Consider the following 72,089-nt stretch of genomic DNA (forward strand, 5'->3'; position numbering starts at 1 on the left):
GTCAGGGTATAATGATGCATTGAGGTGCAAAATTTGAAGTATCGAATGCATCTATGCACCAATGGTGTTTGAACACCAGAGTTCCCAATCTGTGCAAACCAGAATTAAAATATATACCGGTATAGTGTGTGCTGAGTCCAATAGCTCTGGATCACAATAACCAGCATGAATTATAGGTTGTGTAGTTAAACAGGTAAAAAGAGCTCTTCAGTAGTTTTTAAACAACACCAGCCATCCATGTGTTGTTCTGATCTACAGTGTCTAGAAAGAGGCCCCTGACCACGGTCAGTTTAACTGACTTTGGAGCTCTATTTCAAGTTAAAATGATGCCTCAGATTGATTATGTTTCAACTGATCATTTTCCATTGTTTATTGGAAAACCTTGCTTATTCAATTAAGCTTTTATAGAATTAAAAAATAATAATTATTTATTTTTAAGATGTTGTGAATGTGTAATACATTTAGTTTACAATATTAAACGGTACTTCAGTACATGTTTCACTGTAATGGTGCATTTTTAAGGTGGCACGGTGGTGTAGTGGTTAGCTCTGTTGTCTCACAGCAAGAAGTTTCTGGGTTCGATCTCAGTAGCCGACAGGGGCCTTTCTGTGTGGAGTTTGCATGTTCTCCCTGTGTCTGTGTGGGTTTCCACCGGGTGCTCTAGTTTCCCCGACAGTCCAAAGACATGCAGATTAGGTTAATTGGTGGCTCTAAGGCCCTGTCCACACAGCAACGGATTCAGGTGAATCTGATAAAATTGTTTATCATTTCGGCCTGGCATCCACACGGCACCGGCGTTTTGGGTGCCCCAAAACGAAATCTTTTGAGAACGGGTTCCAGAGTGGAAAGATCTGGCAACGGCGCCGTTGTGAAGTCGTCTGGATGAATAGAACGGATTTGTTTACGATGACGTCACAACCACATGTGCTTCACGCCGGGTAGAAGTGTAACAAACTCAATGCGAGTTGTCAACAAATCCTATAACTTGGTTCATGAAACGCGCTTACAAAATATGTTCACTGTAAATATTTATTGTGTAATGGTGCAAAGTGAGAGAGAGAGAGAGTGAGAGTCAATCCTGCCAGCAAAAATAGGGAAAAAAAGGAGCGATCTCACCTCTTCAGATGTTAGTTTAAGTCCTACAATACATTCCTCAAAAAGGGCGTAGAAGAACAAATTAATCCATCAACGTGTAGCATTCAATTTATTCCGGACCATTAAAGACGCCGCCTTCCGCGTAGAATCATACGTCATCCTCGCCACCATATTGGATGGGTCAAAGCGGAGAATAAAGATGCCTCATTCATGGCTGTGTTTAACTGTACCAACAGGTTTGCCATCCAAACGAGATCACATGGGATTACCTTTCACAGGAGAGACTGTAAAAATACTTTTCATTGTATTTGGTCATTATAATGTAATTTTACGAACAGATTTTTCTGACTTTGTGGCTAATATGAAGTCTCGCTCATAATAGTTTATGCGCATGCGTCCTTACTTCTTCTATTGTTGTGGTGTCTCCGATGGGACTGTCTTACAGCGCACCTAGAGGTGTGGCATGTGTATTGCATCGTTTTCAGCAAGCGTTGCGTTGCCATATGGACCTGATATTTTACTGATCCATTGCCCATGTGGACACGATATTTTTTTTTTTAAATCTCGTTGCCGTTGTCGTGTGGATGTAGCCTAAGTTGACCGTAGATGTGAATGGTTGTTTGTCTCTATGTGTCAGCCATATGATAATCTGGTGACTTGTCCAAGGTGTACCCTGCCTCTTGCCCATAGTCAGCTGGGACAGGATCCAGCTTGCCCGCGACCCTGCATAGAATAGTAAGCGTTATGGATAATGGGTGGATGGTGCATTTTTAAGCATAACTAAAATGTTTATATTTTTAAATATTTAAATTTGTTACATTTATTTTCAATCACCTTTGCAGAGTTAAAAAAAAAAAAACAATCAACAAATCAACAAGCAGCAATGTCTGAGACAACAGAGACGCATGATCACCACTGGGCCAATTTATCAGGTATCTTCAGTTTTCAGTTGTCAAGCATGATAATGATCTGCAAACTTTGCAAGCCATAACCTGTGGAAATGTGTACAGCTGTTTGCTGTCTGAGTGAGCTCAACTAGCTAGCTAGCTAGCTCTTTTTATGTTTTGCGGTACAAAAGCTTGACATTAAATGTAAGCTGTCACTCTGAAATTCGGTAGTTATTGCTACTGCTCCAAATAATGTGTTAGAGGCATCTTTGCTAGATCTCTAACTATATAGCAGTCCAGTCAGAAGTTTGTACACCCCTACTCATTCATAGGTTTTTCTGTATTTTGTATTTTCTACATTGAAGAACAATACTGAAGACATCAAAACTATGAACTATCATATGGAACATGTATGGAATTATGTGGTAAACAAAAAAGTGTTAACAAAATATGTTTCGTATTTTAGATTCTTCAGAGTATGCAGTATTTACCTTGATGACACTTTGCACACTATCGGCATTATCTTAACCAGCTTCATGAGGTAGTCACCTGGAACGCTTTTCAATTAACAGGTATGCCTCATCAGAAGTTAATTAGTGGACAAGTTTCTTGCCTTCTTAAAGGAGAACTGAAGTTATTTTTAAACTTGCTTTATTTCTTAATTAACGTGTTATTCAATTCAATTACGTTTTGATTTTAGCAACCTTATATCATGACTCGTATTGGCAACTTACTGCAATTAAATATTATACTTATCGGCCTATTCAGTTTTTAGCCATGTTGAATTTAGTTCATTTGGTCCACGGCAGGCGTCGCTTATCCGCGCGATCTTCACGAGACTTGTGCGAGACTTTGAAACGTGAAGTGTCAGCCAGGCTTCAGTGCCGCCATTTTGAAAACTGTTTTCCAAATGAAATATTGCACAAATACGAATTTAAATGATGATTACTGGCTACTTTTTTCAAACTTTCCTGATTGCTATCAAAACAAACAAAATTTCCAGCTCGATTACATCAGCATTCGAAAGAGGGCGTGCGTGTTTTTGACAACGTTAGCAGATGTTGGTCACTTTGATTTCCGCTGTACAATTTACTTCCGTCCTACGATGTCTCGCACAGGTCTCAACGAATCTCGTTTACGGCCATTGCTTTGACATATGGACTGATATATTACGGAGCATATTTCAAACATTCATAACTTGCTATAGCAGTGACAAAATAGCTATCAAAATGCATTCCCATATTTAATAAAATGAGATGAATAGAATTTTGATAATAAAAAAATTGCCTTCAGGTCTCCTTTAATGTGTTTGAGATCCAACAGTAAATAGTAAATAATAAAAAATACAGTAAATAGCCCTCTTGAACAACTGTAGTAATCCATATTATGTCAAGAACCGAACAACTAAGTAAAGAGAAATGACATCCATCATTACTTTAAGACATGAAGTATCTTTGAATTAATAAAAATAAAAATAAAAATTATTGAATTAGAAGGTGTGTCCAAACTTTTGGTGACTGGTACTGTAGCTAGAAACATGAATGAACCAGGTAGCTAACTAACAATCCAGTACACTATTGAAACCCCAACAGAGTTTGGCAAAGTTACCTAACCAACTACTGTCACCTTTCTTTCCGAAAAATAAGGAACCAATGAGACAAACATGAAATCGTGCATATGTAGATGAACCCCAGTGGTTTTCCGACACCATGTATATTGTAGATAATGGAGGCTGTGTTAACTTCGGGGCGGCATGGTGGTGTAGTGGTTAACACTGTCGCCTCACAGCAAGAAGGTCCTGGGTTCGAGCCCAGAGGCCGATGAGGGCCTTTCTGTGTGGAGTTTGTATGTTCTCCCCGTGTCTGCATGGGTTTCCTCCGGGTGCTCCGGTTTCCCCCACAGTCCAAAGACATGCAGGTTAGGTTAACTGGTGACTCTAAATTGACTGTAGGTGTGAGTGTAAATGGTTGTCTGTGTCTATGTGTCAGCCCTGTGATGACCTGGCGACTTGTCCAGGGTGTACCCCGCCTTTCGCCCGTAGTCAGCTGGGATAGGCTCCAGCTTGCCTGCGACCCTGTAGGACAGGATAAGCGGCTACAGATAATGGATGGATGGATGTTTGCTTTGGCATAGCTTGCTTGCTAAACATAGTTGTTCAATGCATTTCTCAGATGTTGAACATTTTTTTGGAGTAGTCTTGTTTGAGAAATATGATATAGTGTAATACTTGACTTCACAATACTGTTACGGTGATATGCTTAGCTGAAATGCATTATGGTTGCATTTTTTTTCATCCAACATGTACATTTGATCTGAACCAACACCTTGAACAAAAACATCCCGATTTCACAGTAAAGCTATAAATTTTCACGTTTTAAATCAGAAGCATAAAATGCGAGCTGAGCGAAAGTTTTCCCTGCCACTACCTCTCCTTCTTCATGTCTCCTGCATTCTTTTACACACCTTTTTTTAGAGCGAGGCAGCGAGAGAAACACATGCCCATAACGTGGCGTGCTGTCTGCATTCATCCTCAAACATATAGACAGATTTTTCTCCCTCCGCTACCTGTCAGTCTCCAGCGTGTTTTGTATTGAGCATATGTTAGCCTAGCAGATTGCCTGGCTGTTCTCGTGTGGAATAATCAGTGCCAAGGCGAATGCATCTGCTTCACAAGGAACCGTTTCAACCCAAGTGAGCGTCTCAGAAGTTGTCCGACGCATCCACCTTGAAATGGTAGCTGATGCACTGAGTGGCCAAATGACATGGATGTTACTTTTCCTAAAAGGAGGAAAGAAAGTTTTGCAAGCTGAGAGTCATGTGACTGTGAAGCAATTCTGTCATAAACAAACCTGTTCAGAACTTTTGTGGAAATAGATAAGAGAAGAAACTCCAGGTGTGTTTGTTTACTGTGTACTACATGCTAATCCATGGAGTATGAAGGATGCATCAATAATTATTTTGTATTCCACACTACATATATTAACATTTGTCTTTTGTGTCATTAAGCTCATGTTATACAGATTTATTTCTGGAATTTGACAGTTACTTTGACCCAAAGTGTCTCAGCTATTCCTGGTTAAAGGTGTAAAGAAGCAGTTCAAGGATGTCACCAGTTGTTTGCTTGTTTGTTTGCTTCATACAGCAGTGACACAGTTAATTTTAGCCTAGGTAAGAATTTGACGTTTTGAGAATTAAATATTAATATTAAAAGCATTATTTTGCTAGGGCGGCATGGTGGTGTAGTGGTTAGCGCTGTCGCCTCACAGCAAGAAGGTCCGGGTTCGAGCCCCGTGGCCGGCGAGGGCCTTTCTGTGTGGAGTTTGCATGTTCTCCCCGTGTCCGCATGGGTTTCCTCCGGGTGCTCCGGTTTCCCCCACAGTCCAAAGACATGCAGGTTAGGTTAACTGGTGACTCTAAATTGGCCGTAGGTGTGAGTGTGAATGGTTGTCTGTGTCTATGTGTCAGCCCTGTGATGACCTGGTGACTTGTCCAGGGTGTACCCCGCCTTTTGCCCGTACTCAGCTGGGATAGGCTCCAGATTGCCTGCGACCCTGTAGAAGGATAAAGCGGCTAGAGATGAGATGAGATTATTTTGCTAATCACTACCACAGCCATGACATATGAAAATACAGACTACAAGCTAGCTGCTGGTTGCCATTGCTAATAATAGTCAGTTAGCATTAGCTTTTGTTCAGACAGGGACTTTATAATAACTAAAGAAATACAGAGTATTTTTTTTTATTTTATATATATGTATAATAAAAAATAGCCATAACACTGAATACAGAACAAGTGAGCTAACGAGCTATTTTGTCATTGCTAATGGCTAGTGATTGGTTAGCATTAGCTTGTTCAAACTGGCAATCCTTCATAGCCATTGAAGAAGTACACAGTTTTTGAGGAACAACAAAATTGCATTAATTTGTTAATAACTGACAAATATTGAAAAAAAACATGCTTACTAGCTTATTTAGCTATTGCTTTACTCATCAGTAAATTAGCATTAATTCAGTCACATAAGGATTAAGTAAATCATTGCTAATAGCAGCAATAGCTAGTTGTGTTAATAATAGCATTTAGCACTAGCTTGTACACACCAGGAATAAGCAAGCTGTATTTCCCTGTTGAACAGTATGATGTTTTGAGAAGAAAAAAAACTCATAAATATTAGCCACAATAGTGAATTAAAAAAAATGAGTTAACTAATTCTTGGTTAGCATTAGCTTTTTCACACAGGGACTCGATCAAGCCATGAAGTAAATTGTTTTTGAGAGAAAAACCTCAACCAGCTAACTGGCTAATAGCTGTCATATCTAATGTTTAACATTAGCTTTTACACAAAGAGGATTAATAAGGGGATGTCATAGCCAGTTAAGTAGTAGAGAGGTTTTGAGGGGAAAAAAAATCCTACTGTATGTATAATTTTATTATTAACTGACAGACACAACAGAGGAAAAAAAAAGTGAATGATCGCCAGTATTTATCTTACGGAAGCCGAGAGAGGCCCTTCATATAATCCTTTTTTTTATTCACCTTGTTATCCTGAGATAACGACATAATTAATTCAGGATCTCGAGAAAACAACAACTAATTTGAGATCTCGAGAAAACAAAACCGTTATTCCGAGATAACGACATAATTGATTCAGGATCTCGAGAAAACAACACAACTAATTCGAGATCTCGAGAAAACAAAACCGTTATTTTGAGATCTCGAGAAAACAAAACAATTATTCCTTGATCTCAAGAAAACAAAACAATTATTTCATGATCTCGAGTAAACAGCTGAGAAATGGTTCATTCAGGTGCGCCAAGAGACTTGTGATATGCTGACTTTGGGGCTATTTCTCATTCTGTATAGACGCAACTTTGGTCATTAGAATGTCTGGAATAATCGATCACCTAATAAGGCAATATTTTGATCAGGGGTTGATTGCATTAAGTCTTTTAATAAGGGATAATTTCAAAATTAGTCCGCGGCAATTTCTAAGTCTTCGTTGTCTGACCCACAGGGGGGCGCAGCTCTGCTAGAAATCTCAGCTGTTTTCTCGAGATCATGAAATAATTGTTTTATTTTTTCGAGATCACGGAATAATTGTTTTGTTTTCTCGAGATCTCGAATTAGTTGTGTTGTTTTCTCAAGATCCTGAATTAATTATGTCGTTATCTCGGGATATCAAGGTGAATAAAAAAAGATTATATGAAGGGCCTCTCGCGGCTTCCGTATTTATCAAATGCTAAAAGTCATTGTTTAGCATTAGCTTGAACACATTGGAAACAAGTGACATGTCATAAATATGATTTGAGATACATCACATCACCTCTAGCCGCTTTATCCTTCTACAGGGTCGCAGGCAAGCTGGAGCCTATCCCAGCTGACTACGGGCGAAAGGCGGGGTACACCCTGGACAAGTCGCCAGGTCATCACAGGGCTGACACATAGACACAGACAACCATTCACACTCACATTCACACCTACGGTCAATTTAGAGTCACCAGTTAACCTAACCTGCATGTCTTTGGACTGTGGGGGAAACCGGAGCACCCGGAGGAAACCCACGCGGACACGGGGAGAACATGCAAACTCCGCACAGAAAGGCCCTCGCCGGCCCCGGGGCTCGAACCCAGGACCTTCTTGCTGTGAGGCGACAGCGCTAACCACTACACCACCGTGCCGCCCATTTGAGATACATATCATATTAATATTATATGTATTAATTCATTATTATCTGACATAACCACAGTAATGTTTAGAGGAAAAGGAAGCTAACCAGCTACATCGCCATTGCTATTAGACACTGGTTAGCATTAGCTTGTTCACACAGGGACTCAGTAAGCCATCGTAACCATTTAATTAATAGTTTTTGAATAAAAACATACAAATAAAATGCATTAACTTTGTTCATAACTGAATTAGCCACAATAAGAAAAAAAGAAAAAGAAAGCTAACTGGGCATTTCACTGTTGCTAATCCTATGTGTTTAGCATTAGCTTGTACACGGAATAAATTACTTAATTTTTTTCACGGTCCAAATCCTGCTCTCTGATTGGCTGGCGAGCGGGTCCGTATCCCTATGGTACGGACCCCAGTTACGGACCCCGGTTACGGACCTCTGATGACTCGCTCGTTCACAATAACAACAAACATAGTAGCATTTTTTGTCAACATTTATCTTTTTTTTTATAAGATTTATTTATAAGATTATCAAAAACCTTATACATTTTTGCCAGCATTTCTCAGGAGAATAGCATTAATTTTACAGCATGGATAGCGATAACAACAGCCTTCACAGCGAAAGTGAGTTTTACTACCCTGAGGAAGAAGAAATAAAAGAAAACATTTCAGGAGAAAGCTAAAAAACTGTAATTTGCTAACACTGAGCAAAAACATGGCTGAATCCTGAATGACTCCTATTTGTATAAATAGGGGACAATATAGGCGGCAAAATGTATTTTTTTTCCTGCCATGGAAGTGCACTTGTATACCGAAGAGGAAGCAATTTGCATTAGAGCTGTGAATGAGGATTCAAAATGGCGGCTCAGCTCAGTTTTCCCTTTTGGGCGCTCTTGTTTTCTGTTAGAATTTGGTAAAGAAAAAAATAAATATATTTTTTTACCAGCTTAAGGTTGGTCTGTATGGTGAAATAACGTGACCTTGGCTTTGAATACTGACCTCAGCCCAGAGGGCCTTGCTCAGTACTTTCAAGACCTCGGTCACGGTATTTCATGATATGGACCTCCCAGCTGGTAAATAACATCTATTTATTTTTTTCGTGGTCCGGTTTCCATCAAATCCTGCGCTCCGTATCCTATGATACAGACCCCGGTTACGGACTTTGACGACTCGCTCATTCACAACAACAACAAATATCGTAGCAATTTTTGTCAACATTTATTTTCGCATTTCTCAGGAGAATAGCATTAATTTTACATCATGGATAGTGATAACGACAGTCTTTACAACGAAAGCGAGTTTTACTACCCTGAGTAAGAAGAAATAAAAGAAAACATTTCAGGAGAAAGCTAAAAACCTGTAACTGTTGCTAAAGCTGAGCAAAAAAATGGCTGAATCCTGAATGACTCCTATTTGTATAAATAGGGGACTACATAGGCGGCAAAATGTAGTTTTTTTTTCCTGCCATGGAAGTGCACTTGTATACCGAGGAGGAAGCCATTTGCATTACAGCCGTGAATGAGGATTCAAAATGGCAGCGCGGCTCGCCTCAGCTCGGTTTTCCCTTTTGGGCGCTCTCATTTTCCGTTAGAATTTGGTAAAGAAAAAAATAAATATATTATTTACCAGCTTAAGGTCAGTCCGTATGGTGACATACTGTGACCTCGGCCCAGAGGGCCTCGCTCAGTACTTTCAAGACCTCGGTCACGGTATTTCACGATACGGACCTCCCAGCTGGGAAATAACATATATGTATCAAGTACATGTTTTGCAAAATGATAAACATAAAACATATTAATTTTGCTATTTTATAGCTCTTTGCTAACTTTTATTTTTGGAATGAAATGAATGCTTCTGGGCGGCACGGTGGTGTAGTGGTTAGCGCTGTCGCCTCACAGCAAGAAGGTCCGGGTTCGAGCCCCGTGGCCGGCGAGGGCCTTTCTGTGCGGAGTTTGCATGTTCTCCCCGTGTCCGCGTGGGTTTCCTCCAGGTGCTCCGGTTTCCCCCACAGTCCAAAGACATGCAGGTTAGGTTAACTGGTGACTCTAAATTGACCGTAGGTGTGAATGTGAGTGTGAATGGTTGTCTATGTGTCAGCCCTGTGATGACCTGGCGACTTGTCCAGGGTGTACCCCGCCTTTCGCCCGTAGTCAGCTGGGATAGGCTCCAGCTTGCCTGCGACCCTGTAGAACAGGATAAAGCGGCTAGAGATAATGAGATGAGATGAGATGAATGCTTCTTAGCCTACAAAACTTGGCTAACAGATTACATACATTATGTTCTAATGTTATATATTATATGGAAATTAGTGTTTTACTGGGAAATACACCACTTGCATTTTTTATACGAGCTACATCCGGGACATGGAGAACCAAAACCGTCACATAAATCTCTATATGTCACTCTTGAGGAAATCAATGAATGGTTTTGATAAGTTTAGGTACTTTTTATTTGTGAATGTGTCGATATAATAAAAAGAAGAAGAAAAAAAACGTTGGCTTGAAGATATGAAGTTTAGCTTCTTGTGTTGTAAAACTCATTTTTCATATGAAATACATCCCAGATCTGAGGGACATATTTAAATAATATTGGCTGGTGTTGAGTGGTACGGTATATCAGATATATTCCATTCAGCTAATATGATACTGAACGAGTCAAAGACGAGTTAACTGAATGGAATATAACACAAAAAAGCCATTATTATTATTATTATTATTATTATTATTATTAAGACACATTCCTTTCAGGTGTTCAACACATCTTTCTCTTTCAAAATTCTCTCAAAATCTTCTGCATTTAATGAAGCAAATCTGGTGGCCATGTTTGTTCACAAATTGTCACAGTTGGTCGCTAACGTGGAAGTTTCCGACATCTCTGACATGTGACGCAATGTTGTCTTGACAGCCATGCAATATTGTAAACCATATTCAACGCTTATTCTCCTTTGGATAGAGTGACATAATACACGTACGATAAGCGATATGCTAACAATATTGCATGGTATCAAACCAAGTAAATGAAATCCATTAGAAGGGAATAGAACATGTTTTTATTCCATTGAAAAAGTGCCCTGTATGTATAACAAGTTCCGATATTTCACTCCGATGATGTCACTACCAGTGTTTTCCCACTGACTAGACACGTGTTGTCAAAATGGTGAACCGGTTCAAAATTAAAATTCTTTTGATGAGCTTGCTTTTTTTGTGGATGTGTCCATATAATATAAAGAATGTTACACAGTGCTGAAAAAATATGAAGTTTATCTTCTCGTGTTGAAAAATATTTTCATTCGTTCACTTCACTTACTCATGAATATGTTCACCACTTGAAGATGAGCTTCATATCTTCACACAACTGTGTAATATCCTCTATGTATATTAAGTTTTATATGGCGGTAAGTTGTTAAAAGAGCTCTTTTTCACCATAAAAGCATAAACAGATCTTTCGGAGCAGAGGAACCTGATGACAGCCAGGCTGTCCACACTCTACTTCCTCCAACCCTGAACTCAGCCTCCTGATTTCACTAACGAGCTCTGCTCCTTAACAAGGCACGGGGCTTAATTACCAAAATCAGGTGTTGTGTTGCGAACTTGGAGCAAATATCTGCACAAACCATGACCCTCGACACTGACTCGGTCGAGTGCCCATGCATTACACTGACATTTTTATGTATGTCGCTAGGACTGTTGTTGCTGTTGCTGCCATCATCATTGTTTTTATTTTCGCATTCAGATCTCTGGGCAAAATAGCCAGGCTTGATTTAGTACACTGGAATAAGGGCTTGAAGTTAAGTGTGCACTTTTACTTTATTGGCCGTTTACTCCTACTGTCCAGCATTTGGAGAAATATGCCGGATGTCAGTGAGCAGCTTAAAGGAGTAGTTCAGGCAAAAATAAAATTTGCACAATTTTCCAATTACTCCAAATGTAGCCAATGAAATGTAACCAGGACAAGTTTGGCATCCATTTGATAGTCATGCTAACGAGTATCTAACAAGTTATGTATCTTTTATTCACTGAAATACCTTCATTAATCTCACAGCTCTGTTTGGTGTATAAAGAGAAAATGCAGTAAAAACTATTCCTTTAACACTGCCATTTGATCCCTTGAAGGCATCCCAAACATATGCATTTATTTAGCATTTCATTGTTTCGCCTTCCATATTTGCATTGCAGCCGTATCTCTTTTCTTAAGCTCATGCAGGAGCGAGGTGTCGTGTCAGTGGCCATGTGCAGCGACGGGGAAATGTCTCTTGTCACCAGAGGTCACGCAGGCTTACCCTCCGAATAAAGCCCCGGCCATTGTTATAATTTGATGCATAGCGATACGAGATAACATTGGAGGTGGGGGCCGCTAACCAAGGTTGTGCCACACAAAAAGTGTCTGTGCATGGCAGTGGACGGACACCATATTTTCTTCCCAACCCCCTGTTGGGAAACCAAGGTCACTGCCAAGGACAGTGGAGCCAATTAGCATGCAGATCGCGGCCTGATGGAGTTTAGGGGTATTGCTCTGATGCAATCACATTAGTTGGACCAGTAAAGGACCCTGAGCCTGACCTCAATCACTGTAGCTGCACAAAAAGAAGGCGAGGAGAAAATAGAAGGTGATTCCATGATGTCGGTGTTGAAGCTCTTGCTGGGACTATTGTTGCACAAGAAGCTGAAAACAATGCCGGCATGCATATAGTATTTGACCTCAGGTTATAGCTTTCAAATGTGAGCACATTACATGATTTTTTTTTGTTTTTTTTAAATTTACAAACCCACACAGACCTTGTAGACTGTAGTCAAGATATTGAATGGAAGAACTAAAATAAATTTTACGACCCACCATTACTATTATGAAATGGTTAGTATTGAACATGGAGTATATGGACATAAAGCTATTATGTGTACACACATGGATACACACACAGAGTTATTGAAAGACAGGCAGCGCCATTCACCACTACACCAACCCCGATGAGGTGTAATGTGTAGTCTGACCAAAATGGAGTGTGTGTATGTACAGGGTTTTATGCTGACCACCAGGCAGTTGGGTCAGAGTTGAAGCGGTCACTCATTGGTTTTAGTTAAGATGTAGATACCAGAGCGGCGGCTACAATTATCGACACTTTAACGATCTTTTGGCCATTGCAAAAGTAGAAAAGACTTTCAATACATAAATTGTGCATGAATAATTACTTAAACTTCCACTGGAAAAAAAAAATGGCTTGATTCCCTATTACTTAGTCTATCAGATCACGTGACACCATTCCACAATTATTGACACCTTTGTCCACAGTTATCGACACCGTTCCACAATTATCGACACCAGATGATTATTTATAAAAAAAAAAAAATCGGTATGTGGTATTGTTAACAAAACATAGTTTTTATTTAAAATTTGTTTTACATCGACTTATATTGAGTACAAAATATCTTTTATATAAATATTTCTATAAAATATATGTAAATGAGAAAGTAATTCTAACATTTGTAAACAAATGAACTGATAATGTTTAACCTGTGTCAGAAAATCTTTTTGTTCCACTTTCTAAGTATTTTCGTAGATCACATTTTGTTAATAATTTGTTGTTGTTTGTATTCATTTCTAGTTTTGTAGTTTACCAATAAATGTCAATAGGCAATTGACATTGTAACCGCATGAAAATCCAGGTCAAAGGTTGCATGTCATTCCTTGAACCAAAATATAAAATGTCGACTGATATTGTCATATGTGGTAGATATTTACAACAAACTGCAAAAAAAAAAATTCTGAATGGAATAGAAAAATCTGAATATTTCAAGCATGCTTTTTTTAATATGCTCGGAATTGAATTCTGGTCTAATTCTATTTATTGCAAACGGATTCCAAATACTCTATGAACATTCCATTCTGTTATCTCATCTCATTATCTCTAGCCGCTTTATCCTTCTACAGGGTCGCAGGCAAGCTGGAGCCTATCCCAGCTGACTACGGGCGAAAGGCGGGGTACACCCTGGACAAGTCGCCAGGTCATCACAGGGCTGACACATAGACACAGACAACCATTCACACTCACATTCACACCTACGGTCAATTTAGAGTCACCAGTTAACCTAACCTGCATGTCTTTGGACTGTGGGGGAAACCGGAGCACCCGGAGGAAACCCACGCGGACACGGGGAGAACATGCAAACTCCACACAGAAAGGCCCTCGCCGGACCTGGGGCTCGAACCCAGGACCTTCTTGCTGTGAGGCGACAGCGCTAACCACTACACCACCGTGCCGCCCTCCATTCTGTTATGAATCAGAAAAAAAAATATTATAAATCACAGCACTTTTATTTTTTAAAAGTACTTCATCTACTTCAACAATGCTACACAAAGATCGATCCATAACAGTTGTAAATGTCGCTTAATTCCATACGGTGTCGATAATGGTGGACACCGGTGAAAGTGATCACTATTATCGACACCCTCACGTGACTTCTCAAACGTGTGTTTAGATACAAAATGGTGGCTGTCAAATGAAAGAGTAAGAAACAAAGTAGTTTTCGACAAGGAGATCATGAAATATCAGTGAATTTGATCAGTAAAAACATGTCCATGATCTTTCCACCATGCTTACCTGCGATGATAACGTCCGGGTTTTCCTCAAATTGCTGATCGTGCTAAAAAACATTCTATCTCAGGTAACGAGCTGTGTCATCAGACGACAAGATCAAAGGGTGAGGGGGCGGGGTCTTCAGGTTGATTAATTAACCAATAATAACTGTTGTAACTGAAACTCACCTTTGTAAAATTGTTTTTTTATTGGTAAATCTGAAAAGGTGTCGATAATTATGGACTGTTGATAATTGTAGCTGCCGGTCAAGTATGTTGTTGTTGTTTTTCAGTAATCTTTGTTTGGACAAAAGTTTCAACCTTTTCTCTGTTTTGGCCATGCCATTTCTAACTAATTTTCAGTGGCATCCCTAAGAAATATAGTTAGCTGAAGTTAGCTTTGTACTTATCTAATGTCAGCTTAGCCAAACATGCACTGATGGATTTTATTTCACACAAATGACCTTGACACCTTTTCCTGTGACAGGAAATTTTATCATTACAATTTTCATGCAAGAAAATTGAGTCGAGACACAAGCACAGGGTTTTTTTTTCCCCTCACATTATTAATGTGAGATTAGAGGAAGGGGCGGGGCTTACAGCAATATCAGTTAACAGGGTACGACCACATTAATGCACTTTCCTTTTAAAATGCATCACTTTTGCTATGTTTACACCTAGTGTTGGAGTTTTCAAGCCCCAAAAACAGACACTGTGTCTCAATTCATCATGGGTGCAGATCCCGGGGGGGACGGGGGGACATGACACCCCCCCCCAATTTCTGAAAAACATGAATTGTCCCCCCCAATAAAAATCCCTTAAATTATTAAAAATTGTACAAACAAATGTATTTTCAGACAAATGATTCCCTGTGCAGTACTTTTTGAATGATGTGGCGAGCCTCTACGAAGTTGTGATTTATGGTTGCATGGTATGAGTCGCATACGGGCAAAAAAAAAAAAATCACTTTTGTGTCCCCACCAATCCTGACATCGGATCTGCACCCCTGCAATTCACGTACTTCCGTTAATACACGTCCATGTAGTACACTCCTCACACTATGACCTTACTTGCATAGTACGTGAATTTTGACAGGATAGTGTTCTCAAATCGATCACGCCAAGGTGCGAACTTAACAGAAATTACAGTACCATTGCAACATTTGACTGCTTTTGTCGCATAGCCACCCAAAAAATATCTGCCAACTTTTTTCTCACTTCTTAAAAATGGATGTGTTTTTAATTTTTCTTGCTTGTAAGCATAGATATTTCACGTGCCATGGAAATTACGTTAGCGGTCCCTCCTCTGATATTACGTAGCCAAGATGGCGACCACTGAGGGTGAGGAGTGTGTAGCATTGCACAATTAACATTTTGACTGCTTTGAATAGGCCATCCAGGTACTCATAATGCACTACATGCTGCCATACTTGTCAGTGTGAACACACTTATGAACTCGAAACAGGAGGTGCAAGTACAGACGTTCACGAATTGAGACACACTGGCAGTCTTTTGGAAACGATGACACAGACACATTATCTTCCAGATTGGGTCTTACAGGTATCAGTCATGACATATCCTTCCCTGATTTTTCACGCTCCCATCATGTGACACTTTTCCAGAAGAAAACAAATAGCATCAGCTGTTTATATCTGCCCCATGTACATGAATGGTCATGTGATATGTGTTTTCTGGCAGGTTGGTTTTGATGGTGATCATTTCTGATCACCACACATCTAGATGGAGAACTATTTCGTACAATAACTGTATCAACTGGCTCATCTGCTGTTTCTCGAGATGTAGTTTTGAATCAGAACTCATAGCAGCATACTTGGATATTGAAAGGTTCCCGGGTTTGCATTTCTGCTTTCCTAATTACACTTGGTTTTGTTGTGGTTTGTCTGAAAGACCCTAGAAAAGATCGAGCACTTCTTGAATTGCCTTTAAACTAAAGAAAAAGCCCAAAACATCTTTTCACACGGCAAAGTAAAATTTTTACTATCATGCCAATTCCAAAGTGAAGGACTTGTACATTACACGAGGTTACTTTGAAGGTAAAACATGGAGTAATGTTCCGAAACATACACTACCATTCAAAAGTTTGGGGTCACTTTGAAATTTCCTTATTTTTGAAAGAAAAGCACTGTTCTTTTCAATGAAGATCACTTTAAATTAATCAGAAATACACTCTATACATTGCTAATGTGGTAAATGACTATTCTAGCTGCAAATGTCTGGTTTTTGGTGCAATATCTACATAGGTGTATAGAGGCCCATTTCCAGCAACTATCACTCCAGTGTTCTAATGGTACAATGTGTTTGCTCATTGCCTCAGAAGGCTAATGGATGATTAGAAAACCCTTGTACAATCATGTTAGCACAGCTGAAAACAGTCTAGCTCTTTAGAGAAGCTATAAAACTGACCTTCCTTTGAGCAGATTGAGTTTCTGGAGCATCACATTTGTGGGGTCGATTAAATGCTCAAAATGGCCAGAAAAATGTCTTGACTATATTTTCTATTCATTTTACAACTTATGGTGGTAAATAAAAGTGTGACTTTTCATGGAAAACACAAAATTGTCTGGGTGACCCCAAACTTTTGAACGGTAGTGTATGCATGCACAGTTCTTAAAAAAAGATAGTATTAGATGACACTAAAACCCAAGCGATGATGGTAAAAATGACCTCGTTCCGCCTCCATACTGTTGAAACAGGGGTACAGTAGGAGTCCATTTCTGTCCCCCAAGGTGCAATCTACACTAATGTAACCCTTAGGGCTCATTATTGGACCTCAAGGTAACTACACTATATTGCCAAAAGTATTGGCTCACCTGCCTTGACTCACATATGAGCTTAAGTGACATCCCATTCCTAATCCATAGGGTTCAATATGACGTCGGTCCACCCTTTGCAGCTAGAACAGCTTCAACTCTTCTGGGAAGGCTGTCCACAAGGTTTAGGAGTGTGTTTATGGGAATTTTTGACCATTCTTCCAGAAGCGCATTTGTGAGGTCACACACTGATGTTGGACGAGAAGGCCTGGCTCTCAGTCTCTGCTCTAATTCATCCCAAAGGTGTTCTATCGGGTTGAGGTCAGGACTCTGTGCAGGCCAGTCAAGTTCATCTACACCAGACTCTGTCATCCATGTCTTTATGGACCTTGCTTTGTGCACTGGTGCACAGTCATGTTGGAAGAGGAAGGGGCCAGCTCCAAACTGTAAAAACAGTCTGCATGCCTAGGTGCTTGATTTTATACACCTATGGCCATGGAAGTGATTGGAACACCTGATTCCGATAATTTGGATGGGTGAGCAAATACTTTTGGCAATATAGTGTATGTGTACCTTTTACGGCTAAAAAGATACATATATGTTCCCAAGCAGTATATAAAGTCTACAAATTAGTATCTTAGAGGGTCCTGGCCCAGTGACAAGCCATTGTACCCCTAAAGATACAGTAATGTATTTTATTTTCTGAGAGTGTACCTGTAATCCTGTCCAAATAAATACTGTATTTAAAACAATGTGGGTGGGGGAAATGGATCTTTTATTTAGTTATAGATTTTTCTTGACACAAAAAAAGCCCATTTCTACCACCTGGGCCTAGGGTTTTTTTATTATTTTTTTTTTAAGTTTCTCAAAAAAGGCAAACCTCATCAACAACAATCAGAAATCCACGCCATGCAGAATACATCATGCATCCTTATGCCTTCCTCATTCTGCATATGTGAGCTTTAGAGTCGTGTCTCTGGTGGTCGGCTGCCCGGCTGTCGAAGTCAGTCTGCTGTGGCCTTAGAGGCTGGAATGCAATTTACTCCCTCCTCCTTTTTTTTTTTTTGGTTAAATCTGTGTCCGCGGTTGTAAATTTCCTCCAATTCTCCCTCTTTTTTCGCTCCTTCTATCTTTTTCCCCTTGTCGGAATTAATGAGATCGGGTTTGATCAGGGCAGCCGAGTGTTCCGAGAGAAATCGCACAGCCGCCTTGTGTCCTGTAATAGAATTTGCATCTAATGCATACATAAATCAAACATCTTTCTGGACATTTTCATATGCATAATGTCATTTCATCCTGTGTCTTTCCAAGTGGGGCGCTCAGTGCATGGGGGAGAGGAGATAGGGGGTGGAGGTGGCTGAGGGGATTGTAGTTGGGGGGAAAGGTGATATTTTTCCCCTCTCTCTCTCTCTCTTTTTTCTCTCTTTCACCTTCCTTGAATTTTTTTCTGCTTTATTTTGCTGACTGTGTAGGCATGTTCAGAGAGCAAGATCCAAGATCTTTGGGGTTTACGTGTCAGACACTTTCATTGTACTAGGAGGTGTGTGTGTGTGTGTGTGTATGCATTTATGCATATGTTTGTGCGTGTGTGTGTGTGTGTGTGTGTGTGTGTGTTGGTGGCATATTAATGGAGAGGTGGGGGTGCTTTATTTCTCTTTTGCCCTACTGAGGTGCTCGGATCTTTGTTATGTAAATGATTATAAGAGATTCAAAGTGCCTCTTCTTCACAGAGTGACTCTGCATAAAAAAAAGAGATGAAAAAAGTGACAAGCTTGTCATTATGGCTTGTAACTCTTGCTAAAAAAGGCTTCATTTATTCACATTATTATATGCAAGACGATCTCGTGTTTTTATGATGCAGAACAGTACAGGAAAACAATACAAACTGAAATCTGAAGGTTGAACACAACAAAAGCAGGTATCGAGGCGTCATCATCATCATTATTAACTGTCTATACAACGTTGCCTCGTATTCTTACACAGAATTAGTGGACTTTTTTATGTTTTGCTATTGATTTCTCAAACTTCACAGACCTATTTATATAAAAAAAAAATGTCGTCTACTGCTGATGTTCATAACTCACCAAGAGATCAATGTTTTCCCACCATTAAGCAATTAAATATCAGCACTACAAAAAGTAAAATAAGTCATTTTAATGTGAATCCTTGGAGATGCTGTATGCATACTTCTTTGTTTTTCTCAGAACGAACTCAAAAATGTGTTGATGGCTCCTTCTCAGAAAAAAGGCCACTCCAAACTGGCATGATGCCATCCTGAGAGTAAGTCTCATCTCACGAACAGACCTTTTTATTTTCCCTGTAAAACACTCAAGCAACATGTTTTGTAATTTGCCTGTTTGGAAAATCTGCTCTGCTTCAGCACGGGGTCTCTGAAGGTCTCCATGTCCCACTTTTTAAACGCTCATTACAATCTACATTAACGTCTTCAAATATTAATTGGACCCACGAAGCCATACAAATGTGTCCTCTTGAATGTTGTACTGACAGCTTGTCGGCGGCAAGCGCTCGAGACGGCCTGACATGTTGGCCGTGAAAAGTTTCCGCGCTAAAACAATGCCATTAACGCCAATCAAGCTGACACTTAGGAGCCTTATTAAATGATGAGTAATGTCCAACATGCTGCTCGGCCCATTAACGCAAACCACTTCTGACCTCGGCAGCTTCTTAGCACCGTAATGTAATGTGATTATGAGTCCACTCTTATAAATAATAAAAAAGGCTAGCAGCATCATTTATGTATTTACATGATGATAATGTGTTTGTCCTTGCCTTGATATTAATTAAAAAGCAATGCATTTTTATCTCTCATTTTTCTTTCTTCATTTGCACATAAATCAGACGATGCTTATGCAGTTATGCAGACTAGACATATTAAACAGCCTCCAATTTAAGCTTCGACGTTTACACCCTTTGAATATACAGCGTGAATCTGAAGGAGCAATTTCGTGTGAAAAGTTATGAATGGTTGTAAATATTTGTATTTTGTTGCTATACTTAAGTATCACTTTAGATGAGCTGTATAACTGAGAAATGAATACTCTTTCAATTACATTTCCATGACCCTTTTTACACCTTACTGTACGTTTTACATTGACATTTAGTGGAGGTGTTCCCAAACTTTGTGCGCCGTTATAGAGCTTTAGATTAAATGCTGTGCATTTAATTCAAGTATCTCATCAATAAGAATATATAATAAATGAAAATGTTGGGTTGTGATTAGCACCATTGCAACAAAAAACTTGCTTTCCTTGGCTATGCTTCAGATTTTTTTTTTACAGAAGAATAAACCCAGAGTGTGGGTTACTCTCTGTATGGTCTTCATATGAATAGGCTTCCTCTGGGTTCTCCTGTTTCCTGCCACCTCCCAAAAAACCTACCAGTAGCTGGACTGGTGACTCCAAATTGCCCAGGCTGAACGAGTGTCTATGCTATCCGATCTAGGGTGTATTCCTGCTTCAATTCCCAGCATTCCTGGGAAAGACTCCATATCCACCTCAACCCTGATAAAACCCTGACTGAAGATCTTTCAAAAGATATCACCTCGCTCCAAAATCTCCCATAGGTGTCCAATTGGGTTGAGATTTGGTGAATGTGAAGGTCACAAGATATGATTTGCATCAAATCATTCACTGAGTCCTCTTTCCTTCTAGATGAGGGCAGAATCATCCTGGAAGGATACATGGTGCCGCTGCAGTTGGCCACCTCTTGCAGCAGCAGCTTGCTCATTTAAGAGTTTTTTCTATTTTTTCCTGCTTTTGTGTTTGTTCCTGTTGCCTTTTTTTTTTACTCAACATGTTCAGGGACACTAGTAACTATTAGTACAGGGTACTCCTGGTTACATTTTTAAACTTTTTAAAACATTTTTTCCCACTCCACTGTGTCTGTAGAGTCGTGGTTAGCTATGGCCTCTATTGTTTACAGCAGAAAGCAGCTGTTAGCACTCTGTAATGCTGCACTTTTGCTGAGATACAGACCCGAAGTCCCGTACGAGCTGAGGAGGAGGAGGAGACATGGGTGCCAAGCCGGAGTTCAACTCCATGAGAGGAAGAGGAGACATTGTCCGGTCCTCCCATCCATCGCCATGGGGAATGTACAATCTTTATCCAACAAGATGGACGAACTGGCGGCGTTAACCCAAAGGACCAAAGGACCTACCGGCACTGCAGCTTAATGGTGTTTATGGAGACATGGCTGACCAACGTTGCCATGGATATGCATGCCACGATGGATGGGTTCCTGCTGGTGAGAGCTGACAGGATGATGGCGAGCAGCAAGAGGAAAGGAGGAGAGCTGGCAGTGTTTATTAATAATAATTGGTGTAACTCTGGGCACATCACTATTAACTATTTACCCCTTAAAGCAGTTGCTACAGCCACCCTTGTATGTAAAAAAAGTCTAAAGACAAGGTTTTGTTCATATCAGTTTTCTCCTTCATTATGTTGAAACAATCATGACATATCATACATGATATGAAAAGAGGGCATGACACAGAATATAAAAATCACTCAAAGTTATGTTTCAACGTTCACCAACTCACAGGTAGTGCCTGACAGGTGAGTAATACCTGTGTGAAAACCAATCTTCACATTTTACATGAAGAATTCATGTCAAATGGTGTACAATAAATGATTACTGCAACTTTCAATCAGAAAGCTTGTTTCACTCTACGTATGTAGAGGCATATTCAGAGCTGTCAAATGTCGTCATTATGCTGCATACACGCCGGCATCATATGTTGTCATTATGGGATATACACAGGGTCGTCATATGTTGTCATTAAGGGGTAAAGAGTTAGAGAGGCACTGTTGTCCAGACATTGAACTGTTAGCGATTAGCACGAGGTCATTCTATCTGCCTCGGGAATTTTCATATGCTGTTGTAATAGCTGTGTATGTGCTCCCCTCTGCTAATGCTGATACTGCGTGTGACCTCCTTCACTCTGCAGTGAGCAGGCTGCAGACTCAGAGCCCACAAGCCCTCTTACTGATCTCTGGAGACTTCAACCATGTCTCTCTGTCCTCCACTCTGCCCACCTTCACCCAGTACATCACATGCAGCACCAGAGACAATAAGACTCTTGACCTGCTATATGCAAACACCAAGGAGACATATAAGTCATCCCCCCCTCCCCCCCACGGGAAGATCTGATCACAATCTGATTTTCCTCTGGCCAGTGTACAAGCCTCTTGTGCACAGGCAACCAGCTGTGCCCCGTACCATGTCGAGATGGTCCGACGAGGTGGATGAAGCTCTGAAGGACTGTTTCAATACAACAGTGGGGAGGACATCAACAGCCTTACAGACTGCATTACAGACTATGTTAACTTTTGTGTGTAGAACACTGTACCTACTAGGACTGTATGGTGTTTTTCCAACAACAAACCGTGGATTAACCTGGACATAAAGGCTCTTCTCAAGGAGAAGCAGAGGGCTTTCAGGTCTAGAGACAAGGAGGAGCTGAAGGCTGTGCAGAGGGAGCTGAGAAGGAGGATTAGAGAGGGAAAGAGGAGCTACAGGAGGAAAATGGAGGAGCAGCTGCAGCAGAAAAAAACAACACCAGAGGAGTTTGGAGAGGACTAAAGACCATCTTTGGCCACCAGTCTTCAAACTCCCAGGCTGAGGGAGACCAACAGTGGGCAAATGACCTGAATCTCTTCTTCAATAGATTTGATCAGGCATCTGCACCTCTCCTGGCCCAGACACCTCGGCTGCAGCCCTCGTCGTTCACACCTCAAGGACTCTGCCCCTCCTCCACCTTCTCCCCCCTCCCAACATCTAGCAGCTCACAGCCACCACACACACCAACTAATTCCCACCCCCACTCACCACCTACGGATTCATACATCACCCCAAATTCAAACCACCACAGACAATATACATCACATAACACACACCCCACTGTTTTACACATCACCCCAAATTCAAACAACCAAGAACAACACACAACACACAGCACACAGCCCCCCTGCTCAAACTTGTCCCTCACAACACTCCAAGTGAGGAACCAGTTGAGGAAGATGAAGGTGAGGAAGGCTGCAGGTCTGGATGGCATCAGCTCCAGGCTCCTCAGGTCCTGTGCAGATGAGCTGTGCGGGATAGTTGGACATCTGTTCAACCTGAGCTTGAAGCTGGGGAGAGTACCACGGCTATGGAAGACATTCTGCGTGGTACCGGTGCCCAAGACTCCGCACCCCAAGGACCTTAACAGCTAACAATGGTGCTAACATCACACCTGATGAAGGCCCTGGAGTGGTTGGTCCTGGTCCATCTGTGCCCTGTGGTGAGCCCATCCATGGACCTGTTGCAGTTCGCCTACCAGCCAGGCACTGGTGTGGATGACACCATCATCTTCCTCCTTCACTGAGCTCTGTCTCACCTGGAGAAGCCTGGAAGTTCTGCGAGAATAAGATTTTTTGAATTCTCCAGTGCTTTCAACACCATCCAGCCTGCACTTTGGGGGACAAGCTGAAGCTTGCAGGAGTAGACCACCACCTCACATTGTGGATTGTGGACTACCTCACTGACTGTCCACAGTATGTGAGGACACGGGACTGTGTCAGATATGGTTGTCTGCAGCATGGGGGCCCCGTGGGGAACGGTTCTGGCCCCGTTCCTGTTCACCCTCTACACTGCAGACTTCTCCTGTACAGTAATTCAATCACCTGTCACCTGCAGAAGTTCTCTGACCACTCTGCCTCATCACAGATGGGGACGACAGGGAGTACAGAGGACTGTTGCAGGACTTTGTGGACTGGTGCCAGTGAAACCACCTCCAGATCAACGTGGGGAAAACTAAGGAGCTGGTTGTGGATTTTTGCAGGCACTCTCACTCCCCCCCTCCCCCAACACCAGTGAGCATCCAGGGGAAGGACATTGAGCTGGTGACATAAGTACCTGGGTGTTCACCTGAACAACAAACTGGACTGGACAGCACTGTGCAGGAAAGGTCAGAGCAGGCTCAGGTCTTTTGGAGTGCAAGGGGCACTCCTGAAGACGTTTTTTTTAACACTGTGGTGGCATCAGCCATCTTTCATGGCGTAGTTTGCTGGGAGAGCAGCATCTCCACAGGTGACAGGAAGAGACTGGACAAACTGATCAGGAGGACCAGCTCTGTGCTGGGATGCCCCTGGAGCCAGTGGAGGTAGTAGGTGGGAGGAGGATGATGGCTAAGTTGTCATCTATGATGGAGAATGACTCCCACCCCTACAGGACTTACTCACTGGACTGCAGAGCTCTTTCAGCGGGAGGTTGCTCCACCCTAAGTGTGTGAAGGAGCATTACTGCAGATCATTCCTTCCTGCAGCTGTTAGACTGTACAACCAGCACTGCTCACAGTAGACTCATATCTGTATGTCTGTCAATAGTTGTTGCATTGTTTTTTTCTGTTTTATTTTTTGCAATTAAAACCACCTGATATGTGCAATAAGTGTGTTTCATCTACTTCATAATTCCTCCAATTTAGTATTTATCTTTGTACACACACACACACACACACACACACACACACACACACACACACACACAGTATCAGTCAAAAGTTTGGAAACACCTTCAAATTTGATGTTTTTATTTTTTTTCCTACATTGTAGAACAATACTGAACTCATCAAAACTATGAAATAACATATGGAACATATGGAATTATATGGTAAACAAAAAAAGTGTTAAAAACAATGTTTCATCTTTTAGATTCTTCAAAGTCGTCACTATTTACCTTGGTAACAGCTTTGCACACTATTGGCATTATCTGAACCAGCTTCATGAGGTAGTCACCTGGAATGCTTCTCAATTAACAGGTGTGTCTTATCAAAAATGGAATTTCTTGCCTTCTTAATGCATTTGACACCATCAACCAGTAAAGAATAAATAATAAAAATACAGTAAATAGCCCTGTTCGACAACTGTAGTAATCCAGATTATGTCAAGAACCACTCAACTAAGTAAAGAGAAATAACAGTCAGTCATTACTTTAAGACACAAAGTATCTTTTAGTTAATTAAAATAAAGAAAAAAACATCGAATTTGAAGGTGTTTCCAAACTTTTGACTGGTACTGTATATATCTCATCTCATTATCTCTAGCCGTTTTAACCTGTTCTACAGGGTCGCAGGCAAGCTGGAGCCTATCCCAGCTGACTATGGGCGAAAGGCGGGGTACACCCTGGACAAGTCGCCAGGTCATCACAGGGCTGACACATAGACACAGACAACCATTCACACTCACATTCACACCTACGCTCAATTTAGAGTCACCAGTTAACCTAACCTGCATGTCTTTGGACTGCGGGGGAAACCAGAGCACCCGGAGGAAACCCATGCGGACACGGGGAGAACATGCAAACTCCACACAGAAAGGCCCTCGCTGGCCACGGGGCTCGAACCCAGACCTTCTTGCTGTGAGGCGACAGCGCTAACCACTACACCACCGTGCCGCCCTACTGTATATATATATATATATATATATATATATATATATATATATATATTTTTTTTTACTTGTGTGGCTTGATATGTCCTCTTCTGCTGCTATCCACTGTGCTGCTGCAAACAGTTAATTTACACATTGTGGAATAATAAAAAGTCTTCTTATCTTATCTTAAGAGATCACACCCACTAGGGGATCAAAAGTCAAAGTCCCTTCCATGCCAGGATCTGGTCTTCCCAGGCAGTCTCCTATCCCAGTACTAACCAGCTCTTTTTGAGGCGCATGGGTGCGGAACCAATCTCTGTTTCCATAGCCTTCAGCCTCTTGCCTATTGAGGTATTTCACTCACGTGACCAAGTCATGTGATGCTGCCATTTTGGACGGCACGGCTCGAATCAGTTTGAATGCGAGGAAGGCGACAAACGAAAAACATAAAAGAAAAAGGAGCGAGATGCAGAAAACACCTTCACTATCCAGTGATGTAGGGCATTTACAGGGCGAGCAGAGGGAGAGGTATTTGCAAAAATTGAGGTTAGCAGGCTTAGAGAACGACGTTTACCTGCTTCCACCAGGATTGTTCACTGACGTACGGAAGTACATGAAGCCCTCGTCTTTACCTGACTTCGGCCCACATGATCTGTATACCTATGTCGTTAAAAACCCATCGCCATACACAGGTATTGATTTGAAAGCGTAGGAGTTTGGATGCCTACAAATATTTTGTGTCAGGCTGGGTAACATGCCTACATCAGTGGGTCGTCCCTGGAGCCGGTGGTCGCCATCTTATTACAGGTAAGGTTTGTTCACATTTTCATTTACTTTCGGTCCTCAGGATAAACAAAATGTTATTAAATGTCATTGAAATAACTTCTTAGTCTGTTGAGACATGGCCCGTTATAAATTTGCTGTTACCAGGCAATGACTAAGAACTGTATTATTAGGGTCGGTGTAGTTGTAGCAGTGTGTTAGCAACTAGCTGTTAGCACTAGCTAATGTCAACAACATTTGGATTACTGAGCTAGCGCGCTCGGCCAAGCCGGGAGCCATCACGCGCTCGCCGGCCAAGCCGGGAGCCATCGCGCGCTCGCCGGCCAAGCCGGGAGCCATCGCGCGCTCGCCGGCCAAGCCGGGAGCCATCGCGCGCTCGCCGGCCAAGCCGGGAGCCATCGCGCGCTCTCCGGCCAAGCCGGGAGCCATCGCGCGCTCGCCGGCCAAGCCGGGAGCCATCGCGCGCTCGCCGGCCAAGCCGGGAGCCATCGCGCGCTAGCTCAGTAAACTAGTAAATCCAGTAAAGGAAAAACTTGAGACTGAAAGGTTTTAACAGTCATCCAAATGACTGAACGTAAATATTGCTACAGTAACATACTAGCTACTGTTGTTAACATTAGCTAGCTTGCCGTCCAAAATGGTGGACACCGGGGCGTCACGTGAACCTGTGACGTCAGGTGAAATACCTCAGTTCAGCTCGGGTTACAGTGGGGGGCTGGTCCTTTGGTAACCATGAGAGTTTGACTTCCCTACTTACATCTATATTGCAGCGTGCCTTGCCAAATGGCAGTAGGTACCATTTTTATGATGCTCTTTGGTATAACCCAACCACAAGTAGAACTCACAATCTCCTGGTCAAGAGGTGGACACGCTAACCACTAAGCCAACTCATGGTACCATCAGGGAATAGAAAATAGAAATAGTGATTGATTTGCACTAACCCTTCTTTCTAAAGAGACAAGGGAAAATTTCCAATTTTCTGCTTTTCCACCTTGGGAGGTGGAGCCCATGGTCTGAAATGCTAAACATGGTGCTCAATGGACATGAATGGTCATGCTCACCACCAAGCCCAAGGACAACGGTTGCCATATTTGCATGTGTTACTTCCTGCAGTCTTGTGTTTCTTCACAAGGAAATATATTGTGTCTTAAATAATAGCAGCTTTTATTCCATGCTACAGCTTTGTTTACATGCTTGCTAGCCAAACGCTAAACTGCTGTTGACTTTGTTCTTAGGAAGAACATTCCACCGCATAGTTTCTTATCAACCATTATGAAGCTAATAATCTGATGATCACTGAAGGCTGCATAGTGATAATATGTACACCTCTATCTTTTCTTCATCCCCCCCATACCTTTTCCATCCAGTCACCGGGTTCCCTGGCAACGTGATAAAACTCCATTAACTGCAGGTCCCTGATGACCAAAGGAAAAAAAAAGTGTGCATCCGAATATGCAGATAGATTTATCAGGCCAGCCATACGTGGCCATTCTCCTGGTCATGTAATGAGGGGAATATCCCCGGCGAGTGGTCAGAGAGCCTATGCCGCTTAATGACACTGGATATCTTTCCGACAGGCCCTGAAATATTTGCTCAGGAGACTCTCGCAGGGTTTCAATCTCCTGCAAATCCATTTATATGTTTGCGCTTGATTTATGGCCTTATTTTAACTGTCTCCTACATGCAAATGCAGAAAGGGGTGATGGTGGTGGGGGTATATGGGGTGGAGAGGGGTGTTCTAGGCTCTTCGAAATATACATAATGTGATTCTCAGGGTCATCTCTCCCGCCTGTCAGAATGCATTCCAGCCAGGGAGAAGCAGAGGGACTTGGGGAATTGCTCTTTCTACCAAGAAGTCAGGAGGTGGCCAAACACTGTCTGCTTTCACATCAGCCTCTTTCACATTGCCTCCCATTAGACTAAATAGTGAATTACCCATAGAGTGCTAATGCTCTGAGTTTCGGTTGATTTATTTCTTTATAACAGTAAAATTAGTTCCAAAAAAAAGCTGCCTAGTCTCTTATTAATCCTCACAGGTTCAGTTTCGGTGAGCCTCTCCTTGCTGTAGGCTCAGATTCCTTTCCTTGATTGACAGGAGTGGAACCCGATGTGATGTTCTCCTGTTGTAGCCCATCCACCTCAAGATTCTATATATCGTGCATTTTGAGATGCTTTTCTACTCACCACAGTTGTAAAGAAGTGTTGAGTTCTCCTTTGCCTTCCTGTCCGGTCTAACCATTCTCCTCCGACCTCTCTCATCAAGAAGGTGTTTCCATCTGCAGAATTGCTTCACACAATATGTTTTTTGTTGATGTTTCTTGGTTTTTGTTTGTTTTTCACATCATTCTGTGTAAACTCTAAATACTATCTATCTATCTATCTATCTATCTATCTATCTATCTATCTATCTATCTATCTATCTATCTATCTATCTATCTATCTATCTATCTATCTATTTATTTAGAGTAAAATTCCCAGGAGATCAGTGGTTTCTAAAATGGTCAGATCAGTCCATCTGGTACCAGCGGCAAGGTCAATGAGATTTTTTTTCCCCATTCTGTTTGATGTGAACATCAGCTTGAGCTCTTGACCTGTATATGCATGATTTTATGCAGTGATTGGCTGACTAGATAAATTACATGCATGGTGTCATCACATCTGTGAATGTATGTCCACTATATGTTTAGAGTTGTATATCTTGTAGGTCATGGTACTTGGCGATTGCAAAAAATTTGAGCTCATGCAAAACTTGAAGGAAACCTCCAGCCTGAAAGAGACTGAACAGCAAAGTAAGATGTTCGTGAATTATGAATTATAACGATGAATATGCAAGATGCTCATGGCAGATTTTTCCCTGCAGTCCAAAACATGTTCAATTGTAACATCAAGAAGGACAAATAAATATCTTTCCTTTCCAGGTTCATTCATTGATGACTTAATATATTATATATTAAGTCATTTATCTGTACTGTTCAAACAATTGAATGTTATTGTTCTTTGCGAATGCATTCACAACATGGCACAATGCATCTTTAAATACAACCTAATTCATGTAACGTGATGAATGGTAATCATATATTTAGGTTTGGTTGTTGTCGGACTTTATTAGAGACATCTGTCACATTGTGGACAAAAACGGATTTTTGCATGGACATAGAAATGTGTTTTATTCAATTTACTCATACAGGATGTTCAAGCAAGGCTTGCAATTTGAATTTGTAATTTTTGCAGCTTCTTTAGACAAAGAAAAAAAAAACCCAAAACACTTTTTCAGGAAAACCTGAAACCAAGACTAGGTCCATTTTCAACATCGCAAACAATATGTCACACAAGCTAACCTGACTTTTCCTTTGCCTTGTATGAAGACATTGCAAGGGTTTTAGAGCATTTTCACCTCTGTATGTTGCCTTGAGCACACAGTATCTCTCTCTCTCTCTCTCTCTCTCTCTCAGGTTTGCCATCCAGGGAATACCACTCTATGTTTGGGAATCTTCTCACTGCAGCTAAATGGTGAATCTTTAAGTAAATCAGCGTTTTTAGCCCATTTTCATTCCTGGGAGATATTAAATATTCCATTAGCTGCATAAATTTTCAGGTTCCACTCATGCAACGCTGGGGGGTGTTGAATTTTTTATGACAAAAACGGTCTAATAATTGTTGAACAGATGTAAGTGTTGGGAAAGTGGGCTCCAGCAGACCTCATAAAATACAATTAGCATCGTTAACCCTGGCTTTGCTTTAAATCACACATGCTTAAAAAGAAACATGGTGTAATGATCAAGCATGTAGTTATTGTTACTATATTAAATCATTTTAGGATATATATTTTTTTGCTTTATCTGATTTCAAGAAAAAAAACCCACTTTTTACTCATTATATTATCATCCAGTCCTACCAAGTACTTCCAGATCTCAAAGATCAGTGAATAATTTCCCCAGCTAACAGTTCAATCTTCATATTTCTTCTTCATTGTATTTAAAACATCCAATTAGATTAATTGCCAGTCATTTGTACAGATGTAACAACCAATCATCTTTTGTAAAGATGATTGAAAATTACTTCTGTGTGTCCAATTTCAATGGGCTTTTTAATATTTCAGCCTCATGGCTCTAGGTTTAGCAGCACGGTGGTGTAGTGGTTAGCACTGTCACCTCACAGCAAGAAGGTCCTGGGTTCGAGCCCAGCAGCCAGCAAGGGGCTTTCTGTGTGGAGTTTGCATGTTCTCCCTGTGTCCGTGTGGGTTTCCTCCGGGTGCTCCAGTTTCCCCCACGGTCCAAAGACATGCAGGTTAGGCTAATCGGTGGCTCTAAATTGACCGTAGGTGTGAATGTGAGCATGAATGGTTGTCTGTGTCCATGTGTTAGCCCTGCGATGACCTGGTGACTTGTCCAGGGTGTACCCCACCTCTCGCCTATAGTCAGCTGGGATAGGCTCCAGCTTGCCTGCGACCCTGTAGGACAGGACAAGCGGCTACAGATAATGGATGGATGGATGGATGGATGGACGGAAGGAAGGGCTCTAGGTTTTCCAGGTCTGCCTGTGTGGAGGTTCATGTCTTTTTCCTGTGTCTATGGGTTTCCTCTGGGGTTATCCACTTTTCTCAAAACCTCCCCAAAACATGCCAGTATGTGGACTGATTCTACAACCCTGACCATGAATGAACTAGAAGGGCACTCAGTAGACTGCATACCTCTGTCAAGTCACATACTTGGATTTGGATCAAAATCTAAGCAATTGTTCCTTGTCCCATGGCCCACGTTTCTTCCAAATTTTATCAAAATCCGTTCACTACTTTTTGAGTTATGTTGGGAACAGGCAAACAAAATTCTGGATCCACATACAGTGTCTTGCAAAAGTATTCATCCCCTTTGGTGTTTGCCCTGTTTTGTCATACAACCCTGATTCAAAAAAGTTGGGACAAAGTACAAATTGTAAATAAAAACAGAATGCAATGATGTGGAAGTTTCAAAATTCCATATTTTATTCAGAATAGAACATAGATGACATATCAAATGTTTAAACTGAGAAAATGTATCATTTAAAGAGAAAAATTAGGTGATTTTAAATTTCATGACAACAACACATCTCAAAAAAGTTGGGACAAGGCCATGTTTACCACTGTGAGACATCCCCTTTTCTCTTTACAACAGTCTGTAAATGTCTGGGGACTGAGGAGACAAGTTGCTCAAGTTTAGGGATAGGAATGTTAACCCATTCTTGTCTAATGTAGGATTCTAGTTGCTCAACTGTCTTAGGTCTTTTTTGTCGTATCTTCCGTTTTATGATGCGCCAAATGTTTTCTATGGGTGAAAGATCTGGACTGCAGGCTGGCCAGTTCAGTACCCGGACCCTTCTTCTACGCAGCCATGATGCTGTAATTGATGCAGTATGTGGTTTGGCATTGTCATGTTGGAAAATGCAAGGTCTTCCCTGAAAGAGACGTCGTCTGGATGGGAGCATATGTTGCTCTAGAACCTGGACATACCTTTCAGCATTGATGGTGTCTTTCCAGATGTGTAAGCTGCCCATGCTACACACACTAATGCAACCCCATACCATCAGAGATGCAGGTTTCTGAACTGAGCGCTGATAACAACTCGGGTCGTCCTTCTCCTCTTTAGTCCGAATGACACGGCGTCCCTGATTTCCATAAAGAACTTCAAATTTTGATTCGTCTGACCACAGAACAGTTTTCCACTTTGCCACAGTTCATTTTAAATGAGCCTTGGCCCAGAGAAGACATCTGCACTTCTGGATCATGTTTAGATACGGCTTCTTCTTTGAACTATAGAGTTTTAGCTGGCAACGGCGGATGGCACGGTGAATTGTGTTCACAGATAATGTTCTCTGGAAATATTCCTGAGCCCATTTTGTGATTTCCAATACAGAAGCATGCCTGTATGTGATGCAGTGCCGTCTAAGGGCCTGAAGATCACGGGCACCCAGTATGGTTTTCCGGCCTTGACCCTTATGCACAGAGATTCTTCCAGATTCTCTGAATCTTTTGATGATATTATGCACTGTAGATGATATGTTCAAACTCTTTGCAATTTTACACTGTCGAACTCCTTTCTGATATTGCTCCACTATTTGTCGGCGCAGAATTAGGGGGATCGGTGATCCTCTTCCCATCTTTACTTCTGAGAGCCGTTGCCACTCCAAGATGCTCTTTTTATACCCAGTCATGTTAATGACCTATTGCCAATTGACCTAATGAGTTGCAATTTGGTCCTCCAGCTGTTCCTTTTCTGCACCTTTAACTTTTCCAGCCTCTTATTGCCCCTGTCCCAACTTTTTTGAGATGTGTTGCTGTCATGAAATTTCAAATGAGCCAATATTTGGCATGAAATTTCAAAATGTCTCACTTTTGACATTTGATATGTTGTCTATGTTCTATTGTGAATACAATATCAGTTTCTGAGATTTGTAAATTATTGCATTCCGTTTTTATTTACAATTTGTACTTTGTCCCAACTTTTTTGGAATTGGGGTTGTATTACAAGATGGAATTAAAATGGATTTTTTAGGGGGATGAGCACCATTTGATTTACACAACATACCTACCACTTTAAAAGGTGAAAAAAAAATACCGTTGTCTGCTACATGCTGTTGGGCAAACTCCAAACATGTTTTCTTAAAGGAGATACACAGAGCCTTTATTTTAAAATACATTTCTGAGTAGATAGTATCTCCATCCTTGACTCTTGTATGCTGCATAAATGGGAATAAAAAATCCATATTTTTGAGAGTTAAAATCGACTGCAAAGTTGGCATTCGAGCTGCCCCGCTGAGCCAGCCAGCCCTGAGTGCATGACGTCACAGCAGGAACCGGTTTTAAGGCCGAGGCCTTTTACAGCTATAGACCAAAGTCATATAAATAAAAATTTATGGTGAAAGTAAGAAATACCGTGACTGACTCACTCAACTAAGACTGATTTGACTTCACTGATTGTGGGTTGACTCTCATTAAAACAGGATAGGTGTTATAACTTATGCAACATACATTTACATGCATGCATTTTCACTGATAAAACGTAAAAGGCTAATTAAATAATCAGATGAACTGAGACAATCACATTCTGAAGCAAATTAAATAATCTTATACTGGGAACTTAAATACACAATACAAGTTACATGTATTAATTTAAATGCAGGTAAACAACATTTTTTTTTTTTTTATCCAAATGAGAGTCAGAGCTTACCTGTCTGTGTTCTCGCTTCTTGAAGGCTGATCTTGTGGCTGATTGTTTCAAAAACAATCTGACTTTCAGTTTTTTGTTCAGGTCTCCGTTCATTCACTTCTTCCATGTAAGGGAGAGATGGCAGCAATATCCAGTTTAGAAATAAGACGGCTGGTCCACTCATTCACTTTTCTTCATACTGTGCATTCCGCCAGTACTGCTCAGCTCAGGCAATTACTAAAACCAGTGACGGAACGGGATGTCACCGGTTTTAGTAACAACTGCGGGGAGGTCACTGCCCGAGCGAAATGTCATGTCCCGTTCCATCCCAGGTTTTAGCAACAACCCTTGGCTTACTCCGGGAGGACTGGTGCAACTGAATTCACTTTCCTTTAAAAAAATAAATAAATAAATACTTTCCTTTTCATGTAGTTTTCTTTTCCTTTAATTGTTGATACTGCACCATCTTTCAATATGGACTTATTGCCAATGCTTCTCAACAGATCAGAGGTCTCGTACGAGTCTTCACTAAAATGTGCAGAGCAGAGGAGAGACCACTTCATAGGTGTCCAGTGTGCCCGTGAACTTCTCACAAAACACATCCAAATCTTTGCAGTTTGAACATTCTTGGGCCATGAATGCAACATAAATCCAGCTTCTGTCATGTTGCTGTGCCGGCCAGCAACACATCTACGTGGCATGGCGATAAATTAGCTCAAAATGGAGGATCAGAGTTGCAGTCAGCTTTGTGTTTTATTATAGCAGAAGTGGCGATGAGACCGATAGACTTCTTATTGTGATGTTACGGACGTCAAGGTAATTCACTCAGACCTATATAAAATCACTTTAATCATACCCCCCCCCAATATACACTACCGTTCAAAAGTTTGGGGTCATTTTGAAATGTCCTTATTTTTGAAAGAAAAGCACTGTTCTTTTCAATGAAGATCACTTTAAACTAATCAGAAATACACTCTATACATTGCTAATGTGGTAAATGACTATTCTAGCTGCAAATGTCTGGTTTTTGGTGCAATATCTACATAGGTGTATAGAGGCCCATTTCCAGCAACTCTCACTCCAGTGTTCTAATGGTACAATGTGTTTGCTCATTGCCTCAGAAGGCTAATGGATGATTAGAAAACCCTTGTACAATCATGTTAGCACAGCTGAAAACAGTTGAGCTCTTTAGAGAAGCTATAAAACTGACCTTCCTTTGAGCAGATTGAGTTTCTGGAGCATCACATTTGTGGGGTCGATTAAATGCTCAAAATGGCCAGAAAAATGTCTTGACTATATTTTCTATTCATTTTACAACTTATGGTGGTAAATAAAAGTGTGACTTTTCATGGAAAACACAAAATTGTCTGGGTGACTCCAAACTTTTGAACGGTAGTGTATTAGGTTTATTGTTAATGCTTAAAACTATTCCTGTGCCATTCTTGAGGTCTCAAGGCATTTATAAATGAAAGTGAGGCCATGGGTCTGCGTATATGCTTTAAGCAGTTACTTTTTTCTGGCCACTCTTCCATAAAGCCCCACTCTGTGGAGTGTACAGCTTAAAGTGGTCCTATGGACAGATACTCCCATCTCTGCTGTGGAGCTTTGCAGCTCCTTCAGTGTTATCTTTGGTGTCTTTTTTGCATCTCTACTTAATGCCCTCCTTGCCTGGTCTGTGAGTTTTGGTGGGCAGCCTTCTCTTGTCAGGTTTGTAGTGGTGCCATATTCTTTCCATTTTTGCTATAATGGTCCCCTCCTTGAATCACCACATGAATGTGTTGGAGGGGTTTGAGTGCCTCAGTGATTCTAGGAGCTATGTTGTCAGGGGCATTTGCCCTTGGTAGGGTTTCCCAAGGCAAGCAGGTCCTAGATGAGAGGTCAGACAAAGAGCAGATCTGAAGACCATGATGACATGTTTTGTCTTACCATCTGGGAGTGGTTGGTGAGGAAGTCCTTGATCCAGTGGTAGATGGTTTGAGAGAGTCCTAGGTCAGACAGTTTGGGAATCAGTCTGTCTGGGATGACTGTATTGAATGTAGAGCTGTAGTCTATGAAGAGCATCCTCATGTAGCTGTCCTGCTGTTCGAGGTGGCAAAGTGCAGTGTGTAGGACAGTGGTTATGGCATCCTCAGTAGACCTGTTTGATCTGTAGGCGAACTAGTGTGGGTCAAAGGTGGCTGGGAGGTTGGATTTGATGTGCTGCTGGACCAACTTCTCAAAGCACTTCATGATGATCGGGGTGAGTGCCACTGGGTGATAGTCATTGAGACCACTGATGACTGGTTTCTTCGGTACTGGGATAATCATTGCTGAGTTTAGGCAGGTCAGGATGGTGGCCTTGGACAGGGACAAGTTGAAGATTTTTGTGAAGACTGCTGAGAGCTGGTCTGCACATTCTCTCAGTACTCTTCCTGTCACTCCATCAGGTCTTGCAGCCTTCCTGGGGTTGACAGCCCTAAGCACATGCCTCACTTCATGCTCCTGTACACTGAGCATGTGGCTGTTGTAGGTGGGAGTGGTTGTAATGTCTGCTGCCTCTGCCGTTCTTACTTCAAAGCGGGCAAAGAAGCAGTTAAGCTCCTCTGCTAATGCAGCATTCACCTCAACAGTCCTGTGATTGCTGTTTTTGTAGTTGGTGATGTGCTGGATCCCCTGCCATAGTCTCTGTGGGTCGTTGTAGGAAAAATGGTCCTCAATCTTTTTCCCATACTCAGCCTTTGCACCTTTGATGGTTCTCTTGAGGTTGGCTCTGGCTGTGCTGTATAGGGCATTGTCCCCAGATTTAAATGCAGCATTGTGAGCCTTCAGGAGACTTCTAACCTCTATCATCCAGGGTTTCTGGTTAGAGTGTGTCTGGATATGTTTGTCAACAGTGACACCGTCAACACAGTTGTTGATGTAACAGAGCACTGCTGATGTGTACTCTTCTAGGTCATGATCCTCAAAAATGTCCCAGTTCTTTCTTTCAAAGCAGTCCTGGAGCTGTGAGATTGTTCCTGCAGGCCATGTTTTGACAGTTTTGGTGGTGGGGGGAGCTTTCTTCCTTAGGGGTGTGTATGCAGAAGTTAGGAGTATGGATAGGTGGTCTGATTGTCCTAAGTGAGGTAGTGGTGTGGTCTTATATCCATTATTGATGTTTGAGTATCACCGTGTGGTACAGCGCCTGCACCGTGTCCTGCTGCAAGACTCTGCAGCGCATCTTGAGAGCAGCTGAGAGGATCATTGGTGTCTCTCTCCCTTCTCTAATGAATATTTATAACTCCCGCCTCAACCGCAAAGCCATCAGGATTGCAGGTGACCCCACCCACCCATCTAACAGCCTCTTCAGTCTGCTGCGGTTGGGGAGGAGACTGCGGAGTCTCCGGGCCAAAACCAGCAGGCTCAAGGACAGTTTCTTTCACCAGGCGGTCAGGAGGCTCAACTCCCTCCCTGTTCTGCCCCTCCTCCCCCCTCTGCCCCCTGCCACAGATTCTGCTCACACACACCCCTGCCCCCCCTTCAGCATCTGACATGTCACCCTCACAGTTCACCCCCCCCAAACACACACACATGCTCTCAACGTTCATTAACACACTGAACTCAGGGACTGCACATTTCACTTTACCTCGCTCATTTGCACTATGCCGCACTACCTCACCTTAACAGCTATTAGTTTATTGTTTATACTGCTTATTTCATGGTCACCTGCTATACCTCAAGTGCCCTTGACTGTTTATTTGCACCAGTTTACACCAATTTATGTGATTATATATATATATATATATATATATATATATATATATATATATATATATAGAGAGAGAGAGAGAGAGAGAGAGAGAGAGAGTTTAGTCTATGTCTAGTTCTTATCTAGAGTGTTTATATTGTTTATTTCAATTATTCTATTTTTTTATTGCATTGCCTGTTTGCACTGTGGGTCAGAGAGGACAGAAATTTCATCTGTGCTGTATGTCGAGCATGTATAGCATATTTGAAAATAAAGTTGACTTGACTTGGCTTTGTCCAAAATGTTTTTCCCCCTTGTTGCACACTTGATGTGTTGATGGAATTTCGGGAGAACTGCTTTTAAATCCACGTGGTTGAAGTCCCTGGCTATGGTGTGTACAGCCTCAGGGTTGGTATCTAGTTGGGAGTTGATGGTGGTTAGCAGGTAGCCTTGTGCTATGCTAGCATTAGCGTCTGGTGGAATATAAACAGCTGTAACAATTACAGCAGTAAACTCTCTTGGAAGGTGGAAAGGCCTGCACTTAATCATCCAGATTAGGAGAATAATGCCTTCCTACGATAATGAACACCATGTTCGAGCATAAGTGTGTCCATAAGTGCATGTGACACGAGGACACCCTAGGCTGTAGATCAATAATTGACTTTGCAGTCGTTTCATCTAATCTGCGACTGTATGTCTTGGACACTCAGGTGAAGAGAGGAGCAGAGCTGTCAACTGATCACTACCTGATGGTGAGCTGGATCAGATGGCAGGGGAGGAGGCTGGACAGACCTGGTAGGCCCAAATGTGTAGTGAGGGTATGTTGGGAATGTCTGGCTGAGGCTCCTGTCCATCGGATCTTCAACTGCCACCTCCAGCAGAGCTTCAACTGCATACTGGGGAAGGATGGGGACATTGAGTTTGAGTAGACCATGTTCCATACCTCCATTGCTGAGGTGGCCATGTGGAGCTGTGGCCGCAAGGTTGTTGGTGCCTGTCGTGGTGGTAATCCCTGAACCCGGTGGTGGACACCTGTGGTGAAGGGAGCCATCAAGCTGAAGAAGGAGTCCTATTGGGTTTGGTTAGTCTGTGGGTCTCCAGAGGCAGCTGACAGATACCAACAGGCCAAGTGGAATGCGGCTCTGGAAATCGCTGAAGCAAAAACTCAGGTGTGGGAGGAGTTCGGTGAGGCCATGGAAAGCGACTTGAAGAGAATCTGGCAAACCATCCGGTGGCTCAGGAAGGGGAAGCAGTTCTCTTTCCTGACTGTTTACAGTGGGGATGGAGTGCTGTTGACCTCAACTGGGGACAACATCTGGTGGTGGAAGGAATACTTTGAGAATATTCTCAATCCTACATTCATGTCATCTGAGGAGGATACAGAGTCTGAGGGTGCTTGGGAGGACTCGCCCATCACAAGGGCTGAGGTTGCCAAGGTGGTTAAAAAGCTCTTCAGTGGCCAGGCTCCAGGGGTGGATGAGATTTGTCCTGAGTTCCTGAAGGTGCTGGTTGTTGTTGGGCTGTCTTGGCTGACATGCCTTTTCAACATTGTGTGGAGGTTGGGGACAGTGCCTCTGGATTGGCAGACTGGGGTGGTGGTCCCCCTTTTTAAAAAGGAGGACCTGAGAGTGTGTTCCAAATATAAAGGGCTCACACTTCTCAGCCTCCCCGGGAAAGCCTATGCTGGGGTGCTGGAGAGGAGAGTCTGGTCGATAGTTGAACCTCAGATTCAGGAGGAACAATGTGGTTTTCGTCCTGGTTGTGGAACACTGGACCAGCTCTTTACTCTTGCAAGGGTAATGGAGGGTGCATGGGAGTTTGCCCAACTTGTGTTTTGTGGACCTGGAGAAGGCTTATGTCTGTGTCTCTTGGGGTGCCCTGTGGGGGGTGCTTCGGGAGTATGGGGTTCGGGACCCACTGCTGTAGGCCATTCAGACCTTGTATGACCAGAGCAGGAGTTTGGTTCACATTGCCGGCAGTAAGTTAGACTGCTCCTGGTGCATGTGGGGCTCTGCCAGGGCTGCCCTTTGTCACCAGTTGTGTTCATAACTTTTATGGACAGAATTTCTAGGTGCAGCCAAGGGGCAGAGAGTGTCCAGTTTGGTGGCATCAGGATCGTGTCTCTGCTTTTTGCGGATGATGTGGTCCTGTTGGCTTCATCAATCTGTGACCTACAGCATGTGCTGGGACAGTTTGCAGCTGAGTGTGAAGTGGCTGGGATGAGGATCAGCACCTCCAAGTCTGTGTCCATGGCACTCAGCCAGAAATGGATGGAGTGCCTACTTCGGGTCAGGGGGGAGTTGCTACCTCAAGTGGACGAGTTTAAGTATCTCAGGGTCTTGTTCATGAGTGAGGGTAAGGGGGAGCGGGAGTTGAACAGACAGGGCAGGGCAGTGTCAGCAGTGATGTGGATGCTAAACTGGTCTGTTGTGGTGAAGAGAGAGCTGAGCCAAAAGGCAAAGTTCTCAATTTACTGGTCCATCCACATTCCCACCCTCACCTATGGTCACGAGCTGCAGGTAGTGACCGAAAGAATGAGATCGCGGATACAATGTCAAAATGAGTTTTCTCCACAGGGTGACTGGACTCTCCCTTAGAGACAGGGTGAGAAGCTTGGTCATTTGGAAGCAACTCAGAGTAGAACTGCTCCTACTCCACATCGAAAGGAGTCAGTTGAGGTGGTCCGGGCATCTTGTTAGGATGCCCCCTGGATGCCTCCCAGGGGAGATTCTCTGGGCATGCCCCATCGGGAGGAGACCCTGGGGCAGATGCAGGACATGCTGGAGAGATTACATCTCTTGGTTGGCCTGGGAATGGCTTGGTATTCCCCCAGAAGAGCTGATGGAGGTGGCCAGGGAGAGGGAAGTCTGAGCTGCTCTGCTTAGGCTGCTACCCCCATGACCCAGACCCAGATAAGTGGCAGAAGATGGATGGATGGATTTAACAGTGCTCCTTGGGATATTCAAAGTTTGGGATATTTTTTATAACCCAACCCTGATCCATACTTCACAACTTTTTCTCTGACCTGTTTGGAGTGCTCCTTGGTTCTCATGTTGCTTGCTTAGTAGTGTTGCAGAGTCAGGGTCCTTCCAGAACAGGTTTATTTATACAGACATCATGTGACAGATCATGTGACACTAAGATCCACCTGTGTGCGATCAAAATCAACTAATTGTGTGACTTATGATTGATTGGACCAGCTCTTATTTAGGGGTTTCATATGAAAGGGGGTGAATACTTATGCACACTCCAGATTTCTGTTTTTTTCATCTTAATTATTGCTTGTGTCACAATTAAAAAAAAAATGCACCTTTAAAGTGATAGGCATTTTGTGTAAATCAAATGGTGCTAACCCTCCAAAAATCCATTTTAATTCCAGCTTGTAATGCAACAAAACAGGACAAACACCAAGGGGGATTAATACTTTTGCAAGACACTGTACATATCTGGAGTTGCATCAAAATCCAAATAATTGTTCCTTGGCCCATGGCTCAACATTCCTCCAAATTTCATCAAAATCTGTTCATTACTTTTTGAGTTACATTGGGAACAGACAACCAACTAACCAAACAAACAAAGGCGAAAACAGTCTCCTCCAACAACACTGGCAGAGGTAAAAAAAATAAATAAATAAAAATAAGGAAATGACATGTAAGGAGGTTGTGAATAACTTCCACCCTAATAATCCCAGCCCCAAAGATGCTGCATTCAATGTGGCGGTCATCTTAGAAATTTCAACTCGTCAACTTGATGTAGTCTTCTCAACTACCAGTTCCTCCTCATCCCTCCTCCTAAACCTCATGCCAGTATGGCATTGAGCCCACCAGTGCCACTGAACTCTGCCATCTCTCATGGTGCTGGCTGAGTGCAGGGACATCTTCCCACCTCAAATTGATCTGCTGGAGGTCTTGACAAACGACATAATTCCAATGGGTGCATGGTTGGCTAAAAGTGGCTCCATCCCACCACTGGTGGATCAAACTCATAAATGGCTCTTTTGGGATGGTCATCTGTGCAGCATAGGATATATCCGAGCCAATGAACACAGCGTTGTGCAATGATGCAGAGGATATTTGGTTGGTTAGTCCTCTGGCAGAGCTCCTCCTTGGAGACACAGTCGTACCAATGCACCCCCTCAATGGAACTACTAGTTCCTTCCCTGTTTATATTTAAAGAGTGACATCAAACTAACATGGCCACCCACACTGTGAACAGTGTAAAGTCCTACTTCTCTACTTTTAAATGAGTTTATAGCAGTATTGGCTTGAGATCAATTCATACACAGACACAGTACTTGGTTAAATCTATAACATTGATCATACTAATTGCTGAGAATCTAATCATCAACGTCAGCGTTATCACTAACATTAGTCGACTAGCTTGTTGCGAATGTTACTTGGTATTGTTTGCTGGCTGTATGAATGTTTAAAGGCTGTTCACTACAGTAGAACAGAACTGATAGCCTGATAGCTTAGGCCTGTAACTATAAAAGTGCACTGAAAGCAGTTCTTTATGAGCGTTACATGCTCTGACAGAGCAAACAGACATGCATTTGTGAATACATCCATGTATTTTTTAAACTTCGCACGTCAAACATGTCGAGGTGGGAAATAAAATTTTTACATTGCACATTATCACTTCCTGGTTCTTCCCACAGAAACTGAGCTGACGTTCCTGAAACAGTTCACTAATTCCTGAAAGCAGTCACTTTATCATGTTATGTCAGATGAACACATTCTCCACCAACTCTCTGTTCAATATGGATGATAAAATAATAAGATCTGATGCAAAAAGACCACCACTTAATGAAACATTAATTGCCATTAGCGCCAGATCAGTATCAGTTTAAGGAATAAAAATGACAAATCATGGGTCGAGGGTACTGTATTCACTGCCTCTCCGTTACTCCATTAATCCTCTCACCAAATTACAGAACCATTTATTCCTGTCTCTGGCATTCTTTCCCTCCGTACACGATGGAGCTGTTTAATAAACCACAATTAATTCTCATATGGCACTAAGAGATTATTTCGGTGGCTTTTAATTACATACAGTATACTCCAAATCATTCACTGACAGTCGTGAAGTTATAAAATAATAAATGTAGGTGTAATTTTTGAGGGGCCTACAGTTTAATCCTAAAGCCTACATCCATGATTTCTTTCCATTATCACTCACTCACATTGTCAAATTATTTCTAGCTCATTATTTACTGATAAAGTCAAAAGTGTGTGTTGTTTTTGCCTGAAAGCCTCAGAGACAGGAACATGTTACACATTAGTACATGACTGTACTAATGGAGTCACTAGCAGGTGTTTGTCATTAAGACGACAACAATTAACACCGTGTGTTAGGAGCGTACATGTGTTAATGTGAATTTGAAAACGTGAAATAAATGGTGTTTGAACAGAAAACTGGACTAATGTGAATGATGTTTTAGAGATGAGAAAAAAGATCAGAAGAATGTTTTATTGTCTGATCAATCAATCAACAAAGAAATATTACTTCAATCAATTAATCAAGTAAACATGAGTTTAATTAATCAATCAACAGATAAATATTCATTTAATTAATCAACAAATACTTGTTCAATCACCAAATAAATAATAGTTTAATCAATCAATTAACAAATACACTCACTGGCCACTTTATTAGGAACACCCATCCACCTGCTGCTTTATGCAGTTCTCTAATCAGCCGATCCCTTGACAGCAGCACAATGCATGCAATCATGCAGATACAAATCAAGAGCTTCAGTTAATGTTCACTTCAAACATCAGAATGGGAAAAATTGTGATCTCAAAGTGTGACTTTCACTGTGGCATGGGTGTTGGTTTGAGCCAGATGGACTGGTTTGAGTATTTCAGAAACTGCTGATCTCCTGGGGTTTTCACACACAACAGTCTCTAGAGTTTACACAGAATGGTGCGGAAAACAAAAAAACACTGAGTGAGTGAGTGACAGTTCTGTGGGTGGAAACAAACGCCTTGTACATAAGAGAGATCAGAGGAAAATGCTAGATTGGTTCGAGCTGCCATGAAGGATATAGTAACTCATATAAGCACTCTTTACAACCGTGGTGAGCAGAAAAGCATCTCAGCATGCAACAGCAGAAGAACACATTAGGTTCCAGTCCTGCAGCCAAGAACAGGAGTCTTAGATCCAAGAACAAGTTCCGATTAAAGTGGTTGGTGAGTGTATAGATTAGTTCAATTTAAAAAAAAAAGTTAAAAAACCCATTTTTTTAATGACTGTGTGTGTGTATATATATATCACACACACAGTGGTGCTTGAAAGTTTGTGAACCCTTTAGAATTTTCTATATTTCTGCATAAATAGGACCTAAAACATCATCAGATTTTCACACAAGTCCTAAAAGTAGATAAAGAGAACCAAGTGAGACAAAACATTATACTTGGTCATTTATTTATTTAGGAAAATCCAACATGCAAACTCCACACAGAAAGGCCCTCACCGGCCATGGGGCTCGAACCCGTACCTTCTTGCTGTGAGGCAACAGCGCTAATCACTACACCACCGTGCCACCCTCTCCTCTGTTCTACTTTATGCTATTTTACTCTGATCTACTCTAGTCCACTCTATTCTGTTCCACCTAGCTCTCCTCTGTTCTCTTCTACACTCCTCTGTTCATTTATTCCAGTCTACTTGGTTTTACTCAACTGTATTCTACTCTCCTCTCTTCTTGTTTATTCTAGACTACTCTATTGTACTCAACTCTATTCTTCTCTCCTCTACTGTACTGTAATCTAGTCTACTCTAGTCTGTCTAATCCAATCTAGTCGACCCTATTCTCCTCTTATTATCGTCTACACAATTCAATCTACTATAAGACAAAGTTTTCTACATACAGTGGTGCTTGAAAGTTTGTGAGCCCTTTAGAATTTTCTATATTTCTGCATAAATATAACCAAAAACATCATCAGATTTTCACACAAGTCCTAAAAGTAGATAAAGAGAACCCAGTTAAACAAACAAGACAAAAATATTATACTTGGTCATTTATTTATTGAGGAAAATAATCCAATATTACATATCTGTCAGTGGCAAAAGTATGTGAACTTTTGCTTTCAGTATCTAGTGTGACCCCCTTGTGCAGCAATAACTGCAACTAAACGTTTCCAGCAACTATTGATCAGTCCTGCACACCAGCTTGGAGGAATTTTAGCCCATTCCTCCGTACAGAACAGCTTCAACTCTGGGATGTTGGTGGGTTTCCTCACATGAACTGCTCGCTTCAGGTCCTTCCACAACATTTCGACTGGATTAAGGTCAGAACTTTGACTTGGCCATTCCAGAACATTAACTTTATTCTTCTTTAACCATTCTTTGGTAGAACGACTTGTGTGCTTGTTGTCTTGCTGCATGACCCACCTTCTCTTGAGATTCAGTTCATGGACAGATGTCCTGACATTTTCGTTCAAAATTTGCTGGTATAATTCAGAATTCATTGTTCCATCAATGATGGCAAGCCATCCTGGCCCAGATGCAGCAAAACAATCCCAAACCATGATACTACCACCACCATGTTTCACAGATGGGATAAGGTTCTTATGTTGTCATGCAGTGTTTTCCTTTCTCCAAACATAACACTTCTCATTTAAACCAAACAGTTCTATTTTGGTCTCATCCATCCACAAAACATTTTTTCGAGTAGTCTTCTGGCGTGTTCACGTGATCTTTAGCAAGCTGCAGACGAGCAGCAATATTCTTTTTGGAGATCAGTGGCTTTCTCCTTGCAACCCTGCCATGCACACCATTGTTGTTCAGTGTTCTCCTGATGGTGGACTCATGAACATTAACATTAGCCAATGTGAGAGAGGCCTTCAGTTGCTTACAAGTTACCCTGGGGTCCTTTGTGACCTCGTCGACTATTACACGCCTTGCTTTTGGAGTGACCTTTGTTGGTCAACCACTCCTGGGGAGGGTGACAATGGTCTTGAATTTCCTTCATTTGTACATGTGGCAGTGGGGGCGTGGTCAAGCATCGGTCTGTGAATGGAGGGTGGAGTCAAGGAAGGTAAGTGGCGGAATCACTGCACCTGACGGGAATTAACCTGTGTTTGTGTGTCTTCCCCAGTGACCGTGCCCTATAAGAGGAGAGGGAGAGCGTAGGGGATGAGAGGAAGCTTCTCCCAACCTGGATACTTGTGTGCGTGCGTGTATGTGTGTAGTTAAAAGCTGAAAAGCTACAATAAACGAGTTTTGAGAACTCAGTTCTGGCCTGCCGTGCGTCTGTGCTCCACCCACCTAGAATACTTGCTACAGTGGTGCTGAAACCTGGGCCAGAGCGCAGGAGAGAACAGCCCCATGGAGTCCTCCCCCTTCAAGGACCTGGTCCATGCCCTCACCACAGCCCAACAGAGCCAGCACCAGGCGCTGGTCGCCCTCCGGGAAGAACAGGAGCAAAGGTTCGAGGCCCTGGTGCTAGCGCAGCAGGAAGATCTCCAGGCATTCCGGCACCTACTCGTGTCGGCGGGGTCCGGCACCTACTCGTGTCGGCGGGGTCCGGCACCTACTCGTGTCGGCGGGGTCCGGCACCTACTCGTGTCGGCGGGGTCCGGCACCTACTCGTGTCGGCGGGGTCCAGCACCTACTCGTGTCGGCAGGGTCCACCACCTCCACCGCCGCGGGCCCTTCCCACCTCACCCTGACAAAGATGGGCCCACATGACGACCCTGAGGCCTTTCTCGCTGTCTTTGAGCAGGCAGCAGAGGCGTGGGGTTGGCCGGTGGAACAGCGCGCGGTGCGCCTCCTCCCTCTGCTCACGGGCGAGGTGCAGCTGGCCGCGCTACAGCTCCCTGTGGACAGCCGGCTGGTCTACGCGGACAGCCGGCTGGTCTGCACCTAGAGGAGGTCAGCCGGCCGTTTGCGTTTGGCCAGCAACTCCAGGACGCCTGCCACCAGTGGCTGAGGGCCGACAACCGTGATGCCGAGAAGATCATCGATCTGGTGGCACTGGAGCAGTTCGTTGCTCGACTTCCAGGAGGAACCGCAGAGTGGGTCCAGTGCCATTGCCCGGGGTCGCTGGATCAGGACATTGAGCTGGCAGAGGACCATATGGCGGCCGTTCCAACGGCAGGACAGCATGTTTCCCCTTCTCCCCTCTCCCTCTCTCTCCCCTTCTGTTCCTCTCCCTCGCCCCATTCCCCCACCACGGAGGCGGGGGCCGGCTCCACCCCAGCCGGCCCGCCGCACCTGCGGTGTCCTATCATTTCCTACTTCCATGTCTGTGTCTTCCCCCCCCTCAGGTGAGTGGTATCTGGAACACCGGTGCAGAGAGAGAGCCTGGGCCGGTGTGCTGGTGCTGCAGGGAGCCGGGGCACCTCCAGCATCAGTGCTCGGCAATGGAGGTGGGCATGGTGGTCTGGATCCCCGATGCGCCAGGAACCGCCCTCGATCGGGCTGGAGTGTATCGCATATCAGTGAGTATCCAAGGGGATACGTATCAGGCTTTGGTGGACTCTGGCTGTAATCAGACGTCAATCCACCAAAGCCTGGTGCAAAACGAGGCATTGGGGAGAGCACAATTGGTGAAGGTGTTGTGTGTGCACGGGGCTGTTCACAACTACCTTTTAGTGTCAGTCCACATTCTGTTTCGAGGGGAGAAATTTAGAGTTCAGGTGGCGGTTAATCCTTGCCTCACCCACTCTATAATTTTGGGGACTGATTGGCCGGGATTTCCGGATTTAATGAGGCACTTAGTGAAGAGTGGGTCCTGCTGTAGTTTAGCGGGGGGAGGTCCTGGAGAGGCATTGGCGGGAGCAGCTGTCACAGAGCCATCTACGTCATCACCGCATCAGAGTGAGGAGCAGCAGGCTCCTCCTCCCTCTCTCGGGGAATCCCTCGCGGATTTTCCATTAGAGCAATCGCGAGACGAGTCTCTGCGGCATGCGTTTGACCAAGTGAGAGTAATCGATGGTCAAACGCTCCAGCCAAACGCCACCCCGTCCTTCCCCTATTTTTCCATTATTAAGGATAGGTTATACCGAGTGATACTCAAACTAAGGAACAAATAACCCAACTTTTGATCCCAAAGAACCGCCGGGAATTGGTATTCCAGGCAGCTCACTTTAATCCCATGGCTGGACACTTAGGGCAGGATAAGACACTAGGCCGAATAATGGCCCGGTTCTATTGGCCAGGGATTCATGGCGATGTCCGCAGGTGGTGTACGGCATGCCGCGAATGCCAATTAGTAAATCCAGCAGCCATCCCAAAAGCGCCTTTGTGCCCTCTACCATTAATCAAGACCCCATTTGAAAGAATTGGGATGGATCTCGTCGGGCCATTAGATCGGTCAACACAAGGGTATCACTTTATTTTAGTTCTGGTGGACTATGCAATGCGATATCCGGAAGCAGTGCCGCTTCGCAGTATCTCCGCACGTAGTATTGCGGAACCGCTCTTCCACGTTATCTCCCGAGTCAGAATCCCCAAAGAGATTCTGACTGATCAAGGCACTATGTTCATGTCACGCACACTGCGCGAACTGTATGGGTTATTGGGAATCAAGCCGATCCGCACCAGCGTTTATCACCCACAAATGGACGGCTTAGTCGAACGGTTTAATTGCACCCTCAAAAACATAATTAAAAAATTTGTAAGCGAGGACGCATGTAACTGGGATAAATGACTCGAACCCCTGCTTTTCGCAGTGCAAGAGGTCCCACAAGCCTCCACGGGGTTCTCCCCATTTGAATTATAATATGGGCGTAAGCCACGTGGCATCCTAGATGTGCTGCAGGAAAATTGGGAGGAGGGACCTTCCCCGTGCAAAAATGAAATTCAATACGTTATTGACCTGCGTGCAAAACTCCACACACTCACACACCTAACCCAGGAGAATTTGCAGCAGGCTCAAGAACGTCAAGTCCGCCTGTACAACAGGGGCACGCGCCTTAGGGAATTCACACCGGGAGACAAAGTACTCATGTTATTGCCCACGTCGAGCACTAAATTAATCGCCAGGTGGCAAGGACCCTTTGAGGTCACACGGCGAGTCGGGGACGTCGACTATGAGGTGAGGCGAACAGACAGGGGTGCGGCGTTACAGGTATACCCCCTCAATCTGTTAAAACGTTGGAGTGAGGAGGTCCCCGTGGCGCTGGTGTCAGTGGTTCCAGAGAAGACGGAGCTGGGGCCGAAGGTTCAAAAGGGAAAATCGGCATCACCCACCGCTCTGGTCCCCTGTGGAGCCCACCTCTCCCTGACCCAACTCGCAGAGGTCGCCTGGTTGCAAACAGAATTTTCTGATGTGTTCTCGCCCCTGCCCAGCTGCACCCACCTCATAGAACACCACATTGAGACGCCCCCGGGGGTGGTAGTGCGCAGCCACCCTTACAGACTGCCCGAACACAAGAAAAAGGTGGTTCGGGAAGAACTCGAGGCCATGCTCGAAATGGGCATTGTCGAGGAGTCCCACAGTGACTGGAGCAGTCCGGTGGTCTTGGTTCCCAAGGCCGGCGGGTCGGTCCGGTTCTGTGTGGACTATTGAAAAGTCAACGCGGTGTCTAAATTTGACGCATACCCAATGTCTCGTATTGATGAGTTGCTCGATCGACGAGGCATGGCTTATTTTTATTTGACACTGGATTTGACAAAGGGATATTGGCAGATCCCCTTGACTCCACTATCCTGAGAGAAAACGGCCTTTTCCACACCGTTTGGCTTGCACCAGTTCGTCACACTTCCGTTTGGGCTGTTTGGGGTGCCCGCTACATTCCAGCAGCTTATGGATAGTGTCCTTCGCCCCCACGCCACCTATGCGGCCGAATATTTAGATGACATTATTATTTATAGTAATGACTGGCCATGGCACCTAAAACACCTGAGGGCCGTCCTGGGGTCGCTGAGGCAAGCAGGGTTCACAGCCAACCCGAAGAAGTGTGCGACTGGGCGGGTGGAAGTACGGTATCTGGGCTTCCACTTGGGCAATGGGCAGGTGCGTCCCCAAATCAATAAGACGGCAGCGATTGCGGCCTGCCTGAGGCCCAAGACCAAAAAGGGGGTGAGGCAGTTCCTGGGGCTGGCTGGCTATTATCGTAGGTTTATACCTAATTATTCAGACGTCACCAGCCCGCTGACTGATCTCACTGAAAAGGGGGCACCAGATCCTGTCCAGTGGATGGAGCAATGCCAGCAGGCTTTCTCTAAGGTAAAGGCTGCACTGTGTGGGGGGCCACTGTTACACTCCCCTGACTTTTCTCTCCCCTTTGTTTTACAGATGGACGCATCAGACAGAGGGCTGGGGGCTGTTCTGTCCCAGGAGGTGGAGGGGGAGGACCGTCCAGTGCTGTACATCAGCCACAAGCTGTCGGTGCGCGAGGGCAGGTACAACATCTAGAGAAGTAATGCCTCGCCATCAAGTGGGCGGTTCTCGCCCTCCACTACTATCTGCTGGGGCGCCATTTCACCCTCTGGTCGGACCACGTGCCCCTGCAGTGGCTCCACCACATGAAGGATGCCAACGCGCGGATGACCCGTTGGTACCTGGCACTCCAGCCGTTTAAGTTCAAGGTGGTCCACAGGCCGGGGGTGCAGGTGGTTGTGGCGGACTTCCTCTCCCATCAAGGGGGGCGGGGAAGTCGGCTGCAGGCCGGACGGCTGCCCGGCCTGAGTCGGGCGGTGGGGGTATGTGGCAGCGGGGGCGTGGTCAAGCGTTGGTCTGTGAATGGAGGGCAGAGTCAGGGAAGGTAAGTGGCAGAATCACTGCATCTGATGGGAATTAACCTGTGTTTGTGTGTCTTCCCCAGTGACCGTGCCCTATAAGAGGAGAGGGAGAGCGAAGGAAGGGAGCTTCTCCCAACTTGGATACTTGTGTGCGTGTGTGTAGTTAAAAGCTGAAAAGATACAATAAATGAGTTTTGAGGACTCAGTTCTGGCCTGCCGTGCTTCTGTGCTCCACCCACCTAGAACACTTGCTATAGTACACAATCTGTCTGACTGTGGATTGGTGGAGTCCAAACTCTTTACAGATGGTTTTGTAACCTTTTCCAGCCTGATGAGCATCAACAATGCTTTCTCTGAGGTCCTCAGAAATCTCCTTTGTTTGTGCCATGATACACTTCCACAAACATGTGTTGTGGCGATCAGACTTTGATAGATCCCTGTTCTTTAAATAAAACAGGGTGCCCACTCACACCTGATTGTCATCCCATTGATTGAAAACACCTGACTCTAACTTCACCTTCAAATTAACTGCTAATCCTAGAGGTTCACATACTTTTGCCACTCACAGATATGTAATATTGGATCATTTTCCTCAATAAATAAATGACGAAATATAATATTTTTGTCTCATTTATTTAAATGGGTTCTCTTTATCTACTTTTAGGATTTGTGTGAAAATCTGATGTTTTAGGTCATATTTATGCAGAAATATAGAAAATTCTAAAGGGTTCACAAACTTTCAAGCACCAGTGTATATATCCATAACCACTTATCCTGCATAGGTCACAGGCAAGCTAGAGCCTATCCCAGCTGACTATGGGCGAGAGGTGGGGTACACCCTGGATAAATTGCCAAATCATCGCAGGGCTGACACACAGAGACAAATAACCATTCACACTCACATTCACACCTACGGTCAATTTAGAGCCACTAATTAGCCTAACCTGCATGTCTTTGGACTGTGGGGGAAACCGGAGCACCCAGAGGAAACCCATGCAGACACGGGGAGAACATGCAAACTCCACACAGAAAGGCCCCCGTTGTCCACTGGCTCAAACATGGAACCTTCTTGCTGAAAGGTGACAGTGCTAACCACTACACCACTGTGCTGCCATATATGTGTTTGTGTGTGTGTGTTCCTCAAATAAAGATAATATTTATTTTTACACAATATTCCATGTTTTCCAAGAACAGCATGTTATTAAAGTTACAATTTTATTAAATCATGATGCAGTGCTTCAAAAAAAAAATCCATTTATAGTCACATGTAATGTTTTGGAATATCCATGAAACAAGTTAGAGAAATTAAAAAAGCAGCTTGTTCCGAAATACAAACCGCTCTGTCCTGAAGAGTTTGCATGTGAGAAAACCTGAGAGTTACAGCCTTACCTCTGACTGTTATGAAGCACTGACACTGGAGACTCCTTCCTGAAAACAAGTTCAATAATGTGCTCACAGCTCCTGACCAATCAGAATCAGGAATTCAGAAGTACAATACCACAGAGGAGAGAGTTCGTCTTTTCTATAACTGGTATGAAGCATCACCAATCTTTACCTAAATCTGCTATGCCATCAAACAGAGACACAACTGACTGGCATGTTGCCTAGCAACAAGGTAGCAAGGGTCTCTGCCAGCTTTCCGTCCCGAAGAGAATGAAGCTAATTTGTGTTGTTAAGTCCCTCCTGCTGAGACCTGGGACCCAAATCCTCATAGTGTCCCACTGTATCCTGCGTTTTCTGTGCTGCGTCATTTCTGATCTTAGTACGCTAAAGGTGCTGATCAAACGACAAGCTCTGTGTGTGTGTGTGTGTGTGTGTACGCGCACACGCGTTTCTTCTGAGTGACATAAAACACAGAGATCTGACTAATCACTTCAGGTCATCTGCTATGAGAAATTTCTGCTATCTACCCTAATATTGTGCTTCAATTTCAGTAGGATTAATTACTTTTATTTTTATCATCCAAAAATATTACAACTCTGTTAAAAATAAATGTCAATAACCACTTTTATTTGTACTGTAGCTACCCTGATTGGTACAAGACACAGACTCTCTCTCTCTTTCTCTCTCTCTCGGGTTTCATTGTTATTACAAGAAACAAAATAATCAAACAGTGCAAGTTGAGATGAAAATTAAAATATCAACAATATCATCGGGTCAGGAGTTTGCCTTTAAAAAAAAAATACAACGCCATCTTCAAATCAGATATGAAAACTTCATTTCAAAAACTATCTGTCAATCTGTGTCTGTTTACTTTGACTCATGTTTTGATATTTATTTATTTTAGAAAAGTAAAGTACAGGTACATTTTCTTTTTTTATATTCCAAAAACACTAGGGGATGCAAACTTTTGCCCTAAACTATGACAGACAGACAGATAGATAGATAGATAGATAGATAGATAGATAGATAGATAGATAGATAGATAGAACTCCAATTCCAAAAAAGTTGGGACACTGTAAAATATAAATGAAAACAGAATGCAATAATTTGCAAATTATGGAAACCCTGTATTTCATTGAAAATAGGACAAAGACAAATATTGCAACTGAGAAATTTTATTGTTTTTTGCTCATTTTGAATTTAGTGCCAGCAACATGTTTTAAAAAGTTGGGACAGGGGCATGTTTACCACTGTGTTGCATCACCTCTACTTTTAACAACACTGTAAATGTTTGGGAACTGAGGAGACCAACTGCTTCAAGTTTGAAAGAGAAATGTTGTCCCATTCTTGCCTGACATACAATTTCAGTTGCTCAATAGTTTGGGGTCTCCTTTGTCGTATTTTGTGCTTCATAATGTGTCAAATGTTTTAAATGGGAGACAGGTCTGGACTGCAGGCAGGCCAGTTTAGCACCCGGTCTCTTTTACTACAGAGCCATGCAGTTGTAATAAGTGCAGAAAGTGGTTTGGCCTTGTCTTGCTGAAAGAAGGAAGACCTTCACTGAAAAAGATTTTGTCTGGATGGCAGCATATTGATCTGAAACGTGTATATATCATTGAGCATTAATGACACCTTCCCAGATGTACAAGCTACCCATGTCATGTGCACTAATGCCCCCTCATACCATCACAGACACTGGCTTTTGAATTGTGCACTGATAACGAGCCAGATGGTCCCTCTCCTCTTTAGCCTGGAGGATATGGTGTCCATGATTTCAAAAAAGAATTTCTACTTTTGATTTGTCAGACCTTGGGACAATTTTCCACTTCGCCTCAGTCCATCGTAAAAGAGCTTGGGCCCAGAGAAGGTGGCGGTGTTTCTGGATATTGTTTATATCTGGTTTTAACTTGCATTTGTGGATACAGTAATTAACTGTTTTCACAGATGATGGTTTTCTGAAGTGTTCCTGAGCCCATACAGTGATTTTCACTACAGACATGTCTGCTTTTAATGCAGTGTCTCCGAAGGGCCTGAAGATCACAGACATCCAGTATCAGTTTTCAGCCTTGTCTCTTGCATACAGAGATTTCCCCAGATTCTCTGAATCTTTTAATGATATTATGTACCATAGATGATGTGATCCCCAAATATTTACAATTTTACACTGAGGAACGGTGCTCTTAAATTTTTGCAGTATTTGTCCACTCAGCCTCCTTAACATGCTCTTTGTACCCAAGTGACCTGTTGTTTGCTTGCTTATAGTGAGGGCCACCTGGCTCAAGGTAGCCACCACATATAAGGAGACATACACTGTTAGTGGTATATATACACATGTGCACATTTATTTTACAACATTTACAAACAATAATGAACCAAGCCAGCAAAGACACAACAAGCAGGCCGCCAGCCACACCCGCTGGAAGAGCAAGCTACCAGCCTCTCGCCTTCAGGCCAGGGCTGGAAATGAGAGAGCTACCAGCCTCTCGCCGTCAGGCCAGGGCTGGAAATGAGAGAGCCCCCTCCCAGGTGACAGAACCCCAGCTAAATACCCTGGACTCCGCCTCCTGGTTACACCCAGACTGCAGGCTCCAACTCCACCTGCAGGCTATGCAAAGAACACAGCAAAATCAAAACACAGCCTGCAGTTAGTATTACTGTGGGAGCATAAAGTGTGGGAGGCAGTGGCGTAATGCCGGACGGCACGGTTGAGCCAGGGCGTCACATCACTCACCCCCAAAAGACAGGAACCCATAACATGGGTTACTGTGTAAGAACATCACAAATCCTACACAGCAATACACAGCAATAATACAAAATACACCCAAAAATACCAAACACGTGCACACACTCATAGGCCTAAGTGAACACTAGTACAGGCTACACAACCACACCAAACCAAAATTGAATCCGTCCACATAGTCTCACCCATGCCGTTAAACCATCCCATCATTCCATATTTCCGGACACATGGGAACACTGAAACAGAGCAAGACATGAGAGAGACAAACAGACAGACAAACAGGACAGACAAACAGATATTTTAAGTTCGTTTCTTAGACAAGGATTTTTAAGCTTGTTACCTCGTTAACAGTTTCGGCGAGAATCTCCCGCCTTCTTCAGAAACAGTCACCAGATGTCGAGTGGTGACGTGCCTTATCAGCTGATGTTGCGTTACGGAGGCGTGAACGTCCCGCCCAATTTGACAGGTAGTTCACGCCTCCTGCTGTCAGGTCGCTCCTCCAGGACGGCGCTCCAGGTGTGCGACAGCGCGTACGCTCCCTCATCCCGGTTCATCGTCCTCTGCGCCCGCTTACGTATCTCCACTGCCTCTAAAATCCAACGCTGGAATCTATTTTCTTCAGCGCGAATGACTCTGGCCTCTTCCCAATTCATTATGTGATTTTGCTGTTTGCAGTGGTCTGAAATGGCTGATTTTAGGTTTTCTTGGTTTGCTTTTTCTTTTTCGGATCTTGTGAGTCTTTTTGTTGTTTCTTTTTCACACTCTATTTGGTGTTCTTTCCTTTGAGTATGGAAGCATCTGCCCGTTTCACCAATATAGACTTTATTACATGAACGGCAAGGGATTTCATAGATGACGTTGCATTTATTGTCCAGTTGTATTTTGTCTTTGGGGTGAACTAGCACCTGTCGGAGGTTCTTGTATGGTTTGACCGGGGTGTTGATGTGGTATTTCCTCATGGATCATTGGATGCGTTCTGTGACTCCTTTTATGTATGGTAGTGTGACAAAGCCCCGGTTTGTTTTTTCGGTGTTTTTTCTTGTTTGTTTGTTTTCTTCAGGTATCCTCACCTCAGCTAAACCGCCACCCAGAAACATAACCAAACAGGAAATGGAAGCCATCAGAACACTTACAAAGAACAAGAAAATAACAATATTACCGGCTGATAAAGGGAGGACCATGGTTATCCTGGACACTAATCAATATGAAAAACAAATGAATGAAATGCTCACGGACCCAAACACATATGAAGTATTAAAAAAAGACCCGACGGAGGAAAAGAAAAAAAAGACTAAAGCTATTACTCAAACCGTTACTGGACGACAACAAAATCGATAAACAAACATACAACCACTTCATCCCCACAGCAAACATCACCCCCCGAATATACGGCACACCGAAAATTCATAAACCCGGAGCACCACTAAGACCCATAGTAGACAGTATAGGATCAGTTACCTACAACCTTTCCAAGACACTGGCAGACAATCAAACCACTCCTCGGACTTACGGAATATCACTGCAAAAACTCAAAACAACTGGCGAAAGAATTAAAGGAAATCAAGATAAAAAAGGATGAAATGTTTGTATCGCATGACGTCATATCCCTCTTTACAAAAACACCGGTCACAAACACTCTCAGCATAGTAGAAAACCGGTTAAAAGCAGACAGAACCCTGAAAAAACGCACAAAACTTACAGTACAGGACATAACAAAACTATTACATTTCATTTCCACTTCCACATATTTTCAATTTAGAGGCATAATCTATAGACAAAAAGAGGGATTTGCAATGGGGGACCCGCTATCTGCCACTCTATGTAACTTTTTTATGGAGGATCTGGAAACCCGAGCCATAGAAACAGCACCGGACGACTACAAACCTATTTTCTGGAAACGATATGTTGATGACATTCTCGAAATAACCAAAAGAGGCCACACACAACAACTCACGGATCATTTAAACTCCATAGACAAGACAGGCGACATCAAATTCACACACGAAGAGGAAACGGACAAGACAATAGCTTTTTTGGACTTAAAAATACACCACACAGAAGAAGGGAACATTAGAATCACAACATACAGAAAACCTACACACACCGACCAATATCTTCTCTGGACATCTGAACATCCCATCGCACACAAAATGTCAGTAATCAGAACACTATACGACCGAGCACAGAGCATCACAGAGGAGAAAGACAGACAGGAGGAGGACCAACACATCCAACAGGCATTAAAAAACTGCCAATATCCACCGTGGGCAATTCGGAAAGGAAAATTACAGACACAAATAAAAGAAAAAAACAAACAAGAAAAAACACCGAAAAAACAAACTGGGGCTTTGTCACACTACCATACATAAAAGGAGTCACAGAACGCATCCCACGATCCATGAGAAAATACCACATCAACACCCCGGTCAAACCATACAAGAACCTCCGACAGCTGCTAGTTCACCCCAAAGACAAAATACAACTGGACAATAAATGCAACGTCATCTATGAAATCCCTTGCCGTTCATGTAATAAAGTCTATATTGGTGAAACGGGCAGATGCTTCCATACTTGAAGGAAAGAACACCAAATAGAGTGTGAAAAAGAAACAACAAAAAGACTCACAAGATCCGAAAAAGAAAAAGCAAACCAAGAAAACCTAAAATCAGCCATTTCAGACCACTGCAAACGGCAAAATCACATAATGAATTGGGAAGAGGCCAGAGTCATTCGCGCTGAAGAAAATAGATTCCAGTGTTGGATTTTAGAGGCAGTGGAGATACGTAAGCGGGCGCAGAGGATGATGAACCGGGATGAGGGAGCGTACGCGCTGTCGCACACCTGAAGTGCTGTCCTGGAGGAGCGACCTGACAGCAGGAGGCGTGAACTACCTGTCAAATTGGGCGGGACGTTCACGCCTCCGTAACGCAACATCAGCTGATAAGGCACGTCACCACTCAACATCTGGTGACTGTTTCTGAAGAAGGCGGGAGATTCTCGCCGAAACTGTTAGCGAGGTAACAAGCTTAAAAAAAATCCTTGTCTAAGAAACGAACTTAAAATATCTGTAATAGTTAGACATAATGAACATCCACTACATATTAAAAGGACAGACAAACAGTCACTCATCCTTCCGGGACATGAGAAACGGCATCAGCCAGGACATTTTCATGGCCACGGATGTGTCGAATGAGGAGTCTGTATGGCTGCAAAAAACACGTCCAGCACATCAAGCGCGGATTAGAGTTCTGGAGTGAATGAATGAATGTGAGGGGGGTTATGGTCCGTAAACACTTCCACAGGATGTACCCCTCCCCCCACATAAACATCAAAATGTTGGAGAGCCCATATTAAAGCTAAAGCCTCCTTCTCTATCGTAAAATAGTTCAATTGATGTTTATTGAACTTCCTAGAGAAAAAACAAACCAGGTGGTCAACACCTATGTCGTCCTTCTGCAGTAGCACCGCACCTGCACCAACATGGCTGGCATCAACCTGCAACAAAAACGGTTGTTCCAGTCTAGGCGCAGCCAAAACAGGAACAGAGGTCAACAACAATTTCACATTGTTAAATGCTTCCTGACAGTCAGACGACCACATGTACTTTACTGAGCTCCTCAGCAAATTGGTCAGAGGGGCAACAACAGTTGAAAAATTGGAACAAAAGTTCCTGTAATAACCCACCATACCAAGGAATCGCATGAGTTCCTTCTTTGTAGTAGGGGGAGGATATGCGTCAATAGCCAGCACCTTAGCCCTCACAGGCCACACCACCCCCTGTCCTACAATCTTACCTAAATACACTACAGTGGCTTGTGCAAATCCGCACTTTGCCAAATTTACAGTCAGATTTGCCGCCAACAATCGTTCAAACAAAGCACGGATGTGTTCCAGATGTGTAGACCAGGTATCAGAGTAACACACGGCATCATCTAAATAAACCACACACCCCTCCAACCCCCCAACCACCCTATTCATAAGGCGTTGAAAAGTTGAAGGGGCATTACATAGTCCGAAACTCATCCTCGTATACGAGTAAAGCCCAGATGGTGTAACAAAAGATGAAATTTCTTGAGCTCTCGGACTTAACGGCACCTGGTAGTACCCCTTTAGTAAGTCAAACTTACTAACAAAACGAGCACTACTCACCTGATCCACACAATCTTCGATTCGAGGTAAAGGAAAAAAAGAGTCTACCTTTGTCACAGCATTAACCTTCCTATAGTCTGTGCAAACCTGAAAGAAGAATCAGATTTCCTGACCAACAGACAAGGAGAAGCCCAGCTGGAATAAGATGGTATGGCTAAGCCATTGTCAAGGAGATACTGTACACATGAATCCAAACTTTTCCTTTTATCAGGTGGTACACGATAAAACCTCTGTCGAATCAGTTTTGCATCCCCCACATCTATATCATGCTCAATTAAGTTGGTACACGTTGGCGTATCTGAAAACAATGAAGAAAACTCAATCAAACTTTTTAGTTGTTCCCGCTGTTCACCATTTAAATGACCAAGAATGGAATCCAAGTTAGCCAACATCTCACTGTTACTTAGGCGAGCCTGCATCACTGCATCATCCGGACCACACACACCATCCTCAGCCCCCTCCTGAGGAACATGTGCGTCCGGCCCCACAGCAAGTGCAACCGGTCTCACCTTTTCCTCCTCACTCTGCACTTGTGAAGATGAAGGGAAATAAGGCCGGAGCAGGTTAACATGACACAATTGTGTTTTACGCCTCCTTTCTGGAGTTGACACCACAAAGTTAACATCAGATGCCTGATGCAAAACTGTATATGGCCCCAAATACTTGGCAGCAAATGGAGAACCTGGGATGGGAAGTAATGCAAGGACCTGATCACCTGGGTGAAAAATCCTGACTACTGCATTGCGATCGTAATGATCCTTCATTTTCTTTTGAGCACTACACAAATTTTCACTCGCCCTCTTCCCTGCCAGGAACAACTTACGATGGAAACCCTGAACATACTGAGCCACACTCTCTGGTGGGTCAGAACCTGCACAATCCAACTCACCACCTAAAACAGAGAGAGGAGTACACACCCTATGGCCAAAGACAAGCTCATTAGGACTAAACCCTAAACTTTCTTGTACCACCGCACGTGCTGTCAGCAGTAACCATGGCAAACCCTCTACCCAGTCCCTCTTCAGCTCTATACAATACACACGCAGCAAGGAATTCAAAGTAGAATGAAACTGCTCTAAGGCCCCCTGACTCTGCGCGTGATATGCAGAGCTGAGATTGTGCTTAATGCCAAGCTGTTTCAAAACCAAAGCAAAAGATTTTGATGTGAAGTTGGACCCACGATCGCTTTGAACCACTTTAGGTATGCCAAATGTAGACATAAAATCAGACAAAGACTTTGCTACTGTCTTGGTAGTAATTGACCTCACTGCATATGCTGCAGGATAGCGAGTAGCCTGGCACATTATTGTCACCATATACTCCATACCAGACTTTGACTTTGGCAGGGGTCCCACACAATCAATAATCAAATGCTCAAAAGGTGTACCGACAGAGGGTATCGGCTGCAAAGGAGCAGGTTTTATACTTACGTTGGGTTTCCCAGCAACTTGACATACATGACATGACAAATTTTGCAACATCACGCTTAATACGCGGCCAGTAAAAATGTTGCAACACATGACCATAAGTCTTTTTAACACCAAAATGACTAGATGTTTCCCCATGAGCCGTTTTCAACACCAATTCACGATACTTCTCTGGTACCACCACCTGCACTACCTGGTCTGCCACATCAGCCAGTGCAGGAGGTGACCACCAACGAAGTAACAACCCCTTCTGGACAAAATAACCATGACCACCGGCTTGATCATCAGCAGCCATTGCAAAATACTTCACCAGAGTGGGATCAGTTCTCTGCGCATCAACAACATCAACAATAGATAATGGAGCAGGTAAATCAGGAACAAAGAATTTGAACATTGACACAGATTATTCTGCCGGTTTCTCTACCTGCGCACGGGCCATGGCCCGAGTTACTGCGCAGGCAGTGAACACCTCAGGAAACTCCTCAAGACATTTATCAGACTCCGGTGGTTGTAACTGACCTGTATTAACCACTGGCGATGGAGAAGGCAGACAAGAAAATACACAATCACGTCCTAGATTATTTCCTAAAATCAAGTCAATGGCATCCACAGGCAGCGATGGACGAACAGCAATATTAACCACACCATTCACAAAGCCAGACTCTAATTCAATTCTATGCAGTGGTACAGAAAACGAATGTAAGCCAATTCCACAAATCAAGACCACTCTATCAGTGTCTGAGGCCGATGAAAAGGGGAGAACAGATTGAGAAATAAAACTCTCTGAAGCCCCAGTGTCGCGCAGTATCTTAACTGGCACCCTACGAGAGTCACCCACTAAAGACACATAGCCTTCACTGATAAACGGAGTGTAATCATTGTCAGAGGTAGGTGTAGACACATCTGGCACATTTTTGTTTTCACCACACACAGAACTTTTAGACAAGGCAACGATAGAATTAACACACGACACATTCCACGCACGGAATGAATGAACAGAAGACGCGCAACCCACATTTTTTACATTACCCACGTCTTCATTCTTATTCCTATCCCACAAGGGACATTGACGTCTGTAATGACCAGGCTTACGGCACTTATGGCAAACATTGCCCACAGTATCATCATTACCCTTACCTTCAGACACAGTGTTAGCTTTTACAGGAGAGCTATTGTGATCAGAGTGCTGACCTCGCCGATAGTAGTCTCTACACGGAGTGAAGTCCTGAACATGACTCTTGTGTGTTAGAAAATAACCATCCGCAAGGGAACTAGCCTCAGAGACAGATTTCACCTTATGTTCATTTACATAAGTGGCCACCCTTTCCGGCAAGATGTTTTTAAATTGCTCTATTATCATTAAATTACACAAAGATTCAAAATCCTTAACTGACTCGGCAGCAAGCCAACGATGGAAAAAATTGGACAATTCCCTGCCAACCTCAGCATATGTCTGCTTTCCAGATCTTCGATGGTTACGAAATCTTTGTCTGTACGCCTCCGGTACAAGCTCATAAGCTCTCAACACTGCATCTTTAACAAGTTTGTAATTTCTCCGCTCAGTAGCCGAGAGAGCTACAAAAGCGTCCTGGGCATGTCCCTGCAAAGCAGTTTGAAGTAAAAAAACTTTATCCTCACCTGTCCATTTTAGGTCAGTAGCCATACTTTCAAACAGAGAGAAGAAAACGTCTGGGTCGCGTTCGTTAAATTTGGGGAGAAACTTCACTATATTGGCCAAACTAGGTGACAGAGTATTACCGTATTTCCCCTCAACCATCAAATCTAAACGAACACGCTCCATACGCAATTTCTCCATCTCCAATTCTCGTTCTTTCTCCCTTTCAGCAGCCTCTAACCATCTCTGATCAATTTGCATTTGCAAAATGACTTTTTGCTGCTCGAAAGTTAAATTACCTACCGCTGACGCCGCAGCACCAAGGGCATCACATTCACCAGGCTGTTCCATAGTTTTAACTAATGGCAACACCTGTATTGCTTTCAACCTCTCACCGAGAAACACAAGCAACTGCTCCTTTTTAACAGACTTAGGCAACGTGATCTCGATAGAGTAAAAGTCCGCTACTTGGAATAACTCCTTAACAGTCAAGGTAAACAACAGGCTCTCAGATGGAGCAGCCAAAAACTTTTCTACCGCGCTCATTACCAGCGCAACAACACTTACCTACAATGCCCAACAAGCATAAAATAAATCACAGGCCTATGAAAAAACCAAAATGCTCTCTCTACCAACCCCGACCTCAAAAACCAAAGCAATAACCAAACATTTAGTGAGGTGAAAACACAGCTAACACCGCAGGGCCAGCTAACCACAGAGCATTCCCCCTAAACATTTACCCCTGACTAGGACTACCCTATCTTCCGACGGAGCCCAAGAGCCGGGGATCAGTGCGCAAAAAGAGCACTTACCAATACCGTCAGATGCCAGCCGTCCCGACAAAGCCGATGCAGCCTTACTCCGTGGCGGTGCCCTCCGGCCCAGACTCCCGTCACCGGGACCTACAGCCCAGCGCGGAGCGCTCTAAATGGGGAGAGATTTAGCTCAAGTGACTAGCCACCCCACAGTGAAGCCCGACTACATCCCACAGATATTAAACGTTAGGAAATTGAAAAGAGACCAAGAGTTTAAACAGCTTGCCTTACTTTATCTTACCAACAGCATATATTCCCCAAACAAACAGCATACATCTCCAGCAACCAGGCGAGTAAACAGCAGGGCCAAACCAAGCCCCCTACTACAAACTTTTAATTCACAAAAAAACCCTCGCCTGTCACCACTAGCGTACACACCTGACCTTACATCAGAGCCTAGTGAAACCACAATGCCCATAGCAATTACCGAATTACCGAATCCGTAAAACTCGGACAAGAGCCCCCAATATGTGAGGGCCACCTGGCTCAAGGTAGCCACCACATATAAGGAGACATACACTGTTAGTGGTATATATACATGTGCGCATTTATTTTACAACATTTACAAACAATAATGAGCCAAGCCAGCAAAGACACAACAAGCAGGCCACCAGCCACACCCGCTGGAAGAGCAAGCTACCAGCCTCTCACCGTCAGGCCAGGGCTGGAAATGAGAGAGCCCCCTCCCAGGTGACAGAACCCCAGCTAAATACCCTGGACTCTGCCTCCTGGTTACGCCCAGACTGCAGGCTCCAACTCCACCTGCAGGCTATGCAAAGAACACAGCAAAATCAAAACACAGCCTGCAGTTAGTATTACTGTGGGAGCATAAAGTGTGGGAGGCAGTGGCGTAACGCCGGACGGCATGGTTGAGCCAGGGCGTCACTCTCTCTCTCTCTCTCTCTCTCTCTCTCTCTATATATATATATATATATATATATATATATATATATATGGGTCTGTCTCAGAAACTGGGTACTGTGGGGGTACCCCACTAAATATACTCACAGTCAATAAACTATACGGTTTTGAATGGTGATGTTGGTTTTAATTTGAAATAAAATGATGAAAGAATTAATACAGATAAAACTAAATCTTTGATGTGAATACTCTATTCAGAATTTGCCAAAAATTCTGCAAATTTGTGGAAAAATGGCGGCTTGATCTGGGCCATGATAAATGGTTGACTACATCGCATTCCCTTAAAAAGGTTGTAGTCCACTGAAAAGTCTACAGTTATCACTAATTGTATTTTAAGCTGTAACTTTATACACCTAAGGATTGGTGAGCTCACAGAATAATCATAACCATAATAAAACATCATGCAAAATATTTGATCACCGTTGTAACTCCATTTTCTGCATACCCAAAACCAATATGATCATGTGTTTTGATCTAAATGGAAAGCCTCAGGGTCAAGGTCACTACCTCACCAAAAGTAGTAACTTAAAATCTCATCTCATCTCATCTCATTATCTCTAGCCGCTTTATCCTTCTACAGGGTCGCAGGCAAGCTGGGGCCTATCCCAGCTGACTACGGGCGAAAGGTGGGGTACACCCTGGACAAGTCGCCAGGTCATCACAGGGCTGAGACATAGACACATGCCCCTTTTCCACCAAAGCAGTTCCAGGGCTGGTTCGGGGCCAGTGCTTAGTTTGGAACCGGGTTTTCTGTTTCCACTGACAAAGAACTGGCTCTGGGGCCAGAAAAACCGGTTCCAGGCTAGCACCAACTCTCTGCTGGGCCAGAGGAAAGAACTGCTTACGTCAGCGGGGGGGGGGGCGGAGTTGTTAAGACCGACAACAATAACAAGACCGCGAAAGATCGCCATTTTTAAGCGACGAGAAGCAGCAGCTGTACAAATGCGAAGTCATCCATTATTATTGTTGTTGTTGTTGTTGCTGCTGCTTCTTCCGCTTTGTTTTGCTTCGATATTCGTGCCAAGGTTTATGCAAACGTAGCGACGTAACTGATGTATACAGCAACGTAATGACGTATACAACGACGTAACTGACGTATACAGCGACATAATGACGTGTCTTCTCTTAGCACCGCGAGCGATGGAAAAACAAACTGGTTCTCAGCTGGCTCGCAAGTTGAACGAGTTATGAACCAGCACCAGCACTGGCCCCGAACCAGCCCTGGAACTGATTTGGTGGAAAAGGGGTAACAGACAACCATTCACACCTACGGTCAATTTAGAGTCACCAGTTAACCTAACCTGCATGTCTTTGGACTGTAGGGGAAACCGGAGCAAACCCACGCGGACACGGGGAGAACATGCAAACTCCACACAGAAAGGCCCTCGCCGGCCACGGGGCTTGAACCCGGACCTTCTTGCTGTGAGGCGACAGCGCTAACCACTACACCACCGTGCCACCCCTAACTTAAAATCACTACGCCATATAAAAATTCGTTATAAATCTGCGATTTTGTTTTTTTAAATGAAAGCTGAAAGTTAGGTATAGAATCTGTTTCTTACAGAATATGTTACAATGGTAGCTGGTCTTGTATGAATGTCTGAGCTATAAAATGAGTTGTGGTCTATTTTTTACCGTAGTGTGTAATTTGTGTGTGGGGAAGGACACACATTAACAATTTGCATGTGTAGAATGGAATTTTCCACTCCAACAGTTAGAAGTTGATCGCGCTTCCATTTGCGGTCTTTCTGTTACGCGGGTGATCTGTTTGGACGTTATCACTGAAAAGGTGAGTTTTGATGGTTTTATTTTGTTTTAGTCTTGCAGTATAAGGCAATAGAATCTTTCTTTTTCATCTTACTTTCATATTTCGTAGTGTTTGCATATTTTTGGCCAATTGCAACCATGGTCAATTTAGATCGAACGTTTGATAGAATCTACGGCCAGTCATTTTGCCCCGCCCCCGCCTCGCGCTCCGTCCGGTGCGGTAGTGTTGTCCTGATGCTCGCGCACCGCAGTAGAGACCCACGCGACCTTCAGCCGGTAACAGTCGCTGTTCTTTTACCACCGCCGTTATTCTCATCTTTCCGGTGCCTCATCTCATTATCTCTAGCCGCTTTATCCTGTTCTACAGGGTCGCAGGCAAGCTGGAGCCTATCCCAGCTGACTACGGGCGAAAGGCGGGGTACACCCTGGACAAGTCGCCAGGTCATCACAGGGCTGACACAAACAACCATTCACACTCACATTCACTGGGAAAGGTGAAGGATTTGCAGACCTGTGATACGTCATGATGGTCTCAAGACACTTCAGGCCTGATGTACAAATAGTCTTCAGCTGTCATTAGGTCAAGACCTGCACCTTGTGAAACCAGCACAAAAAACGGTGGAGATATTGGAAGTCCAGCTGATTTGCATATTATGTAGGAAATTTACAAGGTCTGGTTTTGTGCATGGTTTACCCCACTTCCCAAAAACAAGGTGTAAACTAGCCATGTGTTGCTCAGAGCTTTATAACTGGGTTGTTTTCCCACAGAATTGAGTGTGACTTTAACTGCTTTGATATTAATTAATTGATCAGTTGTTTAAATCAATTGATCAATCAGTTTAATATGATTTGTTATTAATATAGTAGTATTGATGCTGGTGGGGGCGGCACGGTGGTGTAGTGGTTAGTGCTGTCGCCTCACAGCAAGAAGGTCCGGGTTCAAGCCCCGTGGCCGGCTGGGCCTTTCTGTGTGGAGTTTGCATGTTCTCCCTGTGTCCGCGTGGGTTTCCTCCGGGTGCTCCAGCTTCCCCCACAGTCCAAAGACATGCAGGTTAGGTTAACTGGTGACTCTAAATCTTTCCGGTGTGTTCTTGATTTTTCCATTGTGTCCTATTTTGCCATATCAAATACCCAAAATGTATCATATTATTCATATTTAAGCGAATAATCAATTCAGTCATCATAACTTGGCATTTTTAACCCAAGCAATCAAAAAGAGGAAATTTATTCAATATTTTCACTCATCTGTGAAGGAGGGGCTTTAATTCTTCATGATGTAGTTATTTTATATGGAAATCAATTTTACAAAAGCATTTGAATTGTAATCAAAAAAACTTTCCACAGTGGAGGCGAGATAAAGTGAGATGCTATCTTTATTCTTATTAAACATGACAAGAGAAACATTGAGCATTAGGTAAATGCAAAAAAAAAAAGTAAAATTAGAAAATGTATTTTTTGACCATAATGTCCCAAATGAGAGAGCAGTTTCTGAGACGGACCCATATATACTGTATATTTATCTCATCTCATTATCTCTAGCCACTTTATTTATTTATTTATTTATTTTTTTTTTAACATTGCACAACTTTTCCAGTCTTTGGTTGCCCCTGTCCCCACTTTTCTGAAATGTGTTGCTGACATCAAAATGAACATATATTTCTTAAAAAAAAAAAAAATTACATTTCTCAGGTTCAATATGTGATATGTTGTCTTTTTACTATTTTCAATGGAATATAGGGTTTCCATGATTTGTAAATTATCACATTTAGAAATTATTGCTGTGTTTGACATATCATCCCAACTTTTTTGGAATTGGGGTTGTAGATAGATAGATAGATAGATAGATAGATAGATAGATAGATAGATAGATAGATAGATAGATAGATAAAACAGTTAAGTCTAAGTATTGATAAATACAGGAATCTGCGTTCCATATATTGCACACTTACCGTACATTTCCATGAGGCCAGATTTGTGCTGAATGATTTCCTGTAGCTCTTCTTGCAACAGTGTGTGTGTCCTGTGTATAATCCATTAATCGAGCTGAAAACATAAAACGTGCATATTCCCTACACTCTGCCTGTATGTACTGTATGTTTATGATCAACAGTCAGATTACAACAGCAGACATTCATAACAAAATGGAGAACTAAACCAGCATCATGGCTGCTGAGAGAGTGCTCACATTCATTTACTTTATAATAGCAGCCTTTCCTCCATTTTTTCAACCTTATCATCAGGTGACATGCTGCAATTTGATTGAATGCTGCCCTTGAATTCCTTTCGCTGGCAGAACCATATTTCGTACAAGTGCCTCACGTTCTCACTCCCCGACGTGGAGTTATGTTGAGGCTGTAAAGATAGGTTAAAGCTATAAAATGCACGAACTGGTGTGACTGTAATTTCTTTAATTTCTCTGGTTAATTCACAAAGCTCATTCTCTCTACTTCTCGCTCTTGAAGAGTACCCCCTAGGAGGAAAGACAATAGGGTGTGTGAGTGGCACCGATTGCCTAAGGGGGGCAGGACTGGCTCCATTAGGACACCCAAAAGGTATGGAGCCGAATAAAGCCTGGGTCTACGCTTGATTGGCAAACAAAGTAGGCGCAGGCACTTAGGAATTCAATTGCATTTTACCCATCACCATTTCTGCTCAGCTTAAATTATGCTCATGGACTAACAGCTTCTATTAACTCCACCGCTCCCTATTCAGGTGCTAATTGAGATGAAACCAGGGTTTGTCAAGGCAATTATAACAAATAGCTCGAAATGGCTAGAGATGGCCTTTCAAAGAGCTAAAACTGCACCGAGGTATTAATCCTTTATAGTCACGACATGAGTAATAAAGGGTGAAATTAGCACTGTATCATATCTGCATAGATGATATGATATCATTATGTTCATGTACGTATCTTTTGAAAGAAAAAAAATATGAAAGGTGTCAGTGCGTTCATCAAGGAGGCAGGGAGGGAGGGGGTTAAAAGTATTGCACCTGAATGAGTTTCACATGAAATTGTGTTGCGTTTGGCAGGTGAAGGATCAGCTCAAGTAGATTCCTGCAGTGTTTTTCATATACACTTAAGGGAAAGGAATAATTATCTGGACTCTGGAATAATAGGCAACTCTATGGGGAGCGTTTGGAATAAAAATGCTTTTGATTTAGTTAGAGGCTCTTGTAACTTAACAAACCCAGCCAAACTGTTCTATAAATAAAATGGTCATACTTTTTTTTTTTCCATTAATGTTCTCTTGGAACATTAGTTGTGTAATATGAATAAATCATGAAGTTCAGAAGTAACATTAATAAAGTAGTGTAAATAATATTTGTGTTATTTTTTAAACATAATCAGCTACTTAATGTCCATCCTTGACTTGCAAGAGACGCCAAAGCAAACTAGAAGCCCGGACGTCAGCCATGTTGGTGGATATACAAATGTGGCGTCAAGCGGCATTCCATACAAAACATAGCCACGCATGCACAACTCTCTTTGTTTTTTCACTGCTTTAAGCATTTAGTTATGCCATATCTTTATGCTGTATATGACTGTGGTCACAACAGTGCTTGTGACCATGGCACGTTCCGATTTTATAGAATTTCGTCCGTGATTTGGAAAGAGGGTGAGGAAAATCTGAGATTTAGTACAGAGAGGAGACGAGCACGGGTGAACAACATCGGCAGGGCTAATCTAACATGGGCTAAAACCAAAACAGCTTGTGTTTGCAGTAATCATTTTATCTCAGGTGACATTCAAAAGCTCTCTCAATAATATCATGGAAGAATTTTATTTCGTGTTGCTAGAATTTTGCTATAAAATGAGTGTCCTCTTGTCGTGGTTCACTCGGTCGTTGTTATACTTTTAACATGTGTATTACCATTTTGCTTCTAGGATCGCCAGCAAAATTATACGATAGAAACTATCCAGACTGGGCACCCACTCAGAACATGGGCTATGTTTCGTCCAAGGCTGGACTTGATTCTTTGGCAGCCAAACCAGATATTTGGGTACTCGATGGTTGTTAGAAGCATCTTATCTTCAGAAAAGTCTGACTTTTTAAAATAATATGGGTCAAAACCACACATATCTATCTTCTCTTTGTATCAAATCTTCGCTCAACCGTTCAAATCATGGCAATACTGAGAAAATTCAGCATTGTTTACAGACACGCTTTTAGCGGCTGCCATCCTAGTTGCTTTGTATATCCACCATCATGGCAGACGCTCATGACGTAGCACATTTTGATCACGTGGTTGCAAATCATCTATAGGATTAATGTGTAAAACAATGCTGCATTCCACTTACCTTAGGCTAGGTAGTCGGAAATCAGAATTTCCGGCATCAGTGCATTCAAGCTGGAAAGTCAGGAAAAGACATGGATGCCTCCATGTTTGTCTTGTGTTAGCAATAAGCTAGCCAACCAACCTTGAAGTGTGATGTATAGTTTATGCTCAAAACAACAAACTGTATAGTCAGTGTTATAGATTTAACAATCTAACGTTTGTATGTTCATCGATCTAAAAAATACTCATATATACAGTAAAGTATCATACCTTTCACTAAAAATAGTGCTTCATTTCACTGTTTAATGTTCATCATGGGAGCAGCAATGTTGATTTGACATCACTTCCTGAACTCAGAGGAACTTCCTGAGTAGGAATTCCGAGTTCAAGGTATGTTTCTTGGCGGCACGGTGGTGTAGTGGTTAGCGCTGTTGCCTCACAGCAAGAAGGTTCTGGGTTCGAGCCCCGTGGCCGGCGAGGGCCTTTCTGTGTGGAGTTTGCATGTTCTCCCCGTGTCCGCGTGGGTTTCCTCCGGGTGCTCCGGTTTCCCCCACAGTCCAAAGACATGCAGGTTAGGTTAACTGATGACTCTAAATTGACCGTAGGTGTGAATGTGAGTGTGAATGGTTGTCTGTGTCTACTGTATGTGTCAGCCCTGTGATGACCTGGTGACTTGTCCAGGGTGTACCCCGCCTTTCGCCCGTAGTCAGCTGGGATAGGCTCCAGCTTGCCAGCAACCCTGTAGAAGGATAAAGCGGCTAGAGATAATGAGATGAATGATATATATATATATATATATATATATACACACGTGAGTGTGAATGGTTGTCTGTGTCTATATGTCAGCTCTGCGATGACCTGGCGACTTGTCCAGGGTGTACCCCGCCTTTCGCCCGTAGTCAGCTGGGATAGGCTCCAGCTTGCCTGCGACCCTGTGGAACAGGATAAAGCGGCTAGAGATAATGAGATGAGATGAGGTATGTTTCTTGGTCAGAAGTCAGGAATTATGAGTTATGACCACTAGTTGAATGAGCAACAATGATCAACATGAACACGTAAATTAAACTTTCTGGTTATTAACTGACAAAATTGGCAAAAAGTTCCGAGGCTGAAACAAGCTATGATATTTACACTTGGAACCCATAGAGAATGTTATCAAAATCTCAGAACATGGAGTCATTTCATTTTTGCTAATTTATGCCAACTTTTAGCTATCAATCGATAAAACATTAGTGATCAACATGAAGTAAGTATAATAATAAATGAATAAAAAAAACATTTATTTAAAACCATAAAACCAAGATTTATGGAAGGAGTTTCCAGTGTGAGTCTGTAACAACCAGAAGTAAAGCTATAACTTTCAGTTTTCCAGCATCTTCAGGACAGCAGAGGTTACACTTTAAAGGACCCATGGCATGGTGGTTTGTTGATGCTTTAAATGGGCTCGTGGAGGTTTCCGGATGTTATATCCGCAGCCTTTCTCGAAATGAACCCTCGACACGTAGATATAGCCTCCTGGGAGAAAGCCCCATTTCAGCGCTTTTCCCAGTGCATCGTTTTGCTAATGAGAAGCAGGAGGTGGGGAAGGATAGAGGGTGGGGGCGGGTCTTATTATTAATATTCATGACATGTAAACGTTTTACCTCTGATTGGCTAACAATAATAATAATAATAATAAATTTTATTTATAATGCACTTTCTATTGTTAAAATCTCAAAGTGCTACAAAAGGTGGATAAAAAGGGAAGTTAAAAAAAGGGTTGCAATAAAAAAAGTATTGCAATAAAAAATGAAAGGAAGCAGAGGCAATAAAATAAAAATGAAAAGAAGGAACAAGATTAACAGTAGGCCAATTTAAAAAGATGTGTTTTTAAGTGCCTTTTAAAGGTTTCTGTAGGCTGTGGGGCCCTTAGATGGTCAGGGAGGGCGTTCCACAGCCTTGGAGCAGCACAGGAAAAGGCCCTGTCACCCATACTGTGGAGTTTGGTTCTGGGTATGTGGAGGGTATTTGTGTTTGTGGACCGGAGGGAGCGTGTGTTGACCTGGGGGGTGAGGAGTTCTTGTAGGTAGTGGGGGGCATTTCCATTTATGCACTGGTGGGTGAGAAGTGAGACCTTGTACTGGATTCTGAAATGGACCGGAAGCCAGTGAAGGTTTTTCAGAATGGGGGTGATGTGTTCATGTTTGCGCACCCTCATCAGGATCCTGGCAGCAGAGTTCTGGATGTATTGAAGCCTCTGGATGTTCTTGCCAGGAATCCCGATGAGGAGTGCATTGCAGTAGTCCAGTCTGGAGGAGACAAAGGCGTGGACGAGCTTCTCTGCATCTCCCAGGCTGAGTAAAGGACGGAGTTTGGCTATGTTTCTGAGGTGATAGAAGGCTGTCTTACAGAGATGTTTGATGTGGGTGTCAAAGGTGAGGTGTGAGTCCATTTTAACACCCAAGTTAGTGACAGCTGTGGATAAGGGGATGTTTTGGCCAGAGAAGGAGATGCTGGTGATGGTGGAAGAGCGGAGTTGATGAGGAGTGCCAACCAGTATTGCTTCTGTTTTGGAGCTGTTTAGTTGTAGAAAATTGTGTCTCATCCACGCCTCAATCTCCTCCAAACAGGTGGCCAGGGTGGATGTTGGCTGGGGAACAGATGAGGTGGGGGTTGTCCTGAGGTAGAGCTGGGTGTCGTCGGCGTAGCAGTGGAAGGAGATACCATGTCTGGTGATGATATGTCCAAGGGGGAGCATGTAGATGGTGAAAAGTGTGGGGCCCAACACCGAACCCTGGGGGACACCACAAGTGACTGTGTGCGAGTATGATTTTGCCCTGCCCAGTGCTACGTGTTCAGTTCTGTCTGTCAGATAGGAGGTGAACCAGTTGTGTACAGTGTCCGAGAGTCCAATGATGTGTTGCAGGCGGTAAAGGAGGATGTTGTGGTCGACAGTATCAAAAGCAGCTGTCAGGTCCAGGAGGATGAGTAGGGAGGTGGAGCCGGCGTCTGCCGTCATCAGGAGGTCATTTGTGACCCTGACCAGAGCTGTCTCTGTGCTATGGCCAGGGCGGAAGCCAGACTGAAACTTCTCGAACAGGTTATTATGTTTGAGGTGATTATGGAGTTGAGCTGCAACTGTTTTTTCCAGCACTTTTGACAGGAATGGGAGATTGGAGATCGGCCGGTAGTGGGAGAGGACATCTGGATCGAGGGTGGGTTTTTTCAGCA

Source organism: Neoarius graeffei, chromosome 11 (genome assembly GCF_027579695.1).
Source record: "Neoarius graeffei isolate fNeoGra1 chromosome 11, fNeoGra1.pri, whole genome shotgun sequence".
Taxonomy (NCBI): Eukaryota; Metazoa; Chordata; class Actinopteri; order Siluriformes; family Ariidae; genus Neoarius; species Neoarius graeffei.